This window comes from Pistacia vera, unplaced genomic scaffold (genome assembly GCF_008641045.1).
Source record: "Pistacia vera cultivar Batoury unplaced genomic scaffold, PisVer_v2 Contig37, whole genome shotgun sequence".
Lineage (NCBI taxonomy): Eukaryota > Viridiplantae > Streptophyta > Magnoliopsida > Sapindales > Anacardiaceae > Pistacia > Pistacia vera.
The window spans coordinates 359709-431797 of NW_022196190.1; the positions used below are offsets into that span (position 1 = coordinate 359709).

The following is a 72089-nucleotide window of genomic DNA, read 5'->3' on the forward strand; positions in this document are numbered from 1 at the left end:
GACCGCTAGACCATGTTGTACTCACATGGTATAGAAAAAGACATAATGTTACATTTATTTTTTCGGGTAAGTACTGCAAATAGCTAGACATTGTTAGACTAAACGTTTATTCATATTTTCTAATCCTCATTCTTTAATATACTATGCCCTTTATGTATAGGAGAATCATTCATCTATTCATACCAAAAGTTTCAATTTTATTAGAAAAATAACTATGTCAAAGTCACCTACAAACTGAAATGTAGTCTGGTATTTTACATGACTCTAGACCTGGCTAGACCATGTTGCACATAATGGTCTAGAAAAGGACAAAATTATATTTTTCAGGTAAGTGCTAGACATTGTTAGACACTACTACTAGACTTTTAAGTCTAGTATTTACTGTATTTTACTGTAACATCTATTTATTTTTAATAATCCTTACTCTTTTATATACAATGCCGTTTATGTATAGGAGAATCATTCATCTATTTATGCTACAAGTTCAATATTATTGAATCAAATATGTTACAATATTAATTACTTCAAATAGTTTAGATTCAAACATTCAAAGAACAAGATATTTAAGCATAGCCTTAAAATGTTATCCAAAATAATCATTTGTTCTACGATACATCAAACATTCAAAGAACATGGAATTGGGTTTTTACAAGTTTTTCTATTGTGCCCATAAATGCGACAACGAGCACACTTTCTTCGTATACATGTTCACCTTTGAATCTAAGTCTTTCACTCCTCGGTCATTCACTAGGTCTTTTTGTTATTGGGGAAAATACCATTCTACTTTGGATCGCTTTTGGAATAATCCAATCAAATTGATGGCCTACTGGATGTATCAATTCCCCGTAGGTGGCAACCAAATTTGCTGTTGTATACATATTTGAACATAAAAACTTACCTTTGCACAAGTAGCTAATGCATGGGCACATGGGAGCTGGTCAAGATCGAAAACTCTACAGCTACATGTCTTGGTGTTTAAGTTAACTATACCCCTTTTTTCTTCGTCACGAACGTCATATGTGCAATGGCCAACCCCAATTACTTCCATGGTATAGGAGCACTTAAGCCTATTATCAGTTTCATTATTACCCCTAGTGTCAATTGTGCTAAGTATTTTGACAGCAAACTATCGTCTCTCATAAAACCATCGTTGAAGTAACTTTCTTATATACTCCAGTAGTGTAGACACAGGTAATGATCTTGCATCATTTAAAGCCGAATTCATGCTCTCCGCCATGCTAGTAAACATATAATAATGCTATGCTTACTCACGAACTTACTAACCATCTTACTAACCTTTGTAAATATAAAGTATAGTAAGGATACCATAAGCATAGTACGAGTACCATATGTAATTTTAACAAAGATGAGTAAAGTGGTTAGTAAGATCGTGAGTAAGCATAGTATTATTGGGTAAACATAACATTAAACCGTTTATTTGGGAAGTGTGCCCTTGAACATTTTTGAAAACCAACTTCAGTGAGATATCTTGCTGCATTGACATTAACCTTCTCAAATCTGTCATGTGCTCATTAAATTCACTCACATGATAAGCTTTGGATGCCCATTAAATTGTGTGCATATATTTGGCAGATAGAAATTTGGTCTTAAGATTTCGACCAAGATAGTATGCACACACACCATGAGTTGCATTAGGGAATGAAACATTTATTGCCTTCTCAATGCTATTTTGATCAAATATAATTACCAAGTCATCGACATCCCTGATAGCTCCATGTTGTTGGGATAGTACCTTGAATCTCATATCAGTTGGGAATGGGAGTTGCAAGGGGACTCTCTCCTTTACATAGACTAGTAGATTGGACTTTTAAATTATCTCAAAAAGTGTAAGATAAACACCCAAAAAATAGTCATTATGGGTAGTTATTAAGCGTGTAATTGAGTGTTTTGAGATAGTGTAAGGAATTTGTAATTTTTCTCTATTAAAAATTACACAGTTGTAAGTTTTTGTTTAGTGGATAGTGGATACGCTAAATTGATGGGGTCGAACCACTTTAAAATTCTTGTATTTTGGTTTTCTTTATTTTTAGTTGCTTACTTTATTTTTGCGTTTGAGTTGGGGAATCTTTTTTTCAACACATGTAATTTGCTTATTAACCATTCCCGAGCTTTTTCATTCTCAGAATCCCCAATCCCAAATGCTGGAGAAAATATTTGTTCATTTCCATCTTTGCACACAACTACAAATAAGGTTCCTCGATACTTTGATTTTAGAAATGTCCCATCAACAACAATTACTGACCTTGCAAAAGATCCAAATGCCTTAAGAGAATGACCAATAGCAAAAAAAAAAAAATAGGTATTTAAAATTATTTGAATTATCAGTTTCAGTATGTGTTACAATGCCCGGATTCTTGCTCTCGAACGTGTGACAATAAGAAGGAAGTAGTGCATATGGCTCTTTTGGGCATCCTCTGATTTCTCGTAAAGCATATTCCCTTGCCCTCCAACATTTCTTTTAAGATAAGGTAATACTGTGATCAGCTCACATGTTCCCTTGAATTTTCCTTGGTCGATACGATTTCAATGATGATTCATACTTATGGTTGATTTTATCTCCAACATATTGACTATTATCTTTTGAGCAAGAATGAAATTTGTTAAACCTCATTAATTTGAAATAACTAGAATACGGTATCTTAGTTGCACAAGCGCGCCACTTACATTTAGCATTGACACAAACCACCTCAAAACATTCCTTGTTAGAAATAATGAGCCAAGGAAGCTTGAGTCCTTGTAGAACTAGGTATTCTCACAATAGGAGTTTGAGTAAACAAGGAACTTATAATGTTAATTCATGTAGGAGTAGGAGTAGAAGTACTAATTTATGTAAGACTAGAAGTTTTGGATGAACTAGGATACGTATGAGACTTAGAGTCTTATTGTGGGATAAGTGTAGACTGATGGGCTAGAGCCAAACTTATACTATAGAAAGGTCCAACTCACGGAGTGGCCCAAAATGTAGGTTGGCCCAATTTGTAAGGTAGCCTTGATCATAGAGTGATTCAACTCTTAGAGTAGCCCAACTCATGGACCACGTAGAATGGGCAAGCCCATAAAGCGGTCCTTCTTATAGAATTGACCATCTTGCTAGATGGTCCTTATACAGGATGAATTTTGATATGGGCCCAATAGGAGTTGGGTCGTGGTGCATTGAGCCTTATGCTTTCGAGCCAACCAGAGTTGGGCTTTTGGCATGAGCCCAACTGGAGTTAGGTCGTGGCTTGAAGCCACCTGCTATTGAGCCAACCAAAGTTGGGCTTTGGCGCGAAGCCTTCTGCTATTGGGCTAACCAGAGGTGGGCCTTGGCGTGGAGCCTTTTTTTATTGGGCCAACCAAAGTTGGGCCTTGGCATGGAGCCTTTTGCTATTGGGCCAGTCGGGAGCCCAACACAGATTTTTGCATCAACAATATATATTGACGACTTTTTCTATTTGGCCAGTCGGGAGTCCAATATAGATTTTTGCATCAACAATGTATATTGACGCGTACCCAATTGTGTATATCAAGATATTTATATTTTATTTTATTAAATTATATACTTTCTCCAGATTTTTCTTATATATATTCTTGACAATGTTCTTGACATTAAAAAAAAAAAAAAAAAAAAAAAAAAAAAAAAAAAAAAAAAATTTAAACCAANTATATATAAAAGAAATACATACTTGATTCCATAGTTTAAAAATTAAAACTTGAATCTTGATTGAATCAAAATAGGCAGCGTTTCTCTCCCTTTCTTCTTTTCTGTAATCGCAAATTCTCTCGATGTACAGAGAAAAATTTTAGCGTACATTAGGAATCGAGAGAAGACCCACCTTTTATATTGCAATTATTTAATTAATTGCAAACATCAATTATTTTATTAACTGATGTAACATTTCCATCAAAGATTAAGGACTCATATGCCCTTCAATTAAATTAATTATTACTAAACCTTATATTATATTTAATTCACATGGACCACTTTAAAAGAATTATAAATAATTCTAACAATTATGTGAAGCAAGCTTGGGGACCTATTGGACATATTTAAGTAAGCTCCAATGAATTAGGATCAGGATAATATTTTACGATTCAATTTCATTAACTTTAATTCATATCTTACATAATTATTTAGGAAAAACTTTAATCAATCAATTAATTAAACTTTGTCCATATGACAATTTTACATATTTACCCTTCATAGAATATCAATAATTTGAGTTAGGTAAACTTACAAAAAATACCCCTCAAATTATATCTTGATCCTATGAGTTACAATTTCTTGTCTAATGGATAATTTATGATTTAAATATATTTAAATCTTAATTGATAATGCATATCAATTTGCTTGCCCAAGACTATTAGCCAAGAACTCGGAAAATATTACTTTCTTACTTATGAATTTCATATCTTTGAATCAAAGTTCTATTTGGTCATAAACATATTCTCTCAACTAGTCGAGTATGTCGATCAGCGTCAATCGTGATCTCACCCTTTATTCTAATAAAAGAGAATATGACATAATCAAGAGTTCTTTATTCACTTAGGATTAAGGTTTGTATGCCTAGTTGCCAAGATGTGAAATTTTAAGCCTTTGAATCTGGCTTCCTTGGCACTTTTCGAAGCATCAAGGAAATCCACTCTTGACGGTTTTTAAATGTCAAGGAAGCCAATTTTTCCAGTTGTGAGCTGGAAGGCTGCTTTAACCAAACAGGTAGAAGCCAAAAAAATCATAGAAAAGCCAAGACCACTATCCAAGTCATACAAGTTTATAATTTCTCTAAGGTAATTATTACTAACGAATTGATCAGCTGAACATCTTTCGTTAAAGAAATGAAGTGTTGTTTGATTTTTGAAAAAGATTTTCCAAAAAGTCTCAAAGTAATGTGTTGTAATTGATGTTAAAAGGATTGAAGATTAAGTTGAGCAATAATAGTCTCGAAAAGGGCAATAAAATAGTTAACTAAAATTGCAGAGTAAGAGAGATTGATTAAAAGTATTAATAAGAATTCAAATAGACATATATAAGTAAGATGAACTTTGATTTATGTTGATGCGTGATTTTGACACCAACGACTCGCACGTGTAAAGTGCTAAGTTGTTCTTAGAAATTACACGTGAATGATTCATGAGAAGTGTTTATAATGCTAAGATGATATATGCTTGATGAAACATCAATAAAATATTGGCAAGAGAGATTTTTATAGTGGTTCGGATGTTTAAAAGGAATCTTACATCCACTGTTATTTTATTATTCTCTAGCTATTTTTCTAATATTGCATGTAAAGCATACAAAAATGGAGAAATATTTTGTTTATAAAGAGAAAATAACCAAACTCAAATATTTGTCTATCTCTCATATGCCTAGCCATCTATTTTTTCACGAGGAGAGGTGTTCATTTATACCTTTGAGGTCAATGTAATGAATGCTTTTGCAAATTGTCTTGACACGCGGAGACTACTCCTTAATCTTTATCTTAAAATGAGATAGGATTGATATAAAATATTTCTTGGAGGTGGTTTGGGTTTTTGACAATTAATACCACCTTATGTTTAAGTACTTGTTAAGTTCTAATTGATGATGCTAACATCATTGTGTATTTTTCGCACAACAATTTAAAATTTATTAGCTTGAATTTTATTGATTAGGATGTCCATGCCTCAACTCAATTCATAACATAAACACCATTGTTATTCCTTAGGTATCAAATCAACTTCTTCATCAATGGATTTTGTTTGTCCCAAGCCATCAAAAACATTGACCACTATTATATTTTTGTTTACAAATAAATTTGTTGAAAAATCTTACATGAATGTTTGTACTAAATTATTTGTGTTCGAAACCTTAGATCGAATGTCTGTTATGCTATTTATGTAGTAATAATTGTATATTCTCACGTCTCTTTTGATGCATATTTAAATCCTATTATTTTTTTTTAAAGGATTAGAGGATAGCCAGAATATGTCGGGTTACTTTGTAGGTCTTGAGCCCAAATTTCACTTAATTGGACCTTATTATATTAAGTTTGATAAAAACTTAAAAAGCCCAAAGCCTAATTTATGTGTGAGCTATGATCTGTGAAGGCTTGATACAACGTGTGTATGGTCCAATTGTTATATGACACATACACCGATACCACAGAGTGTCGTTTAGCTCGGAATTTCTCTCGGGGTTTGCGTTTAAATCATAAATGTTGTTATGCAAATTGTGTAAGCAAGGTGAACACTTAAGCAATTGGCTTCAACATATACATGTTGCATCCAAGAGACTCCAAGGTAGTGGCCAGTTGATTCCCCACAAATTGTGTTGTTAGTGTTTTTGGTGCATAAACATAGATATATTAGCATAAAATATGTCGTGTAATGTAGTAATCACTAGTATATATGCAAGAAAACAAAGCATAATAGATATCCTCATAAAACATTTAAATATTTGGGGTGAGGATTAGATTAGGATCTATTTTCTTGAACTTTTTATTTTAAAATTTACAGTTTTATCGTAAATTTCATAAATCTAACTTAATTTTAAATCTCAAATTGAGATTTCATTATATCATCAGTTTTTTAGAAGTTCACTTTTATAGACATCGATTAGTTGACATAAGTCGCACTAAATTAATGTCATTAATTTAAGAGATAATCGCTATGAAAAATACCTAGGACAAGCACAATCCAAGGAGAGTACTTATCTATCTTTTAACTTATATTGAAAATATTATAAAATATTTTAACACGAAGAAGGCCATTCCTTGAGTACGCAAACGGTTGCTTGGTCTTTCTAATTCAAGAAGGATAATTTTGCTTGAAAGAATATGATAAAAAATATATTTGATCTTGAAGAATACATCTTAATGAAATAGGTGTTTCGTTATACTTAACATAATGTACAAAATCGAACATAGTGTTTGTAATCATCTTATTGACAAAATTCATCTCTCAATCAACGCGTGGACATTGTAATGGAATAATAATATTTTGTTACCTTCACAAAACTACAAACTTTCACTCAAAATTGCATAAGAGTGCATGGCGATCCACCAAGCAAATTAACTTGGGAAGTACATCCGAGTTGTCCAGTATTTAAAATTAAACGATAGGTTTCCAATGGCTTCAACTTGTGCTTTGACCTCGATTCCTCATGTACACAATCTTTCATTGTCGTTTTGATCTGGGTCATAGGAATCCCTGCAAAGTATTAGAGATATGAATGGTACATCCAGAATCACTCCACCAAGATATTATAAGGAACTTCCGATAAATATGATTCGAACATACAAAAGCACTAGGCTTACCTTTCTTTTCGAACCATGCCTTACGTTTCAGGCAGTCCTCATATAGTGTCCATTCTTACAGAAATGACATTTTCTTTAGTCTTATCCTTTTTATGGACTTGGGCAGAAGGCTCATTAATCTTCAGTGGGGCCTTTTGCCCTTCCATACTTCTTGTTGGATTTGTTCTTAACTCTAGACAAGCCCACAAGATTAACAATGAACTCCTGTTTCTTCAATCTTTCCTCCTCTTGAACTACTTAGTTTGAAGCTCAGTCTATTTCCATTTATCTTTAATTGTGTTATAATAATTTGAAATGGACTAAACTGAGGAGGGTAAAAGTTAATGACAAACTGAACAAGGAAACTTTTCGCCACAGACATTCCCATGTTTCTAATTCTTGCTGCTATATTTGACATCTCAGTCACATGGTCATACATTACGAGACCATCATATTTCATGGTGGTCAGCCGCCTCACTGAGAAGTCTCTTTGGCTAATCTCATAAATTCCCTAGCATTATTATGTGGTAAAAGTGAGGTCTTGATTTCGCTCACCACTGTCATCCGTAAATATTTCAGGCTCAATCTATTCGATCTCTCCCTTCCTTATGGAAAGACCTTTCTTCATTAGTGATGTTCTCAGTGAGATCATCTGGTGTCTCTTATCATGAGTGCAAGGTCGAGATTTTGAACACCCAAGTAATACTCGACTTGTTCACTCCATTCATTATAATGAACCCACTAAACTTAATAACAGATGAGGCGTGAAAGAGTAGATGCTGCAAAAACAAAAATTAGCTTACACATTAATGCTTTGAGTTTTATACCTTATACATAATTCAGATTCAGATATTAAAATTATATATTAAAACATAAATATATATTGAAATCTCCTTTGGGAAAATAACATATATGATAATTAATTAATTGGCAATCTTTATAAGTTTTTCTAATTGGTAATTAAATGTACTTTAGTTAGACATGTTTGTTATCTTTGGATATACTAACACATCTAATCAAGTACATTAATTAACCACGATTATATCTAATTATAGGATTAACTAATCTACATTTGGACGATCCTTAACCTATCCTATAACATATAAACTTCAAATTACTCATGTCCAATACATTATGTCCTCATTAAAGCATCTATGATCATGAGTAATTGAATCTTATTTAGTTTGATATCTATGGGATAATCATTTTAATTGGCCACTTTGGTGACTAACAATTATACATAATATAGTTATCAAACTTAATAATAACTATAATTGGTCATTCTATCTTTCTCTAAAGAAAATTATACTTTAGAAACTTATCACATTTCACGTGCCTAAACGCACATTAAGGACAAAATTAGGTTGATTCGACCCTCATTGTTAATTTGATTGTCACCATTAACTTTAACGTTGACCGTTCTTTAACCTGACCAGTTCAGTCAAAGGTTTGAACCGGTTAACCCGTTGATCGGTCCGGTTCACCTTTCGGATCCTAACTGGGTCGATTTGACCCACTTTTTCGGTTTGGGTTAGCCCATTTAACCGATTTGGGTTGACCCGTTTGACCAAAAAAAGGTTGGGATTCTTAGTGGGTTTGAGTTGGGCTTCTTTATGGGTTATTTTCTTAGGATTTGAAAATTGGGCTCACTTAATAAGGCTTTAAATCTTGGGTTGGGTCAATTATTGACCCGAATTTCTGGAAAATTAGGTAAACTTCATATTCCGAATTTCTAGATGTTTTTTTATTAAAAAAAAAGCGTTTTGGATTCTAAAATTTGCATTTCAGAATAAGAAAAAAAAAAAAAAAAATCTACCACAGCTTCCAATTTGTTAATTTCTAAACCCAAACTACTTTCTTAAATCTATTAGCCCAAACCTTCTATTTCACAATTTCAAAACCCAATAATTCTACATCCCAAAGAACCCTAAAAATAACTTATGGAAAATTCATTAGCCTCTAAACTTGAAATTGCTCTGATACCACTTGTAAACTTAAAAGCAAACTCATCAAAACAAGAATCAATAATCAATTCAGTTTCTATGCCTTAAGTTGCACAATATAAAATTATAGGATCTTAAAACTTGATGAATTTTTCACATAATATAAAAGAAATCCATACTTGATTCCATAGTTTAAAATTAAAACTTGAATCTTGATTGAATCAAAATAGGCAAGCGTTTCTCTCCCTTTCTTCTTTTCTGTAATCGCAAATTCTCCGAGTACAGAGAAAAATTTTAGCGTACATTAGGAATCGAGGAAGACCCACCTTTTATATTGCAATTATTTAATTAATTGCAAACATCAATTATTTTATTACTGATGTAACTTTCCATCAAAGATTAAGGACTCTTGCCCTTCAATTAATTAATTATTACTAAACCTTATATTATATTTAATTACATGGACCACTTTAAAGAATTATAATAATTCTAACAATTATGTGAAGCAAGCTTGGGGACCTATTGGACATATTTAAGTAAGCTCCAATGAATGAGGATCAGGATATATTTACGATCAATTTCATACTTTAATTCTATCTTACATAATTATTTAGGAAAAACTTATCAATCAATTATTAAACTTTGTCCATATGACAATTTACATATTTACCCTTCATAGAATATCAAATTTGAGTTAGGTAACTTACAAAAAATACCCCTCAAATTATTCTTGATCTATGAGTTACAATTCTGTAATGGATAATTTTGATTAAATATATTTAAATCTTATGGATAATGCATATCAATTTGCTTGCCCAAGACTATTAGCCAAGAACTCGGAAATATTACTTTCTTATTTATGAATTTCATATCTTTGAATCAAGTTCTTTTTTGGTTATAAACATATTCTCCCAACTACGATCAACTCAATCGTGATCTCACCCTTTATTCTAATCAAGAGAATATGACATAACAAGAGTTCTTTATTCACTTAGGATTAAGGTTTGTTTGCCGAATTGCCAAGAACCCTTTAGATTTTTCTGGATAACCAATGAAAAAACCACTGGTCGTTCTTGAGTCCAGTTTCTTTTCATGTGGATTATAAATCTTGACTTCTGCTGGGCAACCCCAAACATGCAAGTGCCTCAAACTAGGTTTCCTTCCTATCCACAGTTCAAAAAGAGTCTTTGGAACTGCCTTACTAGGAACCCCATTTAATAAATATACAGCAGTCTTTAATGCATATATCCACAATGATGAGGGTAATGAGGAATGAATTAACATACTCCTAACCATATCCATTAACATTCGGTTACGCCTTTTTGCAACACCATTCTGTTGCGGTGTTCCCAACATTGTGTATTGGATACATATGCCTCGACTTTCCAGGAATTTATCAAATAGACCTGGACATTGTCCAGATTCATTGTATTTACCATAATATTCACCACCTCTATCTAATCATACTTCTTTCACATTTCTATCTAATTGCCTCTCAACTTCATTTATGAATACCTCTAGGATATTAACAGATTGAGATTTTTCATGCAATAAATAGATATATCCATAACGTGAAAGATCATCTATAAAAGTGATGAAATATCTTTCTCCACTAAAAGAAGGTACATCAAAAGGACCACATATATCAGTGTGTATTAATTCAAGGAGTTATATGCTTCTTATGGCTGCTTTCTTAATTGTGGATGTGGTTTGTTTTCCTTTGATACAATCCACACAGACGCCAAGATCAGTAAAGTCCAAATTAGGTAAAACTTAATCATTACTAATCTTTGCATCCTTTCTTTTGATATATGGCCTAAACGCTTATGCCATAAATAAGCAGATTTCTCATCCACAGAAGCACGTTTTGTTCCTATACTATGATGCAGGGTCAATAATTTCTCAGCAAACAAATTATCAAGATGTAATTTGTACAATCCATCACAAAGCAAACCAGAACCAATTAAACAATTATATTTAAATAAACTGAAACATCCATTCCCGAACTTAAAAGAATATCCTTCTAAATCAAGTTTAGATAAAGATATTAAATTACGGGATAACTCCGGTACATAAAGAGTATTAAACAAATCTAAATNTAGATGGGACGTCTGTTCCATTCAGTTTTTTCTGGAAAATAATCTCCAATCAAGTCATTCCATTTTGGAATGACATCGTTCCTCATGTCTGTTCATAGCTCTGTCCAACATAAAGCAAAAATCCATTCAAGCAAACTGAAGTCAGAAATGGAACAACCAAAAACTGCACGACTGTTCTTGCAAGCCGTTCCAGTCATATCAAGACTTATTAGAAAAAGGCTAACACACATCCGCAAGTTGAACATCACTTACGATGTAAGAAGGAACGACCAAGAAAAACGAACACTCCTTCAACCCGTTCCACATGAACAACATTGTTTCACACCTCGTTCATAGCTTTGGAATCTTAACACCTTTAGTGATCGGAAGAGAAACGCCCATTCCATGAGAGAAATGCCCGATCCAAGCCGAAGTCAAAAATTTTGGACTTAGAATTTTCGAGCTCAAGTCAAGGTTGAGAGAATTTCAAGTAAATCAAGAACGACCCCGACGAACGCTTGTTCCCAGAATTGTTCAAGTCGTTCCAAGAAGGAACGATGTCATTCTACGAAGTCGTTCAAGGTTTTGGAATTTTTGGACATTAAGAGATCCAGAATGGAACGCTCATTCGCTATGGATGAACGCCCATTCGCAATAGGGTAACGAGCATTCCATATAGGGAACGACCATTCCAAACCCTAGATTTCAAAGTAAAGTGATTGTTGGTGTCAAGACACACGTTTCTGATGTTAGAATATCCATTCCTTTGGGTTCTTCAGCTTTTCAGAAGTGCATTAAAGGCAGCAACGACTCTAATTTACTAAGGGTTAGGGTTACTAGAGACTTTAAAAGGGCGATTTATTGCAACAAAACAAGAGAGAGAATAGTGCATTATCCAACATTCAATCTTGCAAACCCCAGAGTTCAAAATCAATCTCTCATTTGTACTAAACTAACATATTTAGAGAGAATCTTTGAAACTATTGTGTATTGGCCTAAGTTAGAGGCAGGCAATCATTCACAAAACATTTTATCTAATATCCTTACGTCAAATCCTATAAATCCAGAGACAAAATCCTATGAAAACTATTGTATTGGCGAAATTCAATTCTAGTGGAACTTCAAGGAGGTTGTCTTGAAGAAGTGGATGTAGGAGGCTCGTGATCAAAGCTCCGAATTACTATAAAATTTCTGAGCATTTCTCTTCTCTCTCTCATTTATTATTTTTCATTAACTTGCTTATTTATTATCAATCAAACTCAACCTAACCTGTTCCTTAATCAAACACAACCAGCAAACACTCAAGAAACAACACAAACAATAAAGAATCAAGAAACAAGAACACAGCCAATTTTTACCATGGTTCGTTTATTCCAATGGAATAAACTACATCCACGTTGAGCTCAAAGTAATTTGAGACTCTCTGCACTATAAGGATTGAATTCGTTACAGATTACAAAAAGAAATCTCAATAACCCCCAAATCTTTCCTCCCACACAACTCCTCAATCTACCCGTAATCAACACAACCAAGACAACTTAAAANGTTCATAGCTCTATCCAACATAAAGCAAAAATCCATTCAAGCAAACTGAAGTCAGAAATGGAATGACCAAAAACTGCACGACTGTTCCAGCAAGCCGTTCCAGTCATATCAAGACTTATTAGAAAAAGGCTAACACACATCCGCAAGTTGAACATCAGTTGCGATGTAAGAAGGAACGACCAAGAAAAACGAACACTCCTTCAACCCGTTCCACATGAACAACATTGTTTCACACCTCGTTCATAGCTTTGGAATCTTAACACCTTTTGTGATCTGAAGAGGAACGCCCATTCCATGAGAGAAATGCCTGATCCAAGCCGAAGTCAAGATTTTAGACTTAGAATTTTCGAGCTCAAGTCAAGGTCGAGAGAACTTCAAGTAAATCAAGAACGACCTCGACGAACGCCTGTTCCCAGAATTGTTCAAGCCATTCCAAGAAGGAACAATGTCATTCTAAGAAGTCGTTCAAGGTTTTGGAATTTTTGGACATTAAGAGATCTAGAATGGAACGCTCATTCGTGATGGATGAACGCCCATTCGCGATAGGGTAACGACCATTCCATAGAGGGAACGACCATTCCAAACCCTAGATTTCAAAGTAAAGTGATTGTTGGTGTCAAGACACACGTTTCTGATGTTAGAACATCCATTTCTTTGGGTTCTTCAGCTTTTCAGAAGTGCATTAAAGGCAGCAACGACTCTAATTTACTAAGGGTTACTGGAGACTTTAAAAGGGCGATTTATTGCAACAAAACAAGAGACAGAATAGTGCATTATCCAACATTCAATCTTGCAAACCCCAGAGTTCAAAATCAATCTCTCATTTGTACTAAACTAACATATTTAGAGAGAATCTTTGAAACTATTGTATATTGGCCTAAGTTAGAGGCAGGCAATCATTCACAAAACATTTTATCTAATATCCTTGGGTCAAATTCTGTAAATCTAGGGACAAAATCCTATGAAAACTATTGTATTGGTGAAATTCAATTCTAGTGGAACTTCAAGGAGATTGCCTTGAAGAAGTGGATGTAGGAGGCTCGTGATCAAAGCTCCGAATTACTATAAAATCTCTGAGCATTTCTCTTCTCTCTCTCATTTATTATTTGTCATTAACTTGCTTATTTATTACTTATCATTAAAGTTATTTATTGTTCTTATTGTTAGGTAGTTGGAGGTTGTATTATTCCGCATTAAATTTTTTGATCTTCTATTCAGCCCCCTCTAGGAGTATTTACCATTAATCTGTAAATCCTACACTCTAATACTCTCAATATATTACTTGACAATGACATCATACCACCAACATATAGTTCATGTAACAACCCTATAGTGTGCTCAAATTTCCCTTCTATGTGGTCACTAGTTCATAATAGTTCTGTGGTCAATAGTTCGAACAAGAACTCAAAATTGATTACTAGAATTCATCATATTTCATAGAATCAAATCGAAAGTAGTTACAAGGAGAGATCAAACTAGAAATAAACACAAACAAACCAAGTATAAGGTTGATATATAAAGTTAAATTGAAGAAATCAAATTACAAAAGTTTTATGATACAAAACTTACCTTCGATGAGAGAGTAGTGGTAGCTGGCGACGACAGGATTTGAGAGAGCTGGCAACGACGGCGAGAGATGAGAAAGATGAGAGAGGAGGCGGCAACGGGTGATGGCAGGAGTGAGATGTCAGAAAGTGAGAAGTGAATGAGGAGAAAAGTTGAACTGTCGAAGAGAGTTGGAGAATAGAATTTTAGGAATTAGGGATTTAGGCTAATTTTTTTTTACAGGTACCCGCAGGTATACTCGACCCATCCAGGGAAAAAAAAAAGGCCAAGCCAGGTACGGGTAGAATTTGGGGGGGGGGGGGGGGGGGGGGGGGGGGGGGGGGGGGGGGGGGGGGGGGGCGCAATTGTGAGACCTGTATCCAATATTATTTTAACGAGTACGAGTCCAACTACGGGTAATTACTTGTTTTACCAGGTCTAATGTTTTTTCTTTTGGATAGAGAGGTAAGTATATAGTAGAAGTTTTGGTACTGTGTTTGGGATTAAAAAGAAACAGTATTATTTTTTAACCTAATAGGACAAGGAAAACACTTGACACTTGATAACACTTGTCTTATACAAAAGTATGCTCACTTAACACTTAATAAAGTGAAAATAAGATATATTTAAGCTAGATCTCATTCTAAAGAAGGTTAAAATGTTTTAAAGTCTATAAGTTTATTTGACTTCTTAATTAAATGTATTTTAGTTATTTTTGTAATAAATGTTTCAAAAGTATGACGAATATTATATAATATTCTTATTATTTATTTATTTACTTATTAATATTTTAACCCACTTTCCCTAGTATTCCTCCGAATTTCTACTATTATTCAACGTCAAAAACACTTTAACTTTTTGTCCCTTACTCATTATATTCAAATTCAACACAGGTACTATAGTTTATTAACTTTTTACTTATAAATTTATAATATTTCTCAGTAAGATGTTATGGTGTAATTATTTAATTAGAAATTTAAAAAAAAAAAAAAAGAAGGCATTTTTAATGGGTTGACTTTGGGTTACATGATAAACATAATGTTTTACGTTTTTAGGCCCAATAACTAATGGTCAATTTTGGTTTCAGAAAATTTGATAGACAATGCGATACGGCGCAAAACCTTTCTACAGACCCATTGCCAGTGGTAGACATTATATTTCACGAAGGGAAAATAGAAAAAATGTGTATTGATTAGGTGCTTGCAACGTGCAAACTAAACCCTATTTATTTATAGCAAGTGCTAGATTTCATAATAAATATAAAGAACGAGATCTTTTTTACTTGAAATTTGACTTAAATTGTGACCAAATTTTCAACCGTAGATATTTGTGTAATCCAAAGATCTAAGAAAGAGTTTAGTTATTTTATTTACCACCTTAGAAATTCCTGTATCATTGGATTATATTAATCCACAACTGAAATTTGTATAAAATTTAATTAGAATTTTAAGTTGAAAAATCCACCCCAAAAATAAATCCTAAAAAGATAACAAAAGAATTTAAGGATAATTCTATCTATAATTACGCTAAATCATAACAATGATAATAAAATTTAAACATGTAAATAGAAATCCTAATGTAAAATAATTTAAAACAAGTCTCTTTTGATTAGAGATTTTAACTCATGATTTGTACAATCCATGTTGATAAATTCCATTATTTAGTTTAAATAAAATCTATGGATTATTGATTCAAATTTCCATGCACTTATGTTTGGTTAAATAAATACAATCTATGAGTTTATATATAATTTCCAACTTTACCTCAATATCCAAACCCAACAAAAATTCAACTTTCATCTAATAAATACAATTATTATATTTGATAGAAAGTCTAATTATAATAAAATTTTTTGTGATTTGGAAAAAAAAAAAAAAAAAAAAAAAAGAATTCTAATTAATATATATATTATTGATTATCTTCATTCATGATAACTTCAATAGTTAAATAATTTCATATTAAACATATAATAACAATCTCGTTTTTTTGTTTTGTTTATTATTATTATTATTTTTATAGAGGTACTTAACTATTAATCTATAAATTTCAACATGTATAGCATAGAAAGCTCATGAGAATTGTAAGATAAAACCAGTTTGTCCCCAATTTATATACTGTACTGTGGACCCATTGCTTTACAAAAGGCCTATATTATGACAAGCTTGAAGCTATTTGCAATATGTGATGATTTTTAATATTTCATGAAAAACAAAAAGCACCATAATGTGTTCTAACCATATAACAAAAGAATCATTATGAGAAAATTGAATATAAAAAAAGCTTTTTGCAAATAGAAATTGAAAGCGTTGTTGATTTATATTTTCGACAAAACAAAAAGTCACCACTAATGTGTTATAACAAAAGAATCATTATGAGAATTGAAAATAAGGAGAAAAAAACGTTTGCAAAGAAGAATTGAGAATAATACAAAAACTTTTTGCAAAGAAGAAATTGAAAAAATAATTATTAAGAATGAAACTCACAGGCATTACTTTCTCTAATATACTCTGAAGATGTTGATGAGTAGAATGTGAAAGGCTAAAAAGAAAGAGCGAAAAATATATTTTTCTTTTAATTACTTAAAGGGTAATTACTAGGTATTAAATTCTTTGCAATGATATAATCGAAAATTAAAATTTAACAAAAATCATCAGTTTTTTAAAAACTGATGGATTCGAGCAAACTCTTCACCTATCAAGCATTGTTTTAAAACCCGCCCAAGCCTGACTCGGTCAACGGGCCCGAGTCCCGGGTGACCGATCCAACCGATTGGACCGGTACATCATTATAATAATTCTTTAAATGCAACGACGTCGTTCAAAAGGGTTTTTTGACTTTTCAAAACTTATAAAGAAAACCCTAAATTCCTTCCTTTTATTCATTTTTCCCATTTCTTTCTCTCTTCCTATGCAGTCTCCCTTTCTTCTCTCCCTTGCTTCTTTTTTCAATCTACCATGGCTACCATTTGGACCTCAACGGTGTAGGCTTCATGATTGCTCCGCCCATGATGTAGATTTCGTGGCTCTCCGCCACATGAGGCTTCATGCTCATGGCTGCTGATCTATCAACCACGATGAAGGCTTCATGCTCATGGCTGCTGGATCTATCCACCACGGTGAAGGCTTCATGGCTGTTGGATTTCCTTTTCCATTTCTTTTTTCTCTTCTTCTGTCGTCGTGTTTTCTCTCCCTTGCATTTTTTTTTTTTTTTTTTTTTTTTTTGGATCTACAATGGCTAGTTGGCTACCTGTTGTATCTTGTTGCTTTTTGACATCTTTACTTAGTTTCTGGAAATATTGACTGGGTTGCACATTTGTTGGTTGGACTGTTTGGTATTTGCTATAATCATTCTTTTCCATCCAGAATCCATGAATTTAAATTTTGAAACATTGGCGTTTACTATAAAATGCTGTGATATATTTAATAGACATTTAAATTATGATAAAATTGAAGATGGAGATTGGAAATTGGAAAAGGAATGTTTTAGGGATTTTTGGTGACCCGGTTGTGCCATCGGTCCAGTTGAACCAACAGTTTATCACTATTTAGACGGTCTAAATCCGGTTTATTCCGAGTTAATTGCATTGTTTTAAAATCGGACCGAGGGCAACCCGCTCTGTGGTCGGGTCACGGTTCGTTGGCCCGTCGGTTGGACCGGTGATGTCATCACACATCATATGACGTCAGCACTTTTTAAAAAAACTTTTTTTTTTAGATTTCTATTTTTTAATAACACAATAAACACTTAATTACTATCACACTGATTCAAGTTCAAATTCAACAACAATCTAACATATTTAAGTATTTAACAACAATTCAAAGTCCAAATCCAAATCCAAACTGATGTTGTATTTACAATTATGACAAAACAAAATACATAATAATTAATAACAAAACATTTGATGCATGTTTTTTTCTTTGATTCATCTCCATATTGATTGAGGTTCACACATAGCATCAAATTCCTCACCATCATCACTCATATTGTGTATGCTTCAGGCCTTGAGATGTCCTACAAAATCTTGAATATTGTGTATGCAAAGGCTACTCTTCTCCTTATAGCTTGCCAACATGAATGTCCTACAAAATCGCACATCACCTAGAGCCTATACACCCTGCAGTTAACACGACTATATACAGAAGCATAAGAACATTTTACTCCACAGGATCAATCCCAAATTTGTCAAAACTATGCTACCTTTGATAAAGTCAAATTGAGTACACAATTGAACTGACCAGTATGTTTTGAAGAAGACTATGTATATTGACACAACTATACACACATTACAACCTTTCAAATGATTGTCTACCATATTTCTAATTGCTGAATGCACAATTCATAAGGTAATAGTTAATTTCTAAAAGCACAGAGTCCAACAGACTATAGTTAGAAATGTAGCATTTTCGTTAACCTGGTTGGCAAGAGAACCATGAACTGGTGGAGTTGCAAAGAACTTCATCTCAGGACATAGATTGTATCGACCTTCTTTGCACTGATTGCATCGCCAGCAGCTGATCCCTGGTTCCAGGGCCACACGATCACCGAGCACTAAAGTCTTCAGTTCACTTCCCACCTCCCCTATGATCCCAGCACACTCATGACCAATCACCATAGGCTCTTTCACAACAAAATCTGCACATCAAAATTCATAGAATTATTGCTCCAGATTAAGTTTGCAACGAAATCATTATTGATTATTGAAGTTGGATCGAAGAATGGCGTGTTTATTACCTTGATCGAAGAATTGAGCTGTCATCAACGAATGGAGCTGTTGCCATCGATTTCCAGCAAGGAACAGAGCTATCGTCGTCGATTTTCGACGAGGGAGGAAGACGTCGTCGTCGATTTCAGAGAGTTCAGATGCGATTTGGGTGAGATTTCGAAGAGAAATCTTTGCAGAGAACAAACAATAGAGACGAAGCTGAAATTTTTTTGTAGAGAATAGAGAAGAAGCTGAGAAATTTGCATAAGAAACTGAGAAAGAGATGAATTGAACGCGAATACGCGATGAGAAGAAGGCCACGTGTATTAGGTTTAGGGATTTTTGATTGGACTGGTTTATCAATCGATCTGATTGGACCGACGGTTCGCTGAAAATATCTGGTTTTTTAACGATTTAACACGGTCTATTACATTATAACAGTTTTAAGGTTAACCCGAACCAGACACGTGACCAATTCTGGGTCCGGTCCGGCTTTTAAAACAATGGTTAATTGTTAAAAGCGGGTTTATAAGGTTTCCGGACCGATGTTGACGCCAGGTCCCAGTCAAACCGGTTTGACCGACCGGTCCGATCCAGGTTTTAAAACAGAGCTATCAAGTGAGATTTTAAAACCCTAAAAAATGAAAGATTCTAGAGGGTGATGAATTTTCCAAAATCCATAGATTTAACAAAATCATTCATTTAGAATCTCTCAATCCAAATGAGGCCTAAGATAATCATTAATCTAAATTCCCTGCATCACAAGGTCAAACAGAAAAATGAAAGAGATTTTGTCATGAAGGCAGTGGCCCTCTTGTGCGGTGCTACAAGTTATAACATCATTGTAAAAAATTATAATAAACCTTTTCTACTAGACAATTTACACAACAACAACTAGCTTTATAATTATGAACTTGGCTTGCTCACATTAACCCAATTGTTTTTTAGCAAGAATAATAAAGTCTAAAAGAAAATCATTTAAATGAATCATCTTGGCTGTAAGCATCACTCTTCTTCTTCGAAATCTAAAAGAAAATCAGTCAAGTTCTCCGAATCGTCTATAGCCTCATCAAGAGACATGGGATCGTCCTTCTTGGGCTTAGCCTGTAGGTTTAAGGATAACACAATTTGATTACATATATTGCCTTGAAATAAATAAAAAAATGAATTGACATATTTAACAAGAAGCGCAGAAGAATGAATGTATGCATTTATATTTAAGCTTTCTTGCTCTCATTATGTTCCTTTACCCATTAAAATAAATGAGATGTAGACTTACGTATGAAACTATGTTTAATTAAATCAATCAACAATAAACAACATAGCTCGTGGTACAAATAAAAATGTAACAAGATCAAGAAACAGAATTACCTTTGACTTTCGAAGCTGTGGAGTACTCTTCAGAACGCTCCAATTTCGCGAAATTTTCTCCTGTTCTTCATCGCCTTCAGCCTCACTATCTTCTCCTTCCTCCTATTGCAGATGAGAGCAAAAATAAAATGCAATTACTCACAAGAGAACCACAATTAGAGTAGGAAATTTATAATATGACAATTATTGGATCCTGTCACTAGAACAGAGATAGAAATAGATAGACTAGTTGAAATGGAGAAAATTTAGAAATAGAGAGACTAAAGATAGATAAGAGAGAACAACATGGAGAGGGAAAAACTCCATACAAATTAGAAACATTAAAAAAAAAGGGGAAGAGCTAAGAAAGAAATACATAATGCATAGGGAGAAAACCAATCCTCATATTTAACAAACAATGCAAGCCTATCAAAAATAATAATTGTAACCTTTATTCAAAGGCTTATGAAATAAAATCCAAATCCTAATCAAATAGGAAATAAATTGTAAAACAACTTGAGGCAAAAAAGACTTTAAGAACTTTGATAAAGCAATTCGTAAGATAAATAAACCTATTATAGTCTTTTTACATCAACTCCAGATAAAATTAAAATAATAGGTGGTGAAAATAAAAATTAGAAAAGTCAATGGCACTCACCTCCTTTTCACCAATGTCAACAGCTCGTGCTATCGCGTCATCCATATCAGTCATCTGTGTCCACAGCAAGCATCAAGAAACCAACAATAATTAGTTGTTCTAGGTAAAGTTGATCATTGCTAAAACGAATTCAACATTAAGTAATGAATTTTTTAACATTTCAAAGTGTTTAAAACCGACAACATTACATATAATATAGAGAGAACATGAAGAAAATTTCTTTTTAACATAAAAGACATGTGCTAGTACACATGATATGCTAGCCAGTACAAAAGGTTTTGTTACCTCAAGTTCTTCAGTCTTCTCTTTTGAAAGAAGCATATTAAGCTGTTCTCGTGATATGATTTTTCCATGCTGCCCAAATTAAGCAAAAGTCAACACTTGAAGACTAACACAAAACTAAGTTGCCATTACAAATACTTAACTGTTCTCCATGTATTGCTGTACTTCAAACCATTAATGAGTCAAACGAAAGAAAGGAATGAAAATTTTTAGCATTTATAACAAGATCATCAAACAATTATATTTATCATATCTTTTGTACTCTCACAACTAAAGAGGAACTTCATGTAAAATGGAGCATGTCGAAATCAAAGAAACTACTAATAATTGAAGTAAAATACCCAAAAAGCTTGTCAAGCTTAATCCTTGAAGATCTAACTGATAAGATCTAAGAATTAGCTGGTGCCAACCATCCTTGTGGCATCATTGGGATCAGCAAAACAGTTTTCATCGTCTCATAAATGTTACAAATTATATTACCACGACGACTGAACAAACGCAATATACAATTGACTTTTGCCAAGAAACTAAAATCCAGCTTCATAAATGGAGTGATAGGAGCCATATTATAATAGATGATCTCCAAAATACCAGCCTATTAACCTGTTTGCAGCAACTCAAGGAGAACATAATAGCCAAAAACAAGGGTTAAAGAATAAAAAATTAACCTCCTTCAGATAAGCAAGCATATCTGGTGTTGGTTCATGAAAATCTGGACCCCTGTAATCAATCACTTCATCTGGATCTTGAATGTAGTTCACAGTTGGATACACAGGATCTCCACCCCATACTGCAAAGATAATCATCGGAGCACTACGTTATGGTCAACCGTAATGAATTTATTCAAAATTTCTGGTCAGAATAAAAATGATAATGGCAAACCTTTAAAGTTGGTCCAATTTTGAATAAGAAGAAAGAAAGAGAGAATGAGAATATCTACCAGATCAAGATCATGAGAAATGGTAAATGGTAAATGAAGTGACATACTACACAAGGATGGATGTTATCACACAAAATCAATACATATTATAGAATGGAAAAGCAAAAGGCAACATTGGTTTGTTTCAAAGATTTTTCTGATCAAAAACAGTTCTGTATTCTTGATTAGAGAAGTAGTTAACTTACTGTTTTCATGACTGTTATCGAACAGATCATACATAAAATGTTTTCCACATGATTTCGTGTGTATCCCAGTTTGCAATAAAGGGTTGTTTTAACGTGTGCCCTAAGGGGCACATGTTAAGGACACTAGAAGACAAAAAAAATATTTATTTCGATGCATATTATTTATAAAAAGTAAAAAAATAAAATAAAATAATAGTTAAAAACATTTTAAAGATTCCTGTTTTCCAAAAGCATACCAGTCCTGGAACAGCATAGAAATGCTCTGCTTTTCATTCTTGGAAATATGTTTCTGGTGAAATGTATTCCAGGAATCTGACATTAATCATATTTATTTATAGCAAGTGCTAGATTTCATAATAAATATAAAGGAAAGAGATTTTTTCACTTGAAAATTTAACTGAAATTGAGACACAAATTTTCAACCGTAGATATTTTGTAATCTAAAAGATCTAAGAAAGAGTTTAGAGATAGTTATTTTGTTTACCACCTTAGAAATTCATGTATCATTGGATTATATTAAATCCACAACTGAAAATTTGTATAAAAAATTTTAATTAGAATTTTAAGTTGAAAAATCTCACCCCAAAAATAAAATCCTAAAAAGATAACAAAAGAATATTAAGGATAAATTCTAATCTAATAATTACCCTAAATCATAACAATGATAATAATAATTTAAACATGTAAATAAGAAATCCTAATGTAAAATAATTTAAAACTAAGGTCTCTTTTGGATTGAGAGATTTTAAAATCTATGGATTTTTTGTACAATCCATGCATTTGATAAATTCCATTGTTTAGTTTAAATATAAAATCTATGGATTATTGATTCAAATTTTCATGCACTTATGTTTGGTTAAATAAATACAATCTATGAGTTTGATAAATAATTTCCAACTTTACCCTCAATATCCAAACCCAACAAAAATTCAACTTTCATCTAATAAATGCAAATTATATTATATTTGATAGAGAAGTCTAATTATAATAAATAATTTTTTGTGATTTGGTAAGAAAACAAAAAGAATTCTAAATTAATATAATATATTATTAATTATCTTCATTCATGATAACTTCAATAATTAAATAATTTCATATTAAAATATATAACATAACAATCTCGTTTTTTGTGTTTGTTTATTATTATTATTATTATTATTTTTATAGAGATACTTAACTATATAATATATAAATCTCATACGTGTATAGCACAAGAAAGCTGATAGGGGAAATTGTAAGATAAATCAGAGTTTGTTCCCAATTTAGATACTATATTGTTGGACCCATTGCTTTACAAAAGGACCTATATATATATAACAAGCTTAAGAGCTATTTGCAATAGCGTTGTTGATTTAATATTTCATGAAAAACAAAAAGCTACCAATAATGTGTTCTTAACTAGATAACAAAAAGAATTATTATGAAAAATTAAAATAATAAAAAAGCTTTTTACAAATAAGAAATTGAAAATAATTAATTAAAAGAATGAAACTCACAGGAAAATTATTTCTTTAATTTTCTTTAATATGCGTTGAAGATACTGATGATATAAATGTGAAAGGCTTAAAAAGAGAGAGCGAAAAATATATTTCTTTTAATTAAGGTAAAGGATAATTACTAAGATATTAAATTCTTTACAATGATAATATCAAAAAATTCAAATATTAACAAAATTCCTCATTTTATTAAAATTGATGGATTCGGCAAACTCTCACCTATCAAGTGAGATTTTAAAACCCTAAAAAATGAAGGATTCTAAAGGGTGATGAATTTTCCAAAATCCATTGATTTAACAAAAACATTCATTTAGAATCTCTTAATCTAAATGAGGCTTAAGATAATAACTAATCTAAATTCCCTGCATCACAAGGTCAAACAGAAAAATGAAAGAGATTTTGTCATGAAGGCAGTGGCCCTCTTGTGCGGTGCTACAAGTTATAACATCATTGTAAAAAATTATAATAAACCTTTTCTACTAGACAATTTACACAACAACAACTAGCTTTATAATTATGAACTTGGCTTGCTCACATTAACCCAATTGTTTTTTAGCAAGAATAATAAAGTCTAAAAGAAAATCATTTAAATGAATCATCTTGGCTGTAAGCATCACTCTTCTTCTTCGAAATCTAAAAGAAAATCAGTCAAGTTCTCCGAATCGTCTATAGCCTCATCAAGAGACATGGGATCGTCCTTCTTGGGCTTAGCCTGTAGGTTTAAGGATAACACAATTTGATTACATATATTGCCTTGAAATAAATAAAAAAATGAATTGACATATTTAACAAGAAGCGCAGAAGAATGAATGTATGCATTTATATTTAAGCTTTCTTGCTCTCATTATGTTCCTTTACCCATTAAAATAAATGAGATGTAGACTTACGTATGAAACTATGTTTAATTAAATCAATCAACAATAAACAACATAGCTCGTGGTACAAATAAAAATGTAACAAGATCAAGAAACAGAATTACCTTTGACTTTCGAAGCTGTGGAGTACTCTTCAGAACGCTCCAATTTCGCGAAATTTTCTCCTGTTCTTCATCGCCTTCAGCCTCACTATCTTCTCCTTCCTCCTATTGCAGATGAGAGCAAAAATAAAATGCAATTACTCACAAGAGAACCACAATTAGAGTAGGAAATTTATAATATGACAATTATTGGATCCTGTCACTAGAACAGAGATAGAAATAGATAGACTAGTTGAAATGGAGAAAATTTAGAAATAGAGAGACTAAAGATAGATAAGAGAGAACAACATGGAGAGGGAAAAACTCCATACAAATTAGAAACATTAAAAAAAAAGGGGAAGAGCTAAGAAAGAAATACATAATGCATAGGGAGAAAACCAATCCTCATATTTAACAAACAATGCAAGCCTATCAAAAATAATAATTGTAACCTTTATTCAAAGGCTTATGAAATAAAATCCAAATCCTAATCAAATAGGAAATAAATTGTAAAACAACTTGAGGCAAAAAAGACTTTAAGAACTTTGATAAAGCAATTCGTAAGATAAATAAACCTATTATAGTCTTTTTACATCAACTCCAGATAAAATTAAAATAATAGGTGGTGAAAATAAAAATTAGAAAAGTCAATGGCACTCACCTCCTTTTCACCAATGTCAACAGCTCGTGCTATCGCGTCATCCATATCAGTCATCTGTGTCCACAGCAAGCATCAAGAAACCAACAATAATTAGTTGTTCTAGGTAAAGTTGATCATTGCTAAAACGAATTCAACATTAAGTAATGAATTTTTTAACATTTCAAAGTGTTTAAAACCGACAACATTACATATAATATAGAGAGAACATGAAGAAAATTTCTTTTTAACATAAAAGACATGTGCTAGTACACATGATATGCTAGCCAGTACAAAAGGTTTTGTTACCTCAAGTTCTTCAGTCTTCTCTTTTGAAAGAAGCATATTAAGCTGTTCTCGTGATATGATTTTTCCATGCTGCCCAAATTAAGCAAAAGTCAACACTTGAAGACTAACACAAAACTAAGTTGCCATTACAAATACTTAACTGTTCTCCATGTATTGCTGTACTTCAAACCATTAATGAGTCAAACGAAAGAAAGGAATGAAAATTTTTAGCATTTATAACAAGATCATCAAACAATTATATTTATCATATCTTTTGTACTCTCACAACTAAAGAGGAACTTCATGTAAAATGGAGCATGTCGAAATCAAAGAAACTACTAATAATTGAAGTAAAATACCCAAAAAGCTTGTCAAGCTTAATCCTTGAAGATCTAACTGATAAGATCTAAGAATTAGCTGGTGCCAACCATCCTTGTGGCATCATTGGGATCAGCAAAACAGTTTTCATCGTCTCATAAATGTTACAAATTATATTACCACGACGACTGAACAAACGCAATATACAATTGACTTTTGCCAAGAAACTAAAATCCAGCTTCATAAATGGAGTGATAGGAGCCATATTATAATAGATGATCTCCAAAATACCAGCCTATTAACCTGTTTGCAGCAACTCAAGGAGAACATAATAGCCAAAAACAAGGGTTAAAGAATAAAAAATTAACCTCCTTCAGATAAGCAAGCATATCTGGTGTTGGTTCATGAAAATCTGGACCCCTGTAATCAATCACTTCATCTGGATCTTGAATGTAGTTCACAGTTGGATACACAGGATCTCCACCCCATACTGCAAAGATAATCATCGGAGCACTACGTTATGGTCAACCGTAATGAATTTATTCAAAATTTCTGGTCAGAATAAAAATGATAATGGCAAACCTTTAAAGTTGGTCCAATTTTGAATAAGAAGAAAGAAAGAGAGAATGAGAATATCTACCAGATCAAGATCATGAGAAATGGTAAATGGTAAATGAAGTGACATACTACACAAGGATGGATGTTATCACACAAAATCAATACATATTATAGAATGGAAAAGCAAAAGGCAACATTGGTTTGTTTCAAAGATTTTTCTGATCAAAAACAGTTCTGTATTCTTGATTAGAGAAGTAGTTAACTTACTGTTTTCATGACTGTTATCGAACAGATCATACATAAAATGTTTTCCACATGATTTCGTGTGTATCCCAGTTTGCAATAAAGGGTTGTTTTAACGTGTGCCCTAAGGGGCACATGTTAAGGACACTAGAAGACAAAAAAAATATTTATTTCGATGCATATTATTTATAAAAAGTAAAAAAATAAAATAAAATAATAGTTAAAAACATTTTAAAGATTCCTGTTTTCCAAAAGCATACCAGTCCTGGAACAGCATAGAAATGCTCTGCTTTTCATTCTTGGAAATATGTTTCTGGTGAAATGTATTCCAGGAATCTGACATTAATCATATCCTACAGCTATAACTACAGCCAATGCTGAGAAAATGTAATACGAAAATCTGACAAAGAGAATGGAGGAGGTAAAATCATTTTCTTTTTTTCAGGAAAAGTCAAAATATATTTGGGTTAAATAAATGAATGCCATTTAACTAACTTGTATAATATCATACTTGTGAGAACCAAAATATGAGCTTTATTAGATCAGAAAGGAAGACTGAGGTTATAAGAGAACATGATAATAACAACGACAAAAAAAAAAGACAGCAGACATAATGCACTAAGAAGTCCATGGAGTAAATACTTTGCTTTATTTGGTCCTCTCTCATTCGCATTGCTAGGGGATCCCTCTTGATACGAACATCAGTCCCCATCATTATGCGAAATTCTCGATCTGTTTGATGACTAAACATTTCAATTAGTTGCATGTTTTCATCTTCACCAGTCTCCTCATAATGTTGCTGAATAGTTTCGTGTGAAGTGTCCCTCTTCCATGCTTTTACCCATTCCGAGTAGTATGCAATTGGTCCTATTTTCTCTAGTCTCTCTTGTTCAGCTTGCAGTCTACAAAATGAACAGAAACTTCACTACATAAACTTGCTTGCACTATTATAAAAATGATGCACAAGAAGATGAAAAGACCAATGCGTAAATATATGCTTGTATGTATTTTCCGGACTTTTCAGGGTTTATGAGAAGATATAAATTCTTCAGTTGTCTAAGAGAACTAAATGACAACCTGTCCCCTTTTAATATTCCAAACTGTGCCAGACCAGTTAATTAGTAACAATTAGTTAGATATTTAACTATTCTCAAAGCACTTGTAATTCAGTTACTGAACATGGTTTTATTAGTTCAGATAATAACTTTTTTTATTAAACAGATCTTTCCTTTTAGGCTTTTAAAACTACCAACTTCCTTTAGTGGTTATCCTAGACAAGTGAACAAATATCAAGTTTCCAGCTAGCTACTTTGGGTCAACAACATTAATCGATCTCTACATTCAACCCCATTTGACCCATTCAATTATTGGAAATCATGTTATTCCTGACTGTCATGATCCATATTCTTTCCTTCTGGTGCCTAGGAACTAAATCTAATCACTTCTTCATACAAATGCGTCAAAAAGATGTTATTGCACACAGAAGAACTAACTTATAACTTAGTCAATTTCTTGACACTTTGTACTTGTTGGTACCACCCAGACTTTCTCAAAAAAGCAATTATTGTCTGTCCTTGATTGTAATGTCATTCATCTATGAAATGTTCACTTTACCTCACTTTTGATCCTAATTTTACCAGTGTAGACTAAACACATCGTTGTATACTGCAACTTCTCTTTTCTTTTGTCCAATGGGAGGAAATCTAATTTCTCTTAGCTTACATTCTATATATTCTGTCTTAAATCTTCTTAACTGAAAACCACTGTGTATATGCATTTAAAAGAGATAAGAGAGACACAAGAGATGTCAATAAATCCTGAAGCCTGGAATCAAGAGACATTCAAATTTTCATTGTATGCATGACTTTACATATGTATAAGAACCTTTCTTCCTTGAAAAGATGTCGTCTAGCTCTGTAAAGAGAAGTTTCTGTTAATGTTGGATGATCACCATAAAGCTTTACTTGCCCAGTCTCAGCCATCGCTTTGAGAAAAACCTACAACAAAAAAATTAAAGATAGTTAAGACCATAGTCAAGAAAGAAGAAATTTATTACCATTTAAGCAAGAACTTAATCATCTATGAATGTGCCAAACATACATTTGAAAAGGATCTCATAGGTTTAGTCCAAAAACTCAATAAATACTGAATAACTTATTACTGTGTGCATCAACTGAATTATCATCCAACATGCAGCAAATTTATTGACGTTCAGAAACCCCAATTATTGCACTTAGACAAGGATCCGGCTAGTTTATAAACAATTGTCATCAGATATTTTTAAAAAACATTTTTGAGATCAGCCATGTTATGATAGAACAATGTTGAATCACAAAAACAAAAAAGCATAAGGCAATCTCATTCTTTACCCCAAATTCCTCAGGAAATTAAGCCCCCAAAATCACAAGCTTCAAAGCCTTCCCTCTCAAAGCACATGCGATCAAACATGTACACAACCAAATCATTTGGTTATTATGACTCACATGAAATCTGACCACACTGTATTATAGGCAGCAAAATACTATAATCAAATTGGATCTATCTCTCTCCAACTCTCATGGGACACCAATCCATCATTGAAACAAAGCACAATTAAACCAAAATAGGAAGAAGCTTATCAGTCAAAGAAGCTTGCATTGTTTTAAAGGAATTTATTACTTCCACCAACCGTTTCAACATCAGGTCGCCGTCTTTGCCATCTGGACCATTGTTCCTTCTCTGGCTTTCTCCAGTTCCACCATAGTTCTTCACTTGTTAGCGGCTCCTCTATTGTGTTCTTCTTTTCAGGATCAATGAAGGGATGAGGACGTCCAAGTTTCTTGTCTAATTCATACCCAGTTTCTTCTTCTTCCACAGGTTCTGTCTGATAAACAACATACTCGGATGAGGTGTCTTTTGGGTCTTCCGTTGTATCTTCAGAAATTTCAGGTTCCACAGGATCCCTTGATTCCACACTCACTTCAGAAGCTCCACGAGAAGCAACAGATGTTTTATACTTCTTCCTCCTACTTCCAGGATGTTTTCCGTAAGAAGGCAATCCTGTTGACTCACCCATCGGCTCAGGAGCACTGGCAGCCCTAACTCGACTAGCAGTGCCTTCTGGCCAGTATTCTTCTCCCGGAATACTTGCACGGGCACCAGAAGCTGGCTCAAGTTGGCCAGATGTTGAGTCCAAGTAACTATAGTAGGGAGGACGCTCAACAGAAACGTATTCAATTGGTTCATCCTTCTTCTCACACTTTATAGGTGAAAGTAATGAAACTCTCCTTGATGGATTTTTCAAACCAACACTAACTTGCAATATTCCAGTGGGAAATGAACCTACCAATGATTTCTGTACCATTTACAGAAAATTATAAAAAGACATAAGTAGCACCTACTAAATGGCTAAAATATAACAAGTGAAGCTATATAAGAGAAGAATAAAGTAATATCATTACGTAAATGACATGTTCGGATATTATAGTATTTAATAAATCCTCTAGGCTCAGAGTTTGCAATAACCAAGTAGTAGCAGGACCCAGTATTGAAGAATTAGCCAAATTTTGAAGAATACAGAAAATAATGTTCTCAAACTCTAGAAAAAAAAAATATAAGAAGAAAGCTAAGTAAATAACTGTTTGACTGCCAAGAAAACCAAGTACTTAGAACCTTGCATATTGTGTTTATCATAGTTTCAATTAGAAATTAGAAGTGCATGCCAGCAACCAAGATTTTTATATTAGACTTAAATGATCACAATTTTATGTTTTTCCTCTCTTTTTAGGGGATTAGGTAGAAGGGTCTGAGAAAAAAAAAAAAAAAAATATGTTTTATTTCTTAGCATCTTCATTATTTTGAATATGATTTAAAATTACAATTTGCCTTACTTTTCTACATTTTCCCAGCTACCACATAAGATATGTATCAATTTTATTCAGCTATAAAAGGAATCGCTTCATATGAAAAGAAAATAATTGGAGTTTCGCAACCCCAAAACTAAAGTAAACCACACAGGTATAAGTGTGATTGTGTTGGAGTGAGGCATTGGGAATATATAAGAGGTCCCATATTCAGCTCAACTTGGAGCATCACTAGATGCGGTATTTGAGCTTTCTCATGTGATCTTTTGATGGCATAAAACAAGAAAAACTCAGAAGATAACTATCAAAAGTGATATTTATTAGCATCAAAGATTAAAAACACTGAAGAAAGAAAAACCTGAAAGCGATTGAAATTTGGCTTGCTAGAAACAAAATCGTCTTGATATACAAAACCTCTCAATCCTCTACCTGTTAGACCCAAAAATAAGGAAAGCTTACTAATAACAAATAATTCAGATTCGGTTATCATCAACACTAAAGAAGTAACAATATCTTATCAAAATAGAAAAAAAAAAAAATTAAAAGTTGAATATAAAGTAAGATATAGTTAACAAAAACAGACCTTGATACATCCATGTAGCCGATGAGGATGCCATTTTTACTTAAACTCAGTACATAGCAAGTAAATCTGCAAAAACTTATAAATAAAAGTTAAAACACCAATGGAGAGTTTCACAGTGTCCAAATGAGGATAGGCATGGGCTTTTGATAGAGAGAATATGAAAATGAAATGAAATGCTTCAAAACGACGTTGTTTCATCTCCAAACAGGTGATTTAATCACTTACATATTAAAATATCCTTTCGCCCCTTTACAGTTTCAAGAAAAAACAATATTAAGCCTAACCAGATACACCCCTCATACTTTTTAATTGTATTTTATTACCCCTTTTAGTATCAATTTATATTTTATATATTACGAAAGTAATCTTTAAATTCATCCCAAAAATTGAGTCTTGTGATATTTGTTTTTTTAAATTAATTTTTTTTTTTAATAAGTATTCAATTTCCTTGACTATTAATCAAAGTGTCAAGAAAAAATCAAGAATGATAATAATATTGTCTAAATTTTTTGATATTTTAAAAAAGTGTCCAGGAATCCCAAAACTGTCAAGAGCAAAGAATCAAAAAAGTCTGTTTTTTTAGTAGTGTCAACTCTTCAACTCGGTTTTACTTGTTAGCAGTTCAAACTTCAACACTTTTGATATCCGTCTTCATATGCTCTGCTTGCTATGTTGTCTTTGTCAATGGAAAATGAAAAACAAAAATTAAGATCCCTTGAACTTAAATTTAAAATTCTTTTAACAGTAGAATTGTGAAAGAATATATTATGTAAAATTGTTGTTCCTAATCTTAGTATGTTTTAATTTGTTATGTTTCTTATTTTATCTAATTGGTTGAAAGATTTTACAGGGGTTTTAGGCAAGAAAAAGCACAACACACCTAGGCTAAATCATGCATCCGTTTTTATATTCAAACCTAAATCGGACTTAAAAAAGGTTGGAGTCCAACAAAATTCTAGAATATACAGAAAGTCAAAAGTAATAAAGAAAAGTAGATAGAGGACTTTTCTATCTTACTTTTACAAAAGCGATGAGAATAATTTGAGACAGTGAAGGTAATAAAGATTGTGTGTGGACAAAGTTTAACTGAGTCATTCTTCTTGATAATAATTATTTTCAATAAAGTCATCATCTTGATAGTTGTCTTCCAAATCTTGTAACTGCTACCTCTGGATTTGATAGCTTTTGATGAGCCAACTGCCATCATAAGTTTGTCGAGTTGTTGATGTAAGAAAAGTATATATGAATTCTATCAACATTCAATCAAACAATAAGAATAGAATCCAGTCATAATCAACAATATGTCTAAAGATCAACCTATAGATTATATAATATATAATCAATAATTAAAGGTTATTGACAAACTTGTTTGTGTCATGATTTTTTTTTCTTAAATTCCTTATAGAAGAAGTGGTAGGTAAAGCGACAAAAACCTTAGGTCATCTTTTCTAATGACACACACGGAATGACGACTTACAATGAGTTAAGTTGTTCTGATGGGTTTGGAAAGAAGACCTAACCAATTTTAATATTGGTTAATTGGGTTATCCCATTAAAGGCCCAATAAAATCTAAAGCGCATTAAATGTCCAAGCCACATTAGTAGTCTACCCAGATTATTATAATGAAGTGTATTAGGCAATTTTAAAACAATCATAAAAAGCCCATTTGAATATCTTATTTGGACTATACATAAAATAAAATTATAATTGATGTTAGCCCACAATTAGGAAAATTTCTAACATTCTCTCACTTGGGCAACATTAATTATTTTATTTTAAGAAAAGAAAAAAAATTTGACTTTCGGGTAAACATAATTTTTAACTTTAAAGTGGCCACTATTTTGAAAAAATAACATAGTTTAGAGATAACACTTCATCCAACAATCCAATCAAATATGATTATCAATAATGAATCAAGACAATTTTTACTTCTTAAATCAACATAAGATCAACCCATGATTACACTTACTAATAATCAAATCACATTGATCAGTAATCTGGTAGTGTGGCAGCACCCAACAAAGTGATCATAAACATGGGCTATTTTCATGTAAGTCCTCTTTGTGATTTCTCTATAACCTTTATGCTTTAAAGAAAAGCTAGAGAAATCTCATAGCTTCCAACGAAGCTTGTATGTTTCAACCAATAAACCTTAAGATATTCAACCATGAAACATACTTATAAAATTGTCATTCTTAAGAGAAATCTTATTCTTGAGACACAATGTTGTATTTCACCAACCATATACAACTGTCATTCTCAAGAGAAACATTATTCTTAAGACACAATGTTGTATTTCATCATCCATATGCGCATGTGTATATGTATATGTATACAAGTATACAGAAACCAATGATCATGATCCAAATAAAATGGCATAAAGTCAACAAAAAATATGTCAAACTCCCACTAGCCCAAAATATCAAAAGACCTAAAATGTCCATGTTCTATACATGACATTTAAAATAACAGGTCTCAGTCCTCTAGTTGGAGGATCAGCCAACGTAAAATCAGAATTATTGTACTCTACAACAATCCTCAAATGTTCATATTAAACTTTCACAATCACTTATAATGGAAGCGAAACCGTATAAATCCAAAGTGACAATAAAACATTTCCATACAAGAAAACAAGCAAACAACTCATATAAACAATGAGGTCATCAACCTTTAGTTCAACATGTCACAATGTAAAATATCTTTCGTGCGTATGTGACATTATATAATAAAAATATCATATCGTTTCTCATAATGTCATGTAATCCACAAATATAGATATGATATCCAGTTTATTACAAATCCAAAGGATATCATGTAATCAACTGAAGAAAACTCTTACTAACCAAGTGCATCAAAAATTTAGTTTTTGATGCACTTGGTTAGTAAGAGTTTTCTTCAGTTGATTACATGATATCCTTTGGATTTGTAATAAACTGGATATATATATATTTATTTATTTATTTATTTATTTATTAAACACTATATATTTTATGTTCACATGTGATAAATCTAATCTTTTGAGAGGTAATTAGATATGGTGAGCTGGTCATACCAAATGCCTCAATTTATTTTTTAATAAGTTTTGGTATATATATATATACACGAACAATTTGTTGCGTAGCCAGATGGATTTTGTGTCATTTTTTATATTTTCGTTACCAAAAACGTTTCCCGACAAATAATTTGTTGCGTAACTAGATCGATTTTGCGCCGTTTTTTATATTTTCGTCGCCAAAAAAGTTTCCTAATTTACATTATGGAGTAATAGAAATAGGATTCTAGCATGAGTGATATCAACATTCCATTTATACACCCTATTTCTATTACTCCATAATGTAAATTACGTCTACTAATATGAAGATATACACTAGTGATTGATAAAAAAAAAAAAAAAAAAAAGATAAAAACAATAAACCTACCACCCAAAATGATATCTTATTATTATTATTATTAATATTATTTAGGTTTAGGTTTAGGTTAATATAATATTATCTACAGAAACCAACTAGCTCACAATGCCCATAAACCCGCCGCCTAAAATGATCATGATCTCTTTATTAAAAAGAAAGTTACAAATAGCCGCCATTATAATTCTTCTTCCTTCAATTTATTCCCGCCAACATATTTTATCTCAGACTTTCTTTCTCTCTGTGGCGCTTCGATTCATTAAGGTACGAATCGCGTTACTAAGGTTGGTAGGGAAACACAGCAAATTAAGGTTAAACGTTTTATTTTTGTTTCAAAAAAATTTGGAATTTTAATTCTCTTTTTTTTTTTTTTTTTGGTGGATTCAATTTATCGTTTCAACGTTGTTGTTTGGTAATTTGATTTCCTTTTAGTAGCTAGAATTCTCTTTTTGATGATTTGTTTTATTTTGTAATTGAATTAGGGATTTGCAATTTATTTTAAGACAATTGTGCATTTTAATTTCCATTTTATGGACTAAATTCATTGTTTTAACTTTGTCGTTTTGTAATTTGATTTCTACAGTAGCTAGAATTCGACATAGTATAAACTTGATTCTTGACTTCCCTTGTGTATGCTTCGAGTTGTTATTTGGCTGATTTGAGGGCAATTAGTGTTGCTTAGTTTTGGCTAATTTTAATTTATGATAGTAGTAGGATAGGACTTTGTTAATAGTACAATTTAAGGTTTTTTTTTGTTTGTGTGTGCTTTAAAGTTGAGATAATTTTTAGGCAGTGTAAGTTTTGTTATTCAAAATTGAGGAATATTTTGAGAAACTAAGATACAATTTAGAAGTCGGAATTATGTTCTCATCTCATCAGGTTTTGTTTTTTGTTTTTTGTTTTTTTTTTCTTTTTTTTTTAAATCTGAAAGTTGGTTAGACGGATAAAAAAAGCAATAGGAAACATTATGATGACCATTTTCTATTAAATATTTCATGAACACAATTTTTCAAGTACTAGACTAACCAGTTCAGCTTTATAAAACTATCCATGTATGATTAGCTAGCCAAAACTTTGATATTAATTATTTTATTTATGTTAGATGTTTAATAAGAATAGGAACAAGGGTAAAAAAAATCGACACTGAGTATGAATACTTCTCATAATACTCATATATCGTCAACTCCTACGGCATCTGCTTCTCCGGTATGGACTCCTCCGACATTGAGTCCTTATTCGACTCCTCCGACTTCAATACATATTACACCTATCAGTCTTACTGGAGATGATAGTATATCAGGTAGTATTTGTATATGTTAATATTTGAAATTATTTTATTTTATTCATTATTAATATTGAATGTAAATTTTTAAAAGAAAAAAGTACGTACGACGACACGTGGAGTAGGCACTGAAGATATTGTCAAGGTCTCTGGGAAGATTAGGATTGTGATGGATCTTGAAATTGGAAGACCCAAGTGCGAATTAGCTTCAAAATGACTGTCAAGTGAATGTGGGTTTTTGGTACGAACCATGGCTCCATATCAGGCTAAAAAGTGGATGAAGATTGACATTGATGATAAAAAGTTGATTACGACTCGTTTATTGGTAAACTTGTTTTTAATTTTATTAATTATAATTTTTTAATTTACTAATATATATATATATATTTATTTATTTATTTTGTAGACAAAATTGGTTATTGATTTAAATGGTCCTTTAGTCCTTGAGTACCTTAATTGTCTTATGGGTAGGGCTTATCATGATAATCGTTATGATCATGCCTAATATTTTCGAAGCTTTGAGGATCCAGAAGAAGCACAGCGACACCCTTATAAAGATGTGTGACCAAAAGTTTGAGATTGGTTATGCACACATTTTGCTAGTAAAGATTATTAGGTAATAATTTTTAATATTTATGATTTTTACTTGTAATGTTACGTGGATGATTTATACTCAGTTGCTTAATTATTATTTAAAGCTTATTATTGAAATTTTATCTAATATTTATTTTGGCCCAACTAAAATATTATTATATATTTCATTATGCATCATTATTCACTTTTTAGAAACTTTCGAAAGTAAACAAGGCCAATCGTGCTAATTTGTCGTACAATCATTATGGTGGGTCAAAACCCTTTGTTTTTCACTGAACAAAAAATTTAGAGGTTTAAAATATTTATGTTTGAATAGTTTTGTATTTAAAGTGTATATTGTAATTGTTATTTATTTGTTTTTTTTTAATAGTAATTGTCCTTTTTTTTTTTTTTTTTTAAATATTAGGATCTTCGTAAAGGTCAGCTCCAAGAGGAGGTGCATTTATTCCATGACACTCATTTTAGCAGTAAAAGAAATACTTGGATAAATGATGAAGTCAGGGTTCGATATGTAAGTATTATTTAGTTTTTCTTTTTTTCTTTTTTTTTTCTTTTTTTTTTTATAAAAGTTTATTATATTATATTTATATTATAATCTAATACCTTTTAATTTTTTAATTTATAAAATTATATTGTTTTTATTTATATATTTGTGCGTATGTACATATATATTATTTTTGTAAGAACAAATGGAGAACATTCTCAATCAGGAGCCTAAAGAAGGTTCTCAACCACCTACTCAATTAGAGATCACTCAACAGGTTTTAGGGTAAAAAAACTTAGCTATTATCGTGGATTAGGTTATGGTCCAAAACCACCTACATCTTCTAAGATTTCAAGGCAAGCCAATCAAGAAGTTTTAGAGAAACTGACACACTTGCGTGAGGAGGTGCAAGAACTACAAGGCATAAGGGAAGAATTTCACCAATATAGACAAACGATGGAGAAGATGTAGCAGTTCATCTCAAATAATATGAGTTATCGATCTAATGGCTCACAGATATTTTCGGGCCAATTTCCACCAGATCCACCACCACCTGCAACAATTTGAGTTTTTATTTGTCACTTTTTGTTGAACATTAACAATTTAGTTAACTTTATATATTTTTAACTTTTTATTTAAAAACAAACATATATAGTTCTATAAAATATTTGGTTTGATATATTTGTCTGATTTCAAATAACTATATTTACAAATTGATATTTACGTTTTAGAATTAAATTTTAAAATGTCTAAAATAAAATATATATTATTTAATCACACACACACACACACACACACACACACACACACACACACATATATATATATAATGGGCGACGACAATTATATTTTGATGTTGTAGACTTTTAGCTATGAAATACATTCAACATTGAAAAGTTTTGCTGATGACTTTTACGTTTCATCGTTAATAGTTTCAAGTGACGAAATATAAAGTACTCAGAGATTACGTTGCTATTAACTTTAGGCGATAAAAACTCATATTTTATCGCACTACATGTTAGGCGACAAAACATCACATTTTGTCACTATATACTTTAAGCGACGAACACAATTATAATGTCGCTATTAACGTTATGCAACAAAAATGCACCTTTTGTTGCAGTATATCGTAGGTGAGCAAAATTCACATTTCGTCACGGTATACATTAGGTGACATAAACACACATCTCGTCGCGATATAGTGTAGGTGACACAATAGAGAGTACGCTGCTATTAACTTTAGGCGACGACATTTAATATTTCACCGATAACTAGTTTTAGCGACAAAAATAGTATAGGTGACAATTTTTTAGTTTGTCACTAGATTTAGCGACGAATTTTAACAAATTGTCTCCTAAAATCAAGTGCGACATGCCTATCACAACGATCGTGGCGACGATTTTCTTCTATCGCTATACATATATCGCAACGATTTTTAGGTTTTTAGCAACGAAAAAATTTGTAGTTAAAAGCCCTTTTTGTTGTAGTGAATCCAAAGATTAAAAATATTCTAGTATCAACTTACTAGAAATTTTCAACCAATGTGGAAAAGACAGTTTTCAAAACTTCAACTAATCAAAATAATATAGACAATTTTTTTCTAATCATCAGTATTTCACCATACCTTTACTAGTGCGACTTTGTCTCTTAGCCATCTTATTCTGCTTAGGTGTTCAAAGCATACCAAAACTTTTCTTGAACAAACACAAAGATAGCCAATAAATAATGAAAGTTGAACAACAATTTTCTTGTAACCTTCCCTCAAACAAAAAATGTACACCTTTTTATCTAAAGATTGAACAACACATTACCCTTATTCTCATTACAAGCAAATTAAGTCTTTAAGAAACTAAATAAGACAAGGCTAATAAGGATATTCGCACTTTTATCTTTAACAAACTCTCTTCCCCTTGAAGACAACTATAAAGATCAATATATCGATCTCATTTGTATGTTTAAGTGTTAAAGGTAATCTTTAATCAACTGTATGGGGAGAGTCATATGGTAAGGTGAGATGAACAAGAAATAATTCAAAAGGAATATCAATTCTTTATTTCCATCTCATACAATCATCCATAGCCAGAGTATCAATGCTCAAGATTAACTTTATATTTTTAAATATATACAAAACCATATATACAAACAACATCACAATATATAATACTTTATTTAATATATTCCCATGAGCATAAATAAAACAAGAATAAATCATAAAATATCCCCATCATATTATTCTCATGAGATCTCAAATTGTAATATTGCAAACTCACCTTTGGGTGGAGAATGCAATAAGCAACTAAATCTCATAATAAACTCAACAATAACACCCAACTTTCAGATAATTAATCTCCTTTGGGATGAAAAATTATCTAGGCGGTATGCTACTATTGATTTATCCATGGTTCCACTATAAAATACATAAGAACCCCTTTTGGGTAGGATACAGATAATAAATAAATTTCCCAAATAAATGACAGAGAAATTTATGAGTATCAATAAATGGACTACTTTGGCAATTACCATTTATCTCACCCATAAATCCTCCAAACATGAAATTCATGTATTTAACAACATGCCCATAAATTTACTTTAATCATATTCCCACACATATATACAACTATTCATGAGTATATAAAATATTAATAATAATAATAATAAATTATAAATCACGGGAATTACTGAAACATGAAATTTTCTTATCAATAACATGATTTGTTGTACCTTCACAAGGCAAATTCAATATCATGTTCCATCTTTTAAAAATGCTCCTAATCAAAATCTCAATTGTGACATTATTATTGGCCACAGCAAAGAGGGCATTCAAAATATAATGCAATAAAGTAACATTGTAGGCAATAGTCAAAACAACTTTAAAACCTCATGTGCTATTAATTATGGGGATTCCTAGTGCATCACAAGGTTATACGCAATCAATAGTCAAAGTAGCTTTAAAACTTAATAAGCTACCCCTTATAGGGATTCCTAGTGCATCACCATTAACTCCCTTTGGGCAAAGAAAATGATATGCAATTAGGATCCACACATAAGGTTACAAAAATGACTAATGAAAACATCTGACATTCAAAAGACTATTCCCTTTGGGCAGATAGACTTTCTAGTTCATTGTTCATCCTTCACTTAATAGGAAAACACATGTCAAACGGAAAATCAAACACTTTTGAGTGTATTGAATTTTTCAGGACTAGTGTATTTCCAAAAAATTAACCTTGCACAACCATCAGTTTTGACACAAATAACAACCACCTTTGGGCTGGAAGTATCATTTACCAAATGAATAATTTTGCAAACTTCAATTAATGCACCGCTTTGGTGATTAAACATTCTAACAACTTACAAAATTATTCTAATGATACTAAATAAAGATATTACCATAATTATGATTTCATGAGATATAATACCCAATTATCTTAGACAATCTTAATTTAATCTTGTTGCATTTTAATTGTCATAATTAAGATTTCATGAGATATAATACCCAATTATCTCAGACAATCTTAATTTAATACTGTTGCATTTTAACCACAAGGTTTTTTCCCAAGGTTTATTCTCCAACTATGTACTTAATTAACGACATATGACAATGTTGAGAGTATAAGATATAAGACATAGTATAGGGAGAGTACAACATGCAACAATACTCAACCAATAGTGAAATAATTTTCACAATTTTTCCTAGAATTTTCCAAGCAATATTCATCATAAAAAAATATTAAATAAACCAACCATTACATAGAAATAATTTATTTAATATTTTTCTGCAATCCTAAAATTATGAAAGAAAAATGCTATTTTTACAAAAACTCATACAAAGAGGGCTACAAAGTGATATCATCCAAAAGAAAAATATAAAGAAAAAACGGGGAGAGAGAGAGAGAGAAAGAGAAATCATGAAAATCAAGGGTAAAGATTGTCTTTGTATGTGTCTTTATAAAACTAGCATTACTTATTACGAAAATGCTCCAATAATTCTAAATTAATATTAGAAAAAAATTTGAAAAATTTACGGCTTAAAAAACAGCCCCACGAGCTCCTCATGCTCCACCAAGCGTGCGTGGGGTCTGGCTGGAGCATCCAACCGGGTCTACGGGTTAATTGACCCCAGTCTAGGTTTGTTTGACCCGATTTTGACTTGGTTTGACAATGTTTGACCCGTTCAGGTTGACTATGTTGACCCAATTGATTTAACCCACCCATTCCGGGTTGGATTGACCCGCTTTGACCATTTTATGCAGTTTGGCACGATTTCGACCTGATTTGGTAATACTATCCATTAGCCCCCTCAACTTTTGTAAAAAAATTTAGCACCTATGGATTGAAATATGAAAATTACATCCCTACGATCTGGAAAATCTAGATCGCGATTCTATGACACCAGCAGCCAAAAAACAACCTTTCCCCTTCTCTATGGCCAGAAAAAGTATCTCTTGCCGAAAAAGACTATTACGGGTTTAATTGCGCAAGCCATGTGCTCACATTGCGACAGCCGAAGCCATGTCGTCGCATGGAATGATGCCGCAAGCACAGCAGAAAGAGAATCACTGCCACCAGTGGTGGAAGAGGTCTGATAGGGCCGAAAAACAACAAAATTGAACACTAGAACTCTCACTTTTGCAATAATGGGTTTCCATTCAAAAAACCCCAAATTGGAATTATCTTAAAGCAAAAGAACCCTAATTTGCACATGAACCCTAATTTCACAAAATTGCCAAACCTTTATTGCAATTTCAAAATTCAGATTTTATCATCTAATGTGTTTGGCTTTGATACCACATGTAAGAAAATTATACATGAATTCTATCAGCATTCAATCAAATAATTAATTAAAATAGAATCGAGTTATAACTAAAGATATGCTGAAAGATCGACACATAGATTATAGAATACATAATCAATAATTAAAGGTTACAAACAAACATGTTTATGCCATGATTTCTGATTCTTGAATTCCTTACAGGAGAAGCGACAGGTTTTCTAGAGGCGACAGAAAACGTAGGTCTTCATTTCTAATAACTCACACCGATTTACAGTGAGTTAGGTTGTTTTGATGAGTTTGGAAAGGGGACCTAACCAATTTTAATATTGGTTAATTGCGCCCTCCCATTAAAGGTCTAATAAACCCTAAAGCTCATTAAAGGCCCAAACCCACATTAGTCGTTTACCCATATTATTATGATGAAATGTATTAGGCTAATCTTATTTGGACCACATAAACTCATTTGGATATCTTATTTAGACTACACATTTAAAGGCCCAATAACCTCTTCTGACCCTTGTTTAACAAACCCTTAGACAATCAACCAACAAAAGCTTACACATGTTGGGCTATTTTAGGAAAATTTTTGACAACTTTGCTGGACCACATCTAAAAAGGCACAACAAGCTTCCTAGACCACTTCTAGAATATCAGACACCTTTAATTGGACCACTCACTCATAATTCAAAACTGGAAAATATCCTAACAATCAATGAAAACACGACACCTGTATTAAAGGTCAGACTGGAAAAATGTTTACACAACTGGCTCAAATGTGTCCACATATTTGTAATAAGTTTAGACTAAGAAAATGTACACACATTTATATATAATATTATGACATGTGTAAACTACAGAAACGATTGTGCTTAGTCAAAAAAAAGTGCAAACATCAGAAACAAATGTGCACACATATCTTCATAAGTTGACAAAAATACTTACAGTCTCATTTGGCGTAAAAATTTGCATTATCTTACAAGTTATATCTAGTTAGTTGTGGTATTTGGAGCTAAATTCTAACCTTTTTAATAGATTGAATTATAGGAAAGTACCATAATACTAATTCCTACGAAAGTGTTTAGATTTCTAAGATATCAAGGTGATGTTATTAGCTTTTTCATTTTCACTTTCTTGCCTCTTGTAAATTATAATCAGGTTTACTATATGTGCAAGGACTTTTAACTTTGATACTACATAACACACACCTCCACGTTTCCAATCTATTCCAAGATGTTAACCATATGTGTAAGACAAACCAGCTTATCTCGATGGCGATTATGAATGTATCTGTTTTTTTTTTTTTTTTTCCTACTAGTTTAAATTCGTAGTTTAATTGTAATTTGGAACCTCCTAAATGTAAGATGATTTTTTTTCTATACTTTTCAAAAGACTTGAAAATTAAGCTAAAATTATTGACTTCATTATTATTATTATTATATTTTGTATTTTGTTGTAACTTTGTTTCCTAAGCACGTTGCTCTAAAAGGACATTTGGTTCAAGGAATTTTGTATTACTGAAAAAATAGGATTACTAGTAAGATAGATTACTTTGAAGATTAAGGCGAATGTTATATTATATATGTTTGGTTTGATTGGTGAGTATAAATAATTAATATATTTGGTTGGCAAAAATAAAAAAATTATGGGAGACACTTTTACTAAATTGCCCTTTTTAAAAAAATATTATTATAATATTGTTTTATTATTTAGATTATTACTTTTAACCCCCTAACATTTGAGAATTTAGCTAAAACACCCCAACCACAATAAAAGTTTAAAATTTAATAAAATACCCTCGGTCACCCCAAGCGACTGTCGGCTGTAGTCGAAAGCGGCATGAATGGTGCACAATCGGCTAGTCGTGGTTGGTCTAGCTGTTTCCTACTAGATCGATGGCTGGAAACGACTAGATCATCATGGATCTGGCTGTTTTCGACAAAATCCAAGGCCATTAACGGCCATGGATCTGGTTGAAAACGAGCTTGATTAGTGCATGGCCGGCCAAATCTGATCAGTTGTGTGCCATTTCAGCGGTGGTGGCCAGCAGCTGGCATTCGTCTTGGGTGACTGGTGGTATTTTGTTAAATTTTAAACTTTTATTATGGTTGGGGTGTTTTAGCAAATTCTTAAATGTAGGGGGTTGTAGAAGTCATTTTGCATAGTTGGGCTAATTGTTATTTGACAAACATACGAGAGCATTTGTATCCGAAATGTTAATTAATTAAGGTTAAAATGAGAACGAAAATTAGATCACCTCGATAATCTTAAAATAACACTGCTTTACTCGATAATTAGATTACCCCCAATATTGCCTACAATAAACACTATTTACATTATTGAATGATTACCAAAATCTTTGATTACCTAAAAACCAAACATAGTACTATCCACTTTTTGAGATAGATTACCGACATCATATCTCATTACCGCTAACCAAACGCGTCATAAGTATAACATTATTAGCCTTGCACGATAGCATAGTGTCTCCAAGCTTGTAAGGAATATATACCTTGATAATATGCTTGTGAACACGAGCGAAATTATTCCCAATTCATTGTCTTTGCAAAAATCACATATCAAATGTCAGTTAAACACCCATTTTCTATCTCCACCCAATACTTTATCTTCTTACCATATTTGACCTTCTCAAGGGCTTCAAATAGAGTTGTCTTATGCTTCTCTGTAAGCAATTGAATTTATATTATCGTAAATTAGCAACATAGTCAATCAAAGGGATCGAATACAACAACATTCTAAAATTAACAAATAATCTTTAAGCTACTACTATGAGAACAATCACAAATTTACTAGTATAACTATTGTAAAGTTCAATCTTTAATCATGACCAAATTGACTTAAAACTCTGCACAAAAGCTGTAATCTGACCAATAAAAATGACTGAATCTCAAACACAAAATAGTTAAACTAGATATACAGTTTACACAAGAATTAGGATCTAATCTCTTCAAGTTTTAGATTCTGATCTTCATTGTTAATGAAAGTATCTCTATTACCATACCTCTTGTTGGATGAATAAAGTCATTTTGATGAGGCTTAAAGGAGAGCTACTCTAGGTTCTATTCATCAACATGTTCACATCATCTGCCAAGTGCCTTTTGGGTTGCATTCTAGTTCACACAAGTCTACAATTGCGACTTTATCTCTTAATTTTCAGCTCATAGCTAGAGATGGAGGATGGTCGATGTTCTTGCTCAATACTGCACGCTTCTTATATATATTTGACCCTCTGAAGATTATAGATAATGTCATAAGAGTACGCACCGATTGTTTTCTTGAATGAGGCAATAATATTAATGATCACAGGGTGTCAAATAAACTCTTTATTGATTTTTCACTTATTTGTGATAAATGGATGAAGATGGAGGTCAGATTTGCAGTGCCGAAGTCCCTAAAAGTCTTCAAACCAATTTCTCAACCAACAAGCCAATTGGAACTATAACAAATTATGGGAGCATTACTATTTTTATTGAACCTTGCCATGTTAAACAAGTATCTCTTGTCATAACTACATGGTATGTTGTTATGCCAAAAAAGTACATGCAGGTGAGGCAATATATATATATCAAGACCCTTCATTTCAAATTCCCTCTTAGGGTGCGTTTGGTTCAGAAAATATTGTATTACTAAGAGGGTGTGTTTGGTTCAGAGAATGTTGTATGACTAGGAATGTAATATTAATGGAAATATAGATTATCTTGAATATTATTGAAAATGTTTAAGGAAATTTGTTTGGTTGGTTAAAATAAATTGGTGGGTATGTTATCTTAATATGTTTGGTCGGGAGAAATAAATTTTTGGGGATGTTAAATAATTTACTAAATTGCCCTCTTTTTAAAAAAAAATATTATTATAATATTATTTTTTGAATAATTTTTTTTAACCCCTATGTTTGAGATATTGCTAAAACACCAAAGCCACATAAAAGTTTAATTTTTAACCAAATCACCCCCACCCACCCCAAGGCACTGTCGGCCACCTGCCACGCCGACAGTAGTAACAATGGTCAAAACTAGACACCATCAGCCGTATGTGCGGTTATATGACCATTTCTGACCAGATCCATCATGGATATGGTCAGAAATGGCTAGAACTTGCCGTCGTTAATAGCCAAAGTTCTGGTTGTTGACGAACATAATCTGGATGCCGTTAACGGCTAAAAGTTGTAGATTTGGTCAAAAACGGCCAAAATAGATCTAACCGTTTCTAGCCAAATTTATGGCGATCTGGCCAGAGATTTGGTCGAAAACGGCTAGATTTGATTGGTCATGTGTCGTTCCAAAGCCGGCGTCTGACAGCCAGTGGTGGTGGCCGACCGTTGGCCACCACCATTAGATAATTTTTTTTAAGTCCAAGGGTATTTATGTTCTAAAAAGTTTGTATATAAGGATAAAATATTCCATTAGTATTTTTGTAAATTGTTTTTAAAACAAGGGCATTATTGTCTAAAAATTTTAATAGTTAAGGGTAAAATTGTAACAAAAATAAGTTTATCAAACAATCTTAAAATACCTAAGAAAATAGAGGCGATCAAATTATCTCCTATATAACCAACATTAATTACTGTTGGTTTTGAAAGATTATCAGAATCTTATATTACTTAACAATCAAACGTGATATTCAAGTAATATAAGATAACATTATCTTAATAATGGGGAATTACCCCCACGCCAAACACACCATAAAGTATTTAGTGGCAATTGATAGTTCTTTAAGAGTCTAGATACATTTCTTTGACATATACTACAGTAATAGAAAATCAAATTTTTTATTTTTTTATGAATATTTGGCGGCAAATGAGATCATTAATGTATCCTTTATTATCAATTTTTTGCTACAGTGATTATATCACATTCTTTCGAATTGTTATAGCCATTAAGGATCTCTACGACTTCATTGAATATATCTCTTGGATTTACTTTAGGCAATTTAAATTGCTATTTTTTTACTCAGTGTCATACAGACATACAACAGCAAAAACATACATGTCGAATTGTGAATTTGATAAACTAATCAAGCATTTAAATGTGATTATTTTTATAATTAGAGAATATGTTTCAGATGAATCATTTCTAGGCCCTTGCAAGAAACCTTTAAGCCATATGTTGGGCTTTGCAATTTACAATCTCATTCTTCTTAATTAGTTTTCCTATGAAGGCCCATTTGTACTGATCACGCCCCAGATTCTCAGATATTAAGAGAGTGATTTCACTTAATAACATAACCATAAAATTGCAATCAAATAAAATCTTCATTAAACATCCAACAATTATACTTTAAGAAGAACAATTAAATGTTAAAGATTTTCATTGTGAATCATGTACTCTTGCTTAACATCATTGGGTAACTTTTCCAATAAAAGAAATTCAGTTTGTCGCTTCTTTTAGCTTGATTCATTCTAATGTTTGAGGTTCTTTCCATATATGTTGGTAATATTTGTGTTCACGTTGCATTGTTTTATTCATATATTATCATATTAGAACTACTTGGGTTTATCTCATGAATAAAAAATGTCCATTTCACTACTTGACATGTTTATTAGAACTCAATTTGCATCTAATATTTAGAACTTGAGGTTAGATAATGAGAAAAGAGTTGAAGCAAGAATTGATGGTGTACCCAAAAAGTGAAAGAATTTTACGTCAATCCACATATATTGATACTCCCAAAGTGAAATAAATTTACTAAGAGGAAATACACACCTTTTTGACATGAATTTCTGCAAATGAATATGCCTTAACAAATTAGGAAGAAACAGCACTCAGAATTGCTTACATCATCGATATGATACAAACAAAAGTCAATGAAAAAACTCATGTCCTCACAACCGTTGAAAATCGAAAAAGTAAAAAAAAAAAAAAAAAAAAAAGAAAGAACAAAAAAAAAAACAAAAAAAAAATAAAATAAAAAATAAATAAAAAGAAAAAAAAAATAAAAAATAAAAAAGAAAAAAAATTAAAAACAAAAATAAAAAAAAAAAAAAAAAAATAAATCATAACAACAACAATAATAATAAAAAAAAATTGAAAAATAAAATAATTAAAAAAAAAAACATATTATTATTATAATAAATAAAACAAAAGTAATATTAAAAAAAAAAATAGTAAAAACATAAAAAAAAAACATATAAAATAAAAAAATAAAATAATTAAATAAAAACAAAAATAAAAAAAAAAAAATACTAAAAACAAAATTTATAAAAAAAAAAAAATAAAATTATTATAATAAAAAAAATAATAATAATAATAATAAAAAAACTCAAATAAAAAAAATAATAATATTATAAAAAAAAAAAAAAAATAAAAAAAAAATTATTTAATAATAAAACAAAAAAAAAAAAAAAAAAAAAAAAATTATAAAAAAAAAAAAAATAAAAAAAAAAAAAATTAAAAAAAAAAAAAATTATTATTCTTGTTAAAAAAATCTTCTTGATTATCTTTTCTTCATCAATTACCAAAAAATGTTCATATTCAAACAAAAACCAATTTTTTTAACAATAGGGGATCTACCACTGAAGGTGTAAGAATGTGTGTTTATTCATTCTCATTCGAAAAATAAGTTGAATTCAAGAGTAGTCAAGAGAAGGGATACAAATGTTATAAAGAAACACTCATATTTTCGATATAAACTTTCTAAAGACTCAAATCATATTTTTAGCATACCTATCTCCAAGGGAGTTCAAGATTAGAAGATAGACAACATATCATTGGATTGGGACATGGAAGAACTTGATTTAATAAAAAAGACTAGAGCGAATAAATAAGAATAAATGAGCACAAACTCAATTTAAGCAACAACAAAGACCGAGTAAAGCTAAAATCACCAATCCTTCCCCACAAATCTAAGTCCAAACTATAATAACCCGAATTCGGAAAGTACTAAAACTAAAAAAGGGAATGCAAATTGAATTCTTTTAGGGGAAAAAAAAAATATTAATTGAAGAAAATTATTTTTCCTTGTACAATTAGGTTTTAGTGTTTTCCTATTTTAGTATTAAAAAAAAAAAAAAAAATACCTTTCTCCTTTTAATTAGGATAGTTGTTTCTTGCAAAAACAAAAGAAAAGACAATAGGGATGATCAATTACTCATTGGAGACTTGGAAGAAAAGTTGGATGAAAGTGGGGTTTTGTCAAGTAAGATTTTAAGGTATACATTATATAAGTGTATAATGATTTTCTTGATTAATACATGTTAAACTTGAATTGAAATTTTGCATTTTAAGAATTCTACGTGATTTAATTATTATTTAGGAAATATGATTATGTCTTAATGTGATTAAAGGATATTCATTGATTAGTATTGAAGAAGACAGTGAAGGAATTTTTTATGGCAATTGGTATTTTGAAAATTTTATTCAAATATGCAACTTCTTACTTTTCTTATGTTATTTTTGTATGTTAAACTAGATATTTTAAAAACGGTCTCAACTTTTGTTTAAATCCAATAGTCCACAATTTTTTTATTTTATTTTATTTTTTTATTTTTGTAGTTTTAAAATTGATGTTGTAATGCCTAAAATTTCAAATTTCACAAAATCTCCAACGTTACAAATTTCGTTTTGTGCACACAGACATATTGAAATCCTTTGAAATTACTTTTATAGATTAAATTCATTTATTCAGACTTGGATTTAAACTTCATGACATTTGGATTTATCATGAATTTATTATGATTCAGTAAAGAGACTAGCCTCAATGTTAAAACACTTTTGACATATATGAAATAATTCATACAGAAACTTATTTCAAAGTGTTTTTGATTTCTAAATGATTTTTAAACTTTAATTGGACAATTTATATGTTTCTAATATGTAATAATTAGTGGTTTATTATAGTGTTTCTAGGATGAGAAGCTTGGATGGGAATTTTGGCTATTGAATTCATGAAAGGAAAAGCAAAAATTTGGTACAACAATAGATTCACACAACAAATCCTGTTTTGCTATAGCGAATCCAATTTTCTACAGGTTTGTCCTAACAAGGTTTTTCGTTATCAAATTCTAGAAGATAAATTACTATAGCGAAGGATAGTTTGCTGAAGCAAAAGTCAAGTTCGCTGTAGCAAATAAGATTTCGGTAGATTGCCATATTTGCCTATTTTGAAGAGATTTCTTACTAGTTTTGAGAGGGATTGTTTAGGAAGAACCCTTTTGGGTTTGTGTCTCCTAAAGTAAAGTTCCTAAGTGATTTATATCACTTTGGGAAAGTCCTTGAAAATGAAGGATTTAACTATTATAAGGAATACTACTTCACCAAGTAATCTAAAACTATAAAAGGAGCCTAAATCCAAGAAGAATAATACATAAGAGAAAAACACCAAAGAGGAAGTCTTTGAGAGAGAAAATTCTTCTAGTGAGGGAGCTATTACAAGATTAGGTATGATCACTAGGGTTGTGTTGAAGGTTTCTACGCAAGGGTGTGTGATTGTAAATCTCTATAAGGTTTGAGTGTGTTAGCCAAGGGAGGATTGTTGTTGAGTGAGGGAGATATTAGAGAATATGCTTGTATTCTCATCTTATTTTACTCCATTGATCTGTATTGAAGAAAATATGTCATAGTGGCACCATGGACTTAGCCCAATTTGGGGTGAACCACATATATTGTTGTGTTGTTTTCTTTATTTTTATGTTCATTTCTTATTGCTTGTTTGTGCGTTTGTCAAGTCACAAAGAGCTTGATCTTAGGTTAGTTTTCCGGTGCACAATTTGACTACAAGTCAATATCAAGGGTATCAATTTCACAACATAATACACCTGTTATGTGGTAAATCAGGAAAGGATAATTCCCAATTTGGCTAGGAGATATCACGTGATAAGGACTCCGCAAATCAAGGGATGAAGATCGAGTCAATTTCCTATTTCATTGATTTTGTATTTATTTCCAATTCAATCAGATGTGGTTGATAGGTATCGCATTCCGTGAAAAAAAAAAAAAAAAACAATGTCAGCTCGATAAATGTGGCATTAATGCATGAATGTGACGTTTTCTATTATAGAAGCAACATGTCAATTTTGCCCCAGCAAAATCATCCAAAAGACTCATTTTGCAAAGTTCAATCCTCGGTATGATAGTGCAAGTTCATTTCCTATGCCAAACAAAGATTCATGTAATTGAATTATAGATCATCATTAATATAGTACTATAGCCCGTTTGCAGCCCGTAAGGATGAGTAGAGCTCGTCACGAAGAGCTCAAAAGCCCGCACATTGACAGCTCGGATACAAAGCTTGTAGTTTTTGAAGCCCAAATTTGACCTTAAAAAATAGGGGGCAGATGTTACACGGTAAATCAGGAAAGGATAATTCCCAATTTGGCTAAGAGATATCACATGATAAGGACTCTACAAATCAAGGGGTGAAGATAAAGTCAATTTCTTGTTTCATTCATTTTGTATTTATTTCCAATTCAAACTTGTAATGGGAGCATATGTTACAGGGTAAATCAAGAAAGGATAATTCCCAATTCGGCTAAGAGATATCACGTGATGAGGACTCTACAAATCAAGGGGTGAAGATGAAGTCAATTTCCTGTTTCATTGATTTTGTATTTATTTCCAATTCAAACTTGTAATGGGTGCAGCATATAAACCCAAACCCTAGTTTGTTTAGGGGGAGGACACAAGCATCACTACGCCTTACACACAGAAAGAGAGATTCATTCACATAAAGACTGAGAGAATAGACAACTTGAGGGATTCCTTAAGATAACTCTTTGTAACTCAACTCGCTGTTCTCACAAACTCTCAATTACATAACAATGGACGTAAGATTTGCATGATAAGCAACCAAACCACTTTAAAAATCTTTCTTTTGCTCTTTGTGTTTGGCATTTAATTGACATTCATACATAATTATTTTGTCCAATCATTTATTGATAAGTTGCATAATTTGAGTGTTTTTAGGGTTGTTTTGATGTTAGTTTAGTTAATTTCTCATTTGTTTTCTTTGTTTTGATGTTAGTTTTTGTTAAGTTTGAGATATGAATGGTCAACTATTGATTTGGATAGCTTTTCTGTTTTTCAAGCTTTGATTGAGTAGATTGGAGCATTGGAATGAAATTGGGACTTAAAGCTTGAAGAAGTTGAGATTACCTAACATTTTTAAAGGCCACGACCATGCCTTGGTGGTTCACCACAGCCATGGTGGTGGAATGAAAATACAACTGAGAGGATAGAGAGAACCACGACCTAGGCCGTGTTGACTTAATTAAATTTGGCCACGGTCAGGGTCATGACGGAAACTATTAGGGTGTTTTTGTCAATTTTTCTTTCCTTTTCACTTAGGACTCTTTTGGGTATTTAAGTATGATTGAGATTAATTGAAAAGGGACGAATTTTGCATATCTTAGAGAAGAGAAGACGCATTCTTGGGGCTTGAAGACTGAAGATCAGATTTTAGAGTTTGATTTTTGTTTCTTTTCAAGTCTGAATATGTTTTCTTTCTTCTCTGTTTATTTCTTTGTTCTCAGGATGGAGTAAATCTCTTTTGTTAGGGGAGGATGAAACCCTAATTATGTTTTGAAATTTTTATTTTTAACACCAGATTTATGTTTATGAATTTGTGCAAGAGTTTAGGTTTAATGTTTCATGAATGTTGGATTGATTCAATTACCTTGATGATGTTTCAAATAGAGAAGTTAGGGTTTACATCTTAATTCATATTCATAATAGTTTTATTGGAATAATATTGCATAGCATATTAAAACTAGAAGTAATTGAATAGAGATTCTAGGATTAATTTGTGGTCCACCTAATTCATAACCGAATAGGGCGAATTAGTTGCAAGGGATTGATGAATTTATGCCTCTTAATTTCAAAGTAACCAAATAGGGACTTGTATTAAGTTGAATATTATGCGTGAATAAGGATAATTGGCCTTAGAAGAGTCATACCAATTCATAGCACAAACAGGTATTAAGAGTAGTTTTCAAGCATAAGTAGGGGGAAATCTGTACCCTAACTTCATTAATACTACAAAGTTCTTCATATTATTTATTTGTTTAATTTAGTTATTTTTAATATGTTAGTTTTACACTCTAAAATTTCATTTTCTCAAATAACATATAGGTAGTTTTAGGTAATTACGAATAATTGCTTTGATCTCTGTGGGACGATACTTAACCTCATCACTTTATTACTTGAACACGACTAGTGCACTTGCAATGGTTGATTTAGACACATCATGTTTTTGGCGCCATTGTCGAGGACCTTTAGATTCTTTGTGATTATTTTGAGATTACCTGTAACTTTGAGATTTTTTATTTTGTTTGTTTTTATTGGAAACCAATAGGTGTTTCTAATAGTGTATGATTAGAGCTTCTAGAAAGATTTTACTAGCATTTGATCCTGAGATAGAGCGCACTTTTCACACAAGAAAGAGAGCAATCAAAGGGGAGATAATGGGTGATCACGATAACCAAAATAATGGAACACAACCGACAACTCGTACATTGAACGTGTACTCTATCCCGTCTCTAAATGGAGCGGTATCGAGCATTCGAAGACCAGTGATCAATGCTAGCACCTTTGAGATAAAGCCAACAATCATCCAAATGATTCAACAGTCAGTGCAGTTTGGTGGTTTGACACACGAGGATCCCAACTTAAATATTACAAATTTCCTGGAGATTTGTGATACTTTTAAGCACACTAGAGTTTCTGATGAATCTATACGACCAAGATTGTTCCCATTTTCATTAGAAGACAAAGCTAAGAGTTGGTTGACCTCATTAGCCGCAGGCTCGATTGCAACCTGGGAACAGATGACACAAAAATTCCTGAGTAGGTATTGTCCTCCTGCAAAGACTACACAATTGCGTAATGATATTACTATGTTTGTACAGGTACATAGAATCATTATACGAAGCATGGGAAAGGTTCAAGGACATGCTCTAGAGATGTGCCCACATGAATTACCAATTTGGCTACAAGTCTAGATGTTTTATAATGGTCTTAATAGTGAAGTCCGAAATGTGATCAATGCTGATGCAGGTGGTACTTTAGGTAAGAAGACACTAGACCAAGCTTATGAATTACTGGAGGAAATGGCTTCAAATTCTTATCAATGGCTGTCAAAAAGGTTGCCTATGAGAAGACCTATGAGAAGAACGTTAGGTGTTCATAAGATAAATGCTATCACAGCTTTGGCAGCACAAATGCAAGCATTGAATAAGAAGATTGATGGACTTCATATACAAAAACCTGCAATAATTGCTTCTATGTGTGATTTTTATGGCGAAGATCATCCTAACCATGAGTGTCAATCAGGTAACATGTTTGCTGTTAATTCTATGACTGATCAAGCTACGTTTCAAATTTTCTCAAGCCTAATAACAATCTATACAGTGAAACATATAATCTAGGGTGGAGGAATCTCCCAAATTTCTCTTGGAGAAACAAAAATCAAGTGAAACCTCCACCGCCAGGTTTTCAATATCAAGAGAAGAATTCAAATTTAGAGGAGATGATGGCGAAGTTCCTAAGTACTACAGAGACAAGAATTCAAAATCATGAGGCTTCCATCAAGAATTTATAAGCTCAAATTGGCCAGTTTGCCAATATCGTTTCAAGTAGACAGCAAGGGCATTTACCAAGTGACACAAAAAAGAACTTGAAGGAGCAATGTAAGACCATAACCTTGAGGGACGGGAAGGTGATTAGTGAAGAAGAATCACAAAAGAAGGTGGAAAGTGAAGCTGAGTTACCGGTCTTGATCTATTGAAGAAAAGAAAGTGAATTTAGAAAAAGAGACAGAGACTAAGGTAAAGGAAAAGGTACGTCAAATTCTAATTATGTTGTTGTTGAAAAAGACGTATCTAAATTTCCTTATCTCGATAGAGTTAGAAAGGATAAACTGGATCAACAATTTTCAAAGTTTTTAGAGGTCTTTAAGAAATTGCAAATAGATATTCCATTTGCTAAAGCCTTAGCATAGAAGCCTAACTATGCAAAGTTCTTAAAAGATATCATTTCTAACAAGCGGAAGATCGAGGAGCATGGGATGGTTATGCTCACTGAAGAATGCAGTGCCATACTACAAAATAAATTACCTTCTAAGCTGAGAGATCCAGGGAGTTTTACTGTACCTTGTGCATTAGGAGATTTATTCTTTGATAAAGCATTGTGTGATTTACGTGCTAGTATTAATTCAATGCCTTTATCAATTTTCAGGAAGCTAGGACTTGGAGAAGTGAAAAAGACAAACATGTCACTCCAACTTGCTGATAGATCAATCAAGCGACCTAAAGGCATTGTTGAAGACATTTTGTTAAAGGTTGACAAATTTATCTTTACGGTGGACTTCGTAGTTCTTGATATGGAGGAGGACCAAGAGGTGCCTTTAATTTTGGGACGTCCATTTTTTGTGACAACTGATGCTCTGATAGACATAAAACAAGGAAAATTAATCTTGAGACTAAATGACGGGGAAATAGTGTTTGATGTCCATAAAGCGATGAAAAATCCTACTACATTTTATATTGAATCTTGTTTTCACCCTAACAGTTTTGGTGAGATTGTAGGTGATCACAGAGAAGAAGTTCTGTAGAAGGATTCTTTGGAGAGATGTCTAATGGAATCGAACACAACAGAAGATGAAGACCTATGCTTGAGAGAAGAAGCTAAAGCGCTAGAGAAGGAATCTCTCTAACAGATAGTACTATGGAGCTAAAAGAGGATTTGCATAAAACTCCAAATGAGGCTCTTAAACTTGAACTTAAACGTTTTCCTTCACATTTAAAATATGCTTTTCTAGATAAAGATGCTTACCCTATGATTATTTCTACATCTTTGACAGATTTGGAGGTGAAGTCACTGCTAGACATTCTGAAGAAGCACAAGAAGGCTGTGGGATGGACAATTGTTGATATCGAGGGAATAAGCCCTTCCATCTGCATGCATAAGATCCTCATGGAAGAGAATTTCAAGCCAACAATACAACCACAAAGGAGATTAAATCCTGCCATGCAAGAAGTGGTACGAAAGAAAAGTGGTAAACCTACTCGATATAGGTATTATTTATCCTATCTCTGACAGTAATTGGGTTAGTCTTGTGCAAGCAGTGCCTAAGAAAAGGGGAATGATTATAGTGAAGAATGAAAATAATGAGCTTATCCCCAGTAAGATGGTAACTGGATGGCGTGTGTGTATAGACTATAGAAAATTAAATTCTGCCACTAGAAAATACCATTTCCCATTGCCATTTATTGATCAGATGTTAGAGAGTTAGTGGGTAATAAATTTTACTATTTTCTTGATGGTTGTTCTACTTATTATCAAGTTCCTATTGCTCCAGAGGACCAAGAGAAAACAACATTTACTTGTCCTTATGGCACGTTCGCTTATCGACATATGCCATTTGGTTTGTGTAATGCGTCGGCTACTTTCCAATGCTGCATGATGGCAATTTTCTCTAACATGACTGAATAACTACTAGAAATCTTCATGGACGATTTTACATTGTATGGACTAATCTTTGAATCTTGTTTGCATAATCTTTCGTTAGTTTTACAGCGTTGTGAGGGATCAAATCTTGTGCTAAATTTGGTGAAGTGCCATTTTATAGTACCATAAGGTATCGTGCTTGGACATAAGATCTCTGAACGAGGGATTAAGGTTGATAAAGCAAAAGTGGAAGTGATTGAAAAATTATATCCCCCAATGACAGCTCAAGCAGTCAGAAGTTTCCTTGGCCGTGTTGGATTTTATAGAAGATTTATTAAAGATTTCTCAAAAATTGCAAAACCTCTATCTAATCTTCTTGCCAAGGATGTAAAATTTAATTTTGATACTGAATGTTTGCAGGCCTTTAATTTGCTAAAGGAGACGTTAGTGACAGCACCGATAGTGGTCGCACCGAATTGGAACAGCCCCTTTGAAATTACGTGTGACGCGAGTGACTATGTCATCACTACTGCTCTAGTTAGAGGAAAGACCAAATGTTTCAGATCATATCTGATGCCAGTCATACCTTAAATGGTCCGCAACTGAACTACACAACAATCGAGAAAGAATTACTAGCAGTGGTTTTTGCATTCGAGAAGTTTAGATCATACCTCATCGGCATGAAATCCATACTCTACACATATCACTCAGCTCTACGACATCTCTTTACTAAGAAGGACGCCAAACCACATCTTATCAGATGGGTCCTTCTACTTCAAGAGTTTGATTTGGAGATTAAAGATCAAAAGGGGACAGAAAACAAGTTGCTGATCATTTATCCCGACTAGATAATTCAATCCTTGAAGAGGGAGATATTAGTACAGAATTTCTTGATGAGCAAATTCTATCTCTTAACTCTTCTTATTCTAAATCTCCATGGTTTGTTGATTTGGCTAATTTTCTTGTAAGAGACTGGATCCCAAAGCATTTTACATTCCAGAGTTGACGTCAAATACTATTTGTGGGAAGACCCTTACTTGTACAAACTATGTGCAGATCAAGTTGTCAGAAAATGTGTGCCAGAAGAAGAGATGGGAGCTATGTTGAGTCATTGCCATGATAGAGAAACCAGAGGGCATTTCAGGGTGAATCGCATAGCGGCAAAGGTTTTGCAATCAGGTTTTTATTGGCCCACCGCATTTCAGGATGCTCAAAGGTATGTATAGAGTTGGTTAAGGACCAGTCCCAAGCAGGCTCGGGCCTGGGCCCGTTTGGGACTGGTCCCATATGGGACCAGGCGCTCATGGGCCTAAGACCCAAGCCCATGAGCAATTTTAGGACCTGGACCGATCCCTAGAACTAGTCCTATAGACCTGGAAAATTTATTTTCCTCCCTGATCTTTTTTTATATTTTAGGGGCAAAATGAAATTTTGTAGGGGGTTTTTAGTATTTTTCAGGGGTAGATTAGTAAGTTTCTAAAAGTTTAATTAATTTTAAAAAATAATAAATTAATTAATTAATTAATAGTTAATTTTAACATAAATGTAATATTCACACTTCACAAATAAATAATTAAATAAATTTTTTATTAAATTATTTATCTTCATCGTCAACAATATTTACATCATTCAAATCTGTATTCCTAAAGAGTTTGAGTTGTTCGGGATCTTCAAGGTGCTGTTGTAGTCTTCTTTCTACATGAATCCAATCCCATAAACACGTTATCACTTCAATCATCTCATCGGTTAAAGAACATTTTCTGTCTTCAACAATCCGGCCGCTCATTGAAAATGTTGACTCGGATGCAATTATAGATATCGGCACAGATAAAATGTCACGTGCAATTTGGGCTACAATGCGTAATTGACTTTCATGTTGGTTCCACCATTGAAGAATATCCATGTCACGTTTCTCCTTCATCGTCATAAAGGACAGGTCCACTTGTAGGTAGCGATTCAGCTCATTTGGAAAATGTATGTACGAGTTGGAGCTGCTAATTCCGCTATGTTCCATATACATCCACTTGCTCGATCATTTACTAACATCTTTTATTTATTTAGATAAAAATACTTTTGGAATCTATGATACTAAAGAGATTCACCAGCAAACATGGATTACTTATTTCTTAAATAATCACTCAAAATGTGTTTGGTAAACATATTTCAAGAGTGATTATAAAATAATCTACTTCTTTTATAATCTATTTTATTAAATGAATCCAAAAGCGTGTATATTTTTAGTTTTTAGATTTTAAAGTCAGCTTTTAGAATATTCAATTACCAAAATGCCCCAAGATTACACATAAATTCTATCTTTTTATGAAAAAAATTTATTCATAAAAAATATTAAAATATATAAATATGAATTAAATTAAAAAATTATATTTAAAAAATCTGAAAAATTTGCCGACGATGTCATCGTTCAGCAGTTGTCACTAGCGATAAGCATTTGTTGCTAGAAACGTGTTTGACGAGACCCTCAACACTATCAAGATTGCCAAAAGGAGATCTACACAACTATATCAGAATATCAATCGTCAAACACATATTTTGTGCATAAGAAACCGACTAAGTTTAACCGAAACTTTTAAAAAATTATAAGCAATCCTAAATTAAGCATAAGTGAATGAAGATCATCCCAAGCGAAGACAAAACACATTCTTTAGAAAAAGAAACAACTAAGAAGAGGAAGTTGGCCAACCAAGAAAAGCTCAACACAAACAAACGTGTACTGGTGTATATATCCTGTAGCCTAACAAAAATTAAATAAATAAATAAAATTTGTTGTCCCAAAGTTTTTATATCAATTAAATAAATATATATATTTATATGATCACAAGTTCTCGTTAAATGGGTATATTATTCTTTAAAAAAACATAAATAAATGGTATTAACTACTTCCTAGGCAAGTATTTTTTTTTTTTTTAAATTTGATAAAATTTTCTTTTAACCCCTATAATTTATGTTTATTTCAAACTTTATAAGGGGTTTTAGTAATTATACAAGGGACTAAAACAAAAATGTTTAAAAAAATTTGGGCCCAGGCCTTGGAGAAGGGCCCAGTGGAGGGATTGGGCCATCCTCCTTAGGCCTGGTCCTGTTTTGGGACCAGGCCTCCTAAGACCGGTCCTTGAGAGGACCGGGTTTTTGGACCTAGTCCCAAATGCCCACCTCTAGGTATGTATCATCTTGTGATCACCACCAAAGAACAGGTAATATTTTTAAGAAATATGAGATGTATTTAAATAATATATTGGTATATGAAATTTTTGATATTTGGGACCAACAATCTCAGTTTTCTCAATTCATTTCCTTGTGAATACCCACTTATATCCTACGGGTTTAACGTTTTCAGGCGTTTGGACTACAGGTCCAAATATATTACGTTTGGCTAAGGAGGTTAATTCTGCTTGAATTGCCTTTCCCATTTTGGCCAATCATGTCTTTGTCGACATTCATCAACAGAACGTGGCTCAAACTCATCATTCATAATTTCAGTAGCTATTGCGTATGAGAATATGTTATCGACAATAGTTGTCTCACGATTCCACATTTCTCTAGAATAAGCATAGTTTATAGAAATTTCTTCATTTCTATGTTCTTGTATTCCTTTAGGGATTTCTTGCTCTTCAAGGGCTTGTGTCCTTTCAAGGACTGTTAACTCATATGGAGTTAGTTTAAAGGATGTGGAACTGTCAATTATTCCAGTATTGTCAATATTGACACCTATTTGATTATGTGTCTTCTGTTTCCTAAGAACAATATCCTTGGCTCCAACGGGTCTACCACGCTTCTGGCATGTAATAGATGAATCGATCACTGCCCGCATGGATTGTTCGTTAGTAACATCAATCCTTGCTAGTGTATTGACAGCAAGAATGTATGATCTCATTATCTTTGTTGCATTTATAAATGCATTACGCATTTGGTTGGCAATATTTTGCAAATGTGTAATTCTTTGCACTTCAATTTCAAATTGAGATGTGCAAGAATCTAAATGAGGCATAGAATTCACTTTCCAGGAAAGTTCAGGCCTTATTTTATGAAGCTTTACCTTTTTCCCTAAAGATGGTAATGTTGTCTCATTAAATGGCAATCCGCAAAACGTGCGGTAAACAGATCGCCCATCAAGGGCTCAAGATATCTAATGATAGATGGTGAGTCATAGCCAAGATATATTCCCAAACGACGTTGGGGTCCCATTTTGGTGCGTTGAGAGGGTGCAATTGGAACTTGCACAACACAACCAAAAGTTCTTAAATGGGATATATTAGGCTAATGTCAAAATACAAGCTATATTGGAGAGTATTGATGATATGCAGTGGGTTTTAGACGAATTAATGCCGCATCATGTAAAACAACATGAGCCTAGGCAGAAGTCAGTAATTGTGTACGTAATAACAAAGTTCTTGCAATTAATAGAATACGCTTTATAAATTACTCAGTCATACCATTCTGGGTATGTACATGTGTTACTGGGTGCTCAACATCAATTCTCATTGTTGTACAATAATCATCAAATGTCTTTGAAGTAAACTCACCAGCATTGTCTAGACGGATTGCTTTAATTGGGTAATCTGGCAAGTGTGCCCGTAATCTGATAATTTGTACCAGCAATCTAGCAAAGGCAACATTACGAGTAGATGGTAGACAAACATGTGACCATCATGCCGATGCGTCAATCAGTACCATAAAGTAGCGAAAAGGTCCACTTGGTGGATGAATAGGTCCACATATGTCCCCTTGAATTCTTTGTAAAAATGATGGGGTAACTACACCAACTTTAGTGATAGATGGCTTAAGTGTAATTCGCCTTGTGAGCAAGCAATACAAACACTCTCATTAGGTGATAGAATCTTCAGGTTCTTTAATGGGTGTCCATGTGAATTTTCTATGATCCTACACATCATAATAGATCCTGGGAGACCAAGATGATCATGCCAAATTTTAAAAAGTTCAAGATCAGTGAACTTCTAGTTCATAACTGCATAGACTTCAACATTCTTCAAAAATGTGTAAATATAACCCTGATGAGAAAGCAGAGAGTTTCTCCCGTACATGCTTCTGGCATAAAATATTAGCAGTGATGCATAGAAACTCTCCATCATTTTCACTTAAAGTTTCAATGTGGTATCCATTGAGTCGTATATCTTTGAAACTAAGCAAATTTCTTCTGGATTTGCTAGAATATAAAACATCACAGATACTTAATTTAATTCCGCTTGGTAACACGAGTTTTGCTCTTTCGGAGCCCTCAATAATGTTTGTAAATCCTGATATAGTATTTATTTTAGTCTCAGTAAAGGTCAAACCTGAGAAATATTTTCTATCCTGAAGGATGGTGTGTGTTGTTGCACTGTCTACTATACAAATGTCTCCACTATTACTGGATATCAATGTCTCAGTTTTAAAGTCCATTTTTTAGTAGACGTGCACTGTTATACTTGTTAAGCTCTTCGTGCTGATAACGTGTTATATAATAATTAACTCATATAAGAAAATAAACTAACAAATAAAGATAGAATGAATAAAGCAAGAGAATTGAGAGTTGTGGGACTTTATTGATATTAGTTAAAAACTCTGAAATATTTGCATATATTCCGAACGAAGGGGAGGGAGGGTATTTATAGAAAAAAAAACCCCACCTCCTTTTGACTGCCCCCACCGCCCCATGTAAAGGCGGTGGATGGACACATTTTATCTCCACCGCCTTATGTTAAGGCGGTGGATGGACAAATTTTACTATAAGAATATAAAGCTTACAAGGAAGTCTAGGTTCACTAGGAAATAAGAGTTTTACTAAATTTTCTAGAAAATAGGAATCATATAATAATAAAATAGGAGATAATTTTCTAGAAAATAAATAAGAAGTTATCTTCCATTTAAAATTATACATTAAGGGATAGATAAATAAGAATTTTTTAATAAAACAAAAGCATTTATTAAATAAGAAAAAATAACAAACAAGATTGATCAAAATTATATCAAAATAACTTGATAAAATGAGCATTTATCTTATGTTTAGAAAATGAGCATGCTTGATTTGTGATTCAAAAATAATTTTTAAGAACTAAAATACACTTTAAATTTTTTAGTTGTATCTTAATATTTTTAATATTTAAAAATATGTTTGATATAATGTTTCAAAGTTGTTTTTAGATTAAAAGCTATAGAAAACTATGAAAATAGTTGTACTGGTTTTCTAATTTTATATTGTTTTTAAGATTGTATTTAAAAACTGGATTTGAAAACAATTGACTCATTTCTACAAAACGCATTTTCATACGATTTGTTAATCAAAATCTCATTTACATTCTAAACTTCAGCATCGAAACCAAATTTCAGTTGATCTAACGTCCAAACTCTTCATCAATTCAAACATCTAATTTTATCAACATATGATCATATCTAACCTCTAGAAATATTTAGAATCTGAACACTTAACACGCAATTTTATTCAATCTAAACAAAAAATGTAAGTTTTGGGAAGTCTTTTATGTTTCTCAACGTCATGTCGCAACTATGATAGTAGCCGTTGTAGGGGTGGAAAAACCGTTTACCCTAAATTGAATCGAACCGGTTTCCGTTTTTTTTTTTTTTAAATTGAACCAAAATCGATCTGGTTTTCTTGAAACTAGTTGTAAACTGGACCGAAATTTTCGTTTCGGTTACACCAATTTAAAACCGGTTTACTCAAAAGGTTGGATCAATACAGCCCCAATTCACAAACCCTCCACTTTTGCCCTTTTTTTTTTTAGATATGGTTATTCAATTGGCCTGGACTATTTTAGCCCAATTACATCTATCCCTCCTCCTTGGCCCATTTTTTAATTTGAATTAAAGTCATATGGTTTTATTCAAATGTATTGTCAAGTAACTGGAAGTGGAAAGACGGCGGCGGCAGCTGGCAATGTTGATGAGGACGCAGTGAACAGAGCAAATTTGAGCCTAAAATTCATTTTACTCAACATATCATCAAATCTCTTCGAAAACGAACTGAACGAACACAAAGTGAACACTGATTAACATGTCATCACAACAGCTATACCAAGCGACTTAACCACTCAAACATAACAAATCAGATAACAACTAACACAACTTTTCAATAGTTTCTTCACAAACAGAATCCCTACATAATCATACTCTACAACTTCCTCCACACCACACAACCCACGGAGCTTCACAAACTTAACCACTACACAAATTTCAAAGGATTCCTGAGAACCAAAAGAACACAAACACGCACCTCCCTACTCAATGAACTGACGTTTGACCTAGGTAGAAGGACGGGCACCGACTCAAGTCAGAACTATGTTTTTGTGGAAATGTGGCGAAATTTTTTTTTAGACCTTTTACCTTTAGCCTACTGAATAACGTGAAACACTAATATTATTTGTTTTTATTCATTTAAACCGGTTTACAATTTGGTTTCGATTAACTGTTTTGGTTTTTTTCAAAAAACCAAAACCGACCGAATATTCAATCTACAAATATGGCCAACCGAACCACCCAAAAAAACCGAATTTTTGGTCCGATTTTTTCAGTTTGGTCCAGTTTTGGTTTTTTTTTTCCACCCATAGCCGCTGGTGATTGTTTGTGTTGGGAGCAAAATATAACTTAATATTTTAACTTTATTCTTTTAATTTAAATAATATATTAAAAATTTAATTATTTAAATTTAAATAATTAAATTAAGGATAAAATCAAAATAAATAACTAATTGTCTCACCCAATTGAACTTTTTTAGTCCCTTGGTAGGGTGTTATACTTCTACTCGAGAGAAAATAGTAGAGAAGAAGCCCAATTATACAATTCTTACAAAGTTTCTGGACTGGTAAGCCCACATAGTTGTCTTGGGAATCTTTTTGGGTTGGGTCAACAAATGGTGGGCCTTTGTGAGTTGAACATCATGAGATGGACATAAATCCTGTTGGAACTACAAAAGTTTTAGGATCAGTTTTAATGACATTACTTTCTTAAAGGGATTTTATGTCCAGTTAATAATTTTTAATAAAAAAGGAAAAGAGGCAGTTTTAAAGAGAGATAATTTGTGTGAAATCATTCAATGAGATATTCTTCTCATATTCAAACCTCAACCACATTTAGCTGATCACTAACCCATCTCTCTCTCTCTCTCAATCACACACAAAAAAATTTATACTCCAAACGACGTGTTCGGCCATAACTTACCACTTTCATAGATTTTTCCGAGATCCTTCTTCTAAAAATCTTTTTAATCATTTCATTCATTAATTTTATGAACTTTTTCTTTATAAATTGAAGAAATTTGAAATTAAATTTGTTATGTTGTAAAAATTGTTTGGTAAAGAAGTGAGAAGAAAGAAAAAGAAAAATGAAATGATTAAGAGGTTTAATTAAGAAGAAGAAAGGAGATAGAAAAAGTCATTAAGAATCCCATCAAATAGAAATGATTAGAGGTGCTTAAGCCCATTGATTATGCCTTGAGTAAGATTAGTCTTATGTAGCAATTTTCTACTTTATAATTTTATTCCACAATTGAAAAATCATAAGGTTTTTCTTTTTGTAGTAGTGACTTCCAGGGATTTAATATTTAAAAAATAACAAAGAATAAGGGTGAAGTTGTCCCCTCCACCCTCTTCCTTAATTTATTCCACCATGGCCTACACTATCTATCTCCTTCTCTCCAAGATCTTTAAAGTGTTTTTTATTATTTTTAACTTCCCCACCTTCACATATTATAATTCTAATCTATCAAACATTATTGTACTAATGAATTGTGATATATACCCCAAAGTCTTCCATCAACAACTTATAATATACATATATATATATATAGGAGAGAGAGAGAAATTCTTTAATTCACATCCTCAAAAATTCTATAAAGATTACGCTATAGAATTAATATAGTCATTATTATTTAAGAAAAGATCAGATTCAGTATATCGAATCCTTCGATAACATAAGGGATTGTATAGCTTAAGAATGAGGAATGAAATTTAATTGTTACATTAAAACATTAACATAGTGGGCAGAATAATTGAATGAAATAAAAAAAAAATATATATTGAAGTGGGCTTGATTTGTGTGTTGAGAAGTGGTCCCTTGCATAATGCATTGATTCTTTATTGACTTGAACTATTATAATCTTAGATGATTTAGAATGGGTGTTCCTATTTCATAAAATTCATTTATAATACAACTCATATGACAAGCACACATTTTTGACCATTTCCATGACTCATTTTGCTTCTTTAATGTGACAAATATGTGTTCAATTCATATTTTATATATATCTTATAATCTTCAATTTTAATACTAGGATATATATATATGTTTATCTACCTATGAAATGAGGTTTCTGACCATGTTTAACCACATATAATTGTATGAATTCTAAGATTTTAGTTGATTCTTTAACATAAACCCTTTATAGGTATTCATCAAGGTTTATTAGTTTTTTACACAATTATGTCAACTTCATATTTATCATTAAACTATTCATGTCTCTTGCCTAACTGATTTGATACCACTTGTATATATTTATTGAGTTTTATATATAGTGTGAATCAACATAAAATGATATAAATATATTAGACAGTCTGTTGTGTGAAGGAGATTTTGAGTTGACGAAATTAAAACAATTTGATATTGTTGTTGATGTGAAGAAAGAATAGAGTTGAAAAGAAGTGGGCATGGGAGACAGGAGGATATGGTTTATGATTAGAAAGGATTTTATAGAAATGATAGAGAGACAAATTGGAAAAACAGCACATTAACCTAGCATTAATATGCTTCATTAACTTGTCATGTCACCCAAACATTATCAAGAAAGATCTAACCAAATGCCGCCTTGCTTTTTGCCCTTTGAAATTTAATTAATATAATTTTATGGTTAAAGTTGGTGCGTACACAAACCAACATGGTCAACCATGTTCTGTCTCTGCATTTACTTTTCTTAATTAGATTTTGGATTATTGTTTTTTACTAATCATCATTATTCAACCTTTCTTTGTCTGTCTATACAATTAGTCATCTTTTCTCATTAATTAAACATCAAATTAATGTTGTATGGGGCTCCACATAACCACCCTTGCCTCTCCATAAGTGTCATATTTTGTTTTTCTTTATTCTTAATTATTATTATTATTATTATTATTATACCTCTTAGTACAAAACAAACAAATCTTGTTTTATTTTTAACTTTCATGCAGTTTATATAATTTTTAAAACCATGAACTTTTTGGTTCAGTTGGGTAATAATAAATTAAGAGAAGAGTGAGTTTAATATAGTGGTATTTAGAAGTTAGACATAATTTTGTAAGTTAATTAATTAAACGATAAAATAGTTTTAGGGTTTCTTTTCCTTTGTCTTCCTCTTATTCAGGAAATGGCCTCACTGCCCGGCTGATGAAATGTTTTCACCATTAAGTTAACCAATTATAAATAATTAATTCACTATTATTCAATTGCATGCATGGATGTTAGATGTCCACTTATTAATATATTATTACACTCAATATTAAAAAAAAAATAACTGAATAAGAAAAGAGTATTACACTTGAAATAAATTGTAGGAGATTAGAGATTGATTAAACTTTAAAGAGGAAGAGAGATTATTGGAAAAGTGAGAAAATAAGAATGGCCCCACAAATCTACGATGAGCTGTTGCTTTTTTTGACTCTCTCGCCCTTTTTTCTCTCTCTTCTCCTCCTACATTCATCTAACTGCTGTTCATGATATCATTTAGACCAACTATTCTTATCTATCCTCATTTTTTTTTTTTTTCTATTTCTGCCCCCGTTTTTCTTCTTTTTCCGACTCTTGCCATCATCCTTGGCCGACTTTTTTGAAATTATTTTTCTTCATTAAATTTTAAATGAATGGAAATCAATGTTCATTTAATGGAATGGAGCCCACCAAGAAAGGTTGAATGTTGTAAGACAGATTAAATGAATGAGGTTTATAAGGGAAACCCTTTTTGATTTCATAAATCTATATCACATTTCATAAGGTCTGTCTGTGTTTTAATATTATTTGATTGTTATATATATTATATATATATATATGAATATTATTTTATCAAATTCCAGAGTCAAAAAAGGGTATGATTAAGAAAATCATTGAAATGATAAAAATTGAGGTCCACTTTTGGTTCATGTTGCTCTGCGAAAAAGATTGTGATCCTAATTGAAAGTAGATAAGTAAAGCAGTCAATATATGTAAAGTGGAAAGTGATTTATATTATGTTCTTTCATTCTAATACACAAATTATGTGCTCTTTCAAACCCACTACTCTTTAAAGCAAGATACCTAATACCCTATATATACTCTCTATTTTCACACTTTTAACATACCTTATCTAATCCAATTTCATTCCAAATTATCATATAAACTAATTAATTAATTCGATAAATTAGATATTTATCACTAATCAGTAATAAGGTAAATTAATTAGTAAGAGGCATGATATCCACAAATATGAGAAGAAAATGAAAAGTGGAAAGTACAAAATTACAAATACCAAAGTATAGTACATTACATAGTACCACTCATGTCCAAACCACTCTAATTCCCAACAATATAACAAAGACATCTAATCATAATTTTGTTTTTATGTGTTTAGTAATAATTTGTTATTTGCTGATCTTGCCCTAATCATATGGGAAAGGTCACATGTCAAAACACCAAGAAGCCACTTGTGGGTAAAACTTTAACCCAAGTCATATAGAAAGAATAATGTATGCGTGGTGGAGGTAAGTATCCCCTTTTCCCTCGAGTTTTCTCCCTCTTCTTAATAATATCTCTATAAAACATATTCAGTATTCTATGTATTAAGTTTGTTGGTAAAAGTCTTTGTCATTGAGCAGAGAATCGAGTTTTATAATGACTTGAGCGTCAAAGAGTGCCAAAATGGGGAAAACCTTTAAAATTGAGCTTTTTGATTGTTTTTTTGTGTTTTATAGTATTTCATGGAGTATTCATAAGGAGGAAACTATTACGGGAAAAGGAAAAAGATAACCAAGAACTATCAACAAAGAGAGTATCGATAATTAAAAATAATGAAAAACTCTTTTGTTTTCCTTTGCCATAATTATAATACTTAATTTCTTCGTATATAATTTTCAACTAAATTTATTGTAACCCCTCTCAACTACCAATTAGTGGAGATGGGCATGCAAATATGGATAAGTGTGTAACAAAGTCAAGCGTTCACATGCAAATCTAATTCCCACAAATGAATTACAAAACAAAAAAGGAAAACTTTAAATTAAATTGTAAAGGTATAAGGAAGGTTGGATATTGAGAGGAAGACAGGACACATGTTGGTTGTGGGAGATGAAGAAATTAGATTAACCGTGTATCCAAAATACACGAGACATAAGGGTTTGGCTTTTAACCAAACAAGGAATGATGTGAAATTGATAGATCTCTGAACAAAATTAATATTATTGAGTTCACATGACATGTTGATTTCAAAGCTATTGTTGTTTGTCATTTACATTAATTATGAGGGGATCTTCTTCTCTATAATTCAGACTTAACTTTGTTCCCGCATCGCTTTCTAATTTATCATGAGGTGACTTCCAATTTCAGTTTCTTTAATTATGCTTTCTTTCTCTTCCTACAATCTATTTTTCACTTAAATGATTAATACGTCTTTTTTTATTTATAAAATATATTTTTTGTTTTTTTCCTATTTAATAATATTAACACTTAAAAAGGGGTTTAAGAGTGAAAGACGGTGAAAATAAAACTTAGATTTCTTCTTCTTTTAAAGCTAATCAACTTTTTGCTATTCCTTGATCTATAAAACAGTGTGAGAAGAGTAGGAGCTCAAGTTTTGCTAATGTGAGCCATTTACATATTTTTTTGGTGTGGGACTGGATCTTTGTCCTAAAACTTATTAGTAAAGAGCTTTAAAGCAATAGAGAAGAAGATTTCCTATTGTTGAAGTTCTATTATTTAGAAAATCAACAACACCTCAAGAGGGGATACCCTTTTCTTTATAATGTATTAGGGTTTTTCAAATGTAATAACCGATGTTTTAGTTTACAAATAAAGTTAAGTTATATATGAGTGGAAGTTAACTGTTTATATATCAAATTTTTATTTTTCTTGTAATTACGTGAAACCTTATAAGATTATATTGACAATATTAACTATGAATTTGTCATATAAAATATTGTATAAGGTTGTATGACTATTCTATTCTTAATTGTTTCGATCATTATGGCTGCGTTTGTTTCAGTTTTGGGAATACTACTTTTAGTATTCCCAAAAAAGTTAAACAGTAAAATACCCAAAAACTTAGATTTTTGGGAATACTACTCCTAATATTATTCAACTTTTTTTAAACCCCTTAAATTTGATAATTTAATTAAATACCCCTAAATATTTTTTTTAAAATTATAAAAACACCCCAATAATCCACATTTACCAGATTCCGGCCACCACCACCGAAAAATGACCGGAATCTGGTAGGATGGCGCACTACCTGCTGAATCTGGCCAGTAGTGCGCCGATCTAGCCTTTTCCGGCCAGATCCACGGTGGATCTGGCCGGAAAAGGCCAGATCTAAGGCCAAAGATCTGGCCGTCACGTAACAGTCGGTCACAACGGCCAATAAACGGTCGTCGTTGACCATCAACGACGACTGTTTGTTGACCGTCGTTGAGAGCAAATACGGCCAGATCTAGCGGTTGACGGCCAGATCTGGCTGTAGATCTGACCTTTACCGGCCAAATCCACCGTGGATCTAGCCGAAAAGGCCATATCGACGCATGACTGGCAAGATCCAGCCGGTCATGCGCCCATAAGGTGACTTTGGCCACCTCCGGTGGTGGTGGCTGACTGGGGGTGTTTGAGGGTAGGTTAGGGGTATTTTTGTTAACTTTTAATGTTTTATTATAGGGGGTATTTTGTAAAAAAATAAATATATAGAGTATTTTATTAATTTATAAATCCTACATCGTAATACCCGCCCAATTCAACTTTTTTTTAACTTTTTGCAAAAAACTTTTCCCAAAACCCCAAAATTTTGAACCAAACGGAGCCTATATTCAAACTCTTTTTATATTTAGATTATTAAAGGCACATAGATTATAGTCTTCCATCAACAACTTATATAATATACATTATTATATATAGAGAGAGAGAGAGAAATTCTTTAATTCAGACATCCTCAAAATTCTATAAAGATTACGCTTATAGAATTAATATAGTCATTATTATTATAAAAAGATCAAGATTCAGTAGTTATCGAATCCTTCGATAACAAGGGATTGTATAGCTTAAGAATTGAGGAATGAAAATTAATATGTGTTACATTAAAACATTTACATAGTGGGCAGAATTAATTGAAATAAAATAAAATAATATATTGAAGTGGGCTTGATTTGATGTGTTGAGAAGTGGTCCCTTGCATAATGCATTGATTCTTAGTTGGACTTGAACATTATAATCTTAGATGATTAGAATGGGTGTTCCTATTTCATAAATCATTTATATATACACTCATATGAACAAGCACACATATTTTGACCATTTCCATGACTCATTTTGCTTCTTTAATGTGACAAAGATTGTTCATTCTAATATTTTATATATATCTTATCATCTCAATTTTAATACTAGGATTATATATATATGTTAAATCTACCTATTGAATGAGGGTTTCTGACCATGTTACCCACTATTAATTGATAATGAATTTCTAAGATTTTAGTTGATTCTTTAACATAAACCCTTTTATAGGTATTCATCAAGGTTTATTAAAGTTTTTTACACAATTATGTCATCTTTCATATTTATCATTTAAACTATTCATGCTCTGCCTAACTGATTTGATACCACTTGTATATATATATATTGAGTTTATATTAGTGTGAATCAACATAAATATGATATAAATATATTAGACGTCTGTTTGTGTAAGGAGATTTGAGTTGACGAAATTAAAACATTTGATATTGTTGTTGATGTAAGAAAAGAATAGAGTTGAAGAAAAGTGGGCATGGGAACAGGAGGATATGGTTTATGATTAGAAAGGATTTTATAGAAATGATTAGAGAGACAATTGGAAAAACAGCACAATTAACTAGCTTAATAGGCTTCATTAACTTGTTCATGTCACCCAAACATTATCAAGAAAGATCTAACCAAATGCCGCCTTGCTTTCTTGCCCTTTGATAATTTAAATTAATATATTTATGGTTAAGTTGTGCGTACACAAACAAACATGGTCAACCATGTTTCTGTCTCTGCATTTAGCTTTTCTTATTAGATTTGGATTAATTGTTTTTTACTAATCATCATTAATTCAACCTTTCTTTGTCTGTCTATCAATTAGTCATCTTTTCATCATTAATTAACATCAAATTAATGTATGTATGGGCTCCACATAACCCCCCTTGCCTCTCCTAAGTGTCATATTTTGTTTTTCTTTATTCTTATTATTATTATTATTATTTTATTACTCTCTTAGTACACAAACAAACAAATCTTAGTTTTATTTTTTTACTTTCATGCAAGTTTATATAATTTTTAAACCATGAACAATTTGGTTCAGTTGGGTAATACTAATAATTAAGAAATGAGTGAGTTTAATAAATTAAGGGGTATTAGAAAGTTAAGACATATTTTGTAAGTTAATTAATTAAACAGATAAAAATAGTTTTAGGTTTCTTTTCCTTTGTCTTCCTCTTATCAGAAAGGTGCCTGCACTGCCCGGCTGATGAAATGTTTATA

The 72089-nt window shown here is 32.0% G+C and overlaps 3 protein-coding genes across 4 annotated transcripts; all 3 read right to left on the reverse strand.

Moving 5' to 3' along the window:
* Nucleotides 1–18612: 18612 nt before the first annotated feature.
* LOC116140336 (sorbitol dehydrogenase-like) lies at nucleotides 18613–19794 on the reverse strand. Its single transcript, XM_031425981.1, has 2 exons — nucleotides 19117–19794; nucleotides 18613–19017 (listed from the first exon to the last, which is right to left on the reverse strand). The coding sequence occupies exons 1-2, from the start codon at nucleotides 19139–19141 to the stop codon at nucleotides 18743–18745; spliced, it is 300 nt and encodes a 99-aa protein (XP_031281841.1). The 5' UTR covers nucleotides 19142–19794; the 3' UTR covers nucleotides 18613–18742.
* Nucleotides 19795–19904: 110 nt separating this feature from the next.
* LOC116140335 (protein PLASTID TRANSCRIPTIONALLY ACTIVE 12, chloroplastic-like) lies at nucleotides 19905–22286 on the reverse strand. 2 transcript variants are annotated; one of them, XM_031425979.1, is made up of 5 exons: nucleotides 22046–22286; nucleotides 21381–21449; nucleotides 21096–21149; nucleotides 20459–20560; nucleotides 19905–20197 (listed from the first exon to the last, which is right to left on the reverse strand). In XM_031425979.1, the coding sequence occupies exons 1-5, from the start codon at nucleotides 22181–22183 to the stop codon at nucleotides 20093–20095; spliced, it is 468 nt and encodes a 155-aa protein (XP_031281839.1). In that variant the 5' UTR covers nucleotides 22184–22286; the 3' UTR covers nucleotides 19905–20092. The 2 variants fall into 2 exon arrangements, with proteins under 2 accessions (XP_031281839.1, XP_031281840.1); XM_031425980.1 differs by having other exon boundaries at nucleotides 19905–20191; nucleotides 22046–22280.
* A 2094-nt stretch (nucleotides 22287–24380) lies between these two features.
* LOC116140325 (protein PLASTID TRANSCRIPTIONALLY ACTIVE 12, chloroplastic-like) lies at nucleotides 24381–31456 on the reverse strand. The gene is made up of 10 exons (XM_031425969.1): nucleotides 31423–31456; nucleotides 31198–31268; nucleotides 29666–30331; nucleotides 28882–28994; nucleotides 27640–27899; nucleotides 26565–26686; nucleotides 25900–25968; nucleotides 25615–25668; nucleotides 24978–25079; nucleotides 24381–24710 (listed from the first exon to the last, which is right to left on the reverse strand). Exons 1-10 carry the CDS (start codon nucleotides 31454–31456, stop codon nucleotides 24612–24614), a joined length of 1590 nt encoding a protein of 529 aa, XP_031281829.1. The 3' UTR covers nucleotides 24381–24611.
* Between the last annotated feature and the right edge of the window lie 40633 nt (nucleotides 31457–72089).

Coding starts and splice junctions, on each gene's coding strand:
- LOC116140336 (XM_031425981.1), bottom strand. CDS start 19,141: ATGACAGCTCAATTCTTCGATCAAG. Junction 19,018..19,116: donor AGCTCAATTCTTCGATCAAG/GTAATAAACACG, acceptor TTTGATGTGCAG/ATTTTGTTGTGAAAGAGCCT.
- LOC116140335 (XM_031425979.1), bottom strand. CDS start 22,183: ATGATTATCTTTGCAGTATGGGGTGGAGATCCTGTGTATCCAACTGTG. Junction 21,450..22,045: donor TGCTTGCTTATCTGAAGGAG/GTTAATTTTTTA, acceptor TAATTTGGGCAG/CATGGAAAAATCATATCACG. Junction 20,198..20,458: donor CACAGCTTCGAAAGTCAAAG/GTAATTCTGTTT, acceptor TTATCCTTAAAC/CTACAGGCTAAGCCCAAGAA.
- LOC116140325 (XM_031425969.1), bottom strand. CDS start 31,456: ATGGCATCCTCATCGGCTACATGGATGTATCAAG. Junction 30,332..31,197: donor CAAATTTCAATCGCTTTCAG/GTTTTTCTTTCT, acceptor TAAATGGTACAG/AAATCATTGGTAGGTTCATT. Junction 25,669..25,899: donor AGAAGACTGAAGAACTTGAG/GTAACAAAACCT, acceptor CTGTGGACACAG/ATGACTGATATGGATGACGC.